The 72089-nt window shown below is 40.9% G+C and overlaps 1 protein-coding gene across 6 annotated transcripts; it reads left to right on the forward strand.

Annotated features, from left to right (window-relative positions):
• The first annotated feature begins 5381 nt into the window (after positions 1-5381).
• Positions 5382-29152, forward strand: LOC131253392 (trihelix transcription factor ENAP2-like). 6 transcript variants are annotated; one of them, XR_009175139.1, is made up of 4 exons: positions 5383-6485; positions 14154-14247; positions 27722-27843; positions 29007-29024. XR_009175139.1 is itself a non-coding variant. In XM_058254354.1 (2 exons), exons 1-2 carry the CDS (start codon positions 5633-5635, stop codon positions 26936-26938), a joined length of 888 nt encoding a protein of 295 aa, XP_058110337.1. In that variant the 5' UTR covers positions 5382-5632; the 3' UTR covers positions 26939-27506. The 6 variants fall into 6 exon arrangements, 2 of the variants coding, with proteins under 2 accessions (XP_058110337.1, XP_058110338.1); XR_009175140.1 differs by lacking the exon at positions 29007-29024 and adding an exon at positions 28008-28181; XR_009175142.1 differs by lacking the exon at positions 14154-14247 and having other exon boundaries at positions 5391-6485; positions 29007-29152.
• Positions 29153-72089: the final 42937 nt, after the last annotated feature.

Here is a 72089-nt window from a genome sequence, read left to right on the forward strand (position 1 = left end):
ACCTAACATCACCTACACGCATCTATCATGTATAAGTTTATAGAAAGCTTAGAGGGTGGTGTAAGTGTGTACACAAGGTAAGTGCCAATATTCAATACAATGCCGTAATTATACAATGTCGGAAATAAGCAAAAATACTGATAACATCATGAATCATATGATATTAGAGTAAACGGAAATAATGACAAGATCATGAATCATACGATATTAGAGTAAGCGAAAATATACTGGTAAGTCTATGAGTATCATCAGCCGTAGACCATATAAATGTAGAAATACAATAACCCAAAAATGTCATATGCCGTGCAATATACGATGCAAATGGAATGACCATGCTGGAGTGTGAAGTTGGGATGATAGTACGTAGTATCGTAGGCTACGGGGTCCACCCCAAGGGGCTTCTATCTAAACCAGTCACATACCTAAATTTGGATAGTCATACTCAATGTGGTAAGCTCCTGATCTGAGGTTAGTCACGCACCCCAACCGAAATCCTGGCCATTGCGAAGGTACACGTAATAAATAGTTGCGCACCATCAGCCCGAGTGAATACTGAATGAATGAATGAATGAGTATGCAACTCCTGCTCAATAAGTCCACATATCAGTACAATTCATCTCTGGGATTATCACTGGGGTCTAGTACACTCTACACTAGCTTGCCGCCCCATCGAGCACACAACTGGGTAAGTGGAAGAGACCTCACTATCCACTTGACCAATAGTCAGCCAATATCTACCCGGCACGTCGATAGCGGACCCATTCACGAGCTGGTCAAACTTAGCCTAGCTATACCTACTCCCTCAAGCGGGTAAGGTCACACTTCCTCCCAACCGACCACGACACAGTGGGAGACGCGACCTACTGGAATATGGCCCTCATGCGCTCATATATATCCACTCGGTCTTGACGTTGGGGCAATCTTTGGTACCAAGAGAGTTTAAGAATTTTCACCCAGGACCATCTATGGCAGCCCGATGCTAGTAACAGATTTTTGGTGTCTCATTTGGCATCCACGATATGCCTATGGAGGCTACAGCCCTGATGTCACTAGGGCGTACAGTAATCACAACACACAATGCATGAGTCATACAATCCAGTCATGCATCAATCTTGCGCATACCGTTCCCTCATGTGAGATAGCCTCCGCTTATCAGGGAGTCTCATAACAACCTGCCCAATGACCTATGCAATGGTCAACCACATCTTATAACAAATATGCAGATGATGCGTATGGGCATGTATCATGATGCTATGTTGTCACATACTCATAATCGGTATCAATAATCGACATCAACAATCGGCCTTGACAATATAGATATTTAACCAACATTGCCCCAAGGAATGGCCCACATAGAGCCTAACATATAGTGGACCCATGTCTTCGCACAAGAGTCTAATATACAACACCATGGGCCTTACTCAAGAGCTCAATACACATCACGATGGGCCTCTCACATGGGCCTAAGATACATCACAATGGGCTCCCTCGCCTGGCCCTCAAATGTATCACAATAGGCCTCATCACGTAGACCTTATATTCATCACATTAGGCCTTAAACACAGGCTGAATACACATCACGATGGGCCTCAAATACAAGCTGCATATACATCATATTGGGTCTCAACAATCAGCCTTGACAATCGAAATCGGCCTTGGCGGTCGAAATCAGAATTGGTCTCAACAATCGGCCTCGACAATCGGAATCGGAATCGGCCTCGACAATCGGTCTCGGTCTCGACAATCGGTCTCGGTCTCGACAATCGGCCTCAACAATTGGAATTGATGAGAATGGGCCTAACAAGGCCTAAGGAAAGGTCACAATGTGGACATCCAACCATTATTGTCCATCAATGTGGACATTTAACCAACATTGCTCCCAAGAAGTGGTCCGCATAGGGCCGAACATGTAGTGGGCCCATGGCCTCATACAAAGGCCTCATACACAATACAATGGGCTGTATATAATCTCAATGGGCCTTATATAATCATAATGGACCTTACATATGGGCCTAATACACATCACAATGGGCCACGCCACATAGGCCTAATACACATCACATGGGCCGCATCACATAGGCCTATATACATTAGATGAGCCACATCCCATGGGCCCTGAATACATCACAATGGGCCACAACCTGTGAGTCTTAAATATATCACAATGGGCCTCAACCCATAGGCCCCAAATACATCATATTGGGCCTCATATACATCACATCGAGCCCTTCCAAATGGGCCTCAAATACGTCACATGGGCCTCATCAAATAGGTCTCAAATACATCCAACGGGCCGTATCAAATGGGCCACAACAACTACACCATTCATCCATCTATAGAGAGCATTATCCAAACAAATGAATCATATCAAAAGATCATCTGGACCATACCACAAACAACAGTGGTGATAATGATTTCCACCGTCCAAACTCTGCTGGGCCCACCATAACGTTTATTTTTCATCCAGTCTGTTCATAAGGTCACAAAGGCTTGGATTTAGAGGAAAAACAAATATCATATTGGTTTAAAACTTCTGTAATCCCAAAAGGGGGTTTTCAATGGTAGGCGCTCAAACCCACTGTTTGCTGTGGTGTGGTCCACCTGATAGCTGAATATGTCTTATTTTTAGTCCCAAGCCTTGAGACAAACTTGCCAAAAGGATGGACGGTTTTAGATGTAACACAGACATCAGTGTGGGGTCCATATATATGGCCCAACACGCTAGATGGATGGACGACATAGTATAGAATGCATGCATCAAAGGGGCCCACCGTCCCATCATACGGGCAGTGTGGATAAGACCCATACATCACGTGTGGTCCCCACGTCCAAATCAGTGGACGGTAGGGATACAATACATGTATCATGGTGTCCATGACCGTGTCCATTGGATGGACGGTCTGGATAACATAACCGCTGCATCGTCCAGCAATTGGACGGTGCAGATATAAGCATACATCATGGTGCAGTCCACTTAATGGCCCACTGTAATATATATATATATATATATATATATATATATATATATATTAATATATAAAATATTATGTAATATAATATTATATACTATATATGTCTGCGGTAGCAGCAGATTACTCAAACTCACCGTCCAGACGGATCTGGATGGTGTAGGCTTCATGATAAAGGTGGGTCCCACGTAACAGTGGCCCACCTCAGCATTCATATATAATATTATACACACACACACACACACGTGAAGCCGTGTAAGCTGCAGCGTCCAGCGTCCAGGGACGCTGGAGAGCCTGGATGAAAGGGGCCCACCTAATATATTAGGCCCCATGTGAATGGACGGTTTGGATGTAACATATACATCACAGTGGCTACTCAAAGCTCTTGCCCGTCCCAGTTATAAATGGATGGACGGTTGATGTGCAACACAAACATCAAGGTGGGGTTTCCACTCCATCGTCCATATGATGGACGGCGTGGATAATATCAGCATCAAAGTGGGCCACTAGATGGGAAAGCAAGAGATAGAGAAAGAGAGAGAAACCGGTGAGAAGGAGGGAGACCCCGCCACTATGGGCCCTCCCTATACAATGCATACACCATGATGGGTCACACAACAAGTGGTCCCTGAATAAAATGAAATTCAATGGTCGATCACCCACCTATCGACATCCTTCTTTAGTTCCTTGGACTCCTATGCTCCTTGCCTTTAATTTTGATGGAGGTAGATGATGAATGAATGGTTGAGATGAGAGATAAGAGAGTGAGAAAGTGGGCCACACTTGGATTTAGGAAAGAGAGATTGGACGTTGGGTGTTGCTTGGGAGGTTTGAGAAATGAGAGAGAGAGAGAGGTGATGGGATGATATGGGATGGGTGTTGTGAGGAAAGGATGGGTAGGGTATGGGCTTGGTTGAAATTTGGGTGAAAGAGGGATGAGTGGAGAGAGAGAGAGAGAGTTGACTTTGGGAAATGGAAAGGGATGGGTTGCTTGTACTTGAGGTATGGAGTGTACTTGACTTGATTGATGGGACATGTTGTAGAGATTTTTTCAGGATTTGCAACGCGCGACGTTTCGTCGGAATGAACGTGGGCCTACATCTCCTGGCCTGGGTATCGGATCGATACACAAGTCGTGGTGTTGGAACCGCGGCGACGGCGCGGTCGCAAGGATACAAGTTTCGAGTCGAGTCCTCCTCGATATGCAGGACTCGACTTAGGATCACGCGCAAACGTCGGATACAGGTCGAGGGTTGCCGAAATTCGACCAGAAGGACCGCAAAAGCCTACGGAACGGTACGAACTATAAAACGAGCCTTACGGATACTTTTATGATATGACCCCAAAAAATCCCAAAAAATAAAACGATCCAAATCTTAGGTGGACCATACCAATACCATATGAAACAACGATGATAAACCATTAAAAACTTCTTATATGCCATAAAAGATTTCGATCAAGTTGATACTTGTTTTTACGTAACCTTATCAACAGGTTAGATTGCAAATAAAAGTTACAGAAACATTACGGTGGGCCGTAGGAAGTTTTTAATGATGCGGTCTTCAATCGTTTCCTATAGTACGGTCCACCTGAGATCAGGATCAGCTTCATTTTTGTGGCCATGCACTAAATTAATATGGAAAAACAGATGAACGGTGTCGATATGGAATACATACATCAAGGTGGCCCTCACGGTAAGGAGCGCTCCATATTGGCTGAGGATAGGTCGCACCTACTCCGCTCCCACTACGTCAAAAGGGAAGCGGATTGCGTACTGAGTAACTTAGTATGCTAAGTGTGCTGAGTAAACTCTGTGGGGTGTTAGCTTGATTTATGTATTTTATCCACTCCGTCCATCCATTTTAACTGATAAATTTAGGCTTGACCCAAAAAATGCAGTATATCAAAACCTCAATTGGACCACACCACATGAAATAGTGTGAATTGAACATCTACCATTGAAAATTTCTTGGGAGCCACGGAAGTTTTGAATCAAGCTTGTATCTGTGATTTCCCTTCTTCCATGTTTTTTTGATCTTATCATAAGGGTGGATGAGAAATAAACATCACTGTGGGCCCTATAAAGGTTTCAACGGTGGAAATCATTATTCCAACTGTTTCTTGTAGTATGGTCCACTTGATCTTTGGGTATCCTTAAATATTTATCTCAACCCCTAAAATAAGATGGAAAATTGGATGGACAGCGTGGGTAGACCGGATACATTCACGGTGGGCCTAACAGAGTTTACTCAGGACGATAAGAGCGTACTAAGTACGCAATCCGATTTCCGTCAAAAGGTGAGGCCCGAGGGTGCTGGTGTACGCTGATGAACCAACGGTCGGTGGTTGCCGGGTGTCTTCTCGCACGTGTATCCTCGATAGTTGAAAAGTTGCACGAGGGACTCAGTTTGAACCCACAACCAGACCGCACCCCCCCTCAGCCTCTCGTCGTCATCTCGAAGAAGTGTGAGTGACGTCAACGTCGGACACAGATGAACGGCCGACGTTCATCTGGCATCCACCCGGTGGGGACGCAACCTCATGCTTGTCCACTTCTAATCTCCTCCTTCACGTCCGGCGTACCTTAGCACTTGCCCCTCCCCCCTACCCCCCCCCCCCAAAAAAAACACCCCGAACCCCGAAAACAACCGAACCCCAACCTCATGAAGCCGTCTATAGAAGACCAGGGTGCGCACAGCACCCCCCGCCCCCACCACCCCTCATTCCCACACCCCACCTCCACCAACGGCACGCCCAGCAGCGGCCGCGAGGACGCCTGGAGCGAGGGAGCCACGTCAGCCCTAATCGACGCCTGGGGCGACCGTTTTCTCCAGCTCAACCGCGGCAACCTCCGTCAGAAGGACTGGAAGGAGGTCGCTGACGCCGTCAACAGCCGTCAAGACGGCGTTAAGCCCCGGAAGACGGACATCCAGTGCAAGAACCGCATCGACACCCTGAAAAAGAAATACAAGCTCGAGAAATCCAAGCTCGCGCCTTCCAAGTGGCCCTTTTTCTCCCGCCTCGACAGTCTCATCGGCTCCACCACCCCCGCCGCCGTTAAATCGTCCGCTAAGACCCCAACTTCCGTCACTTTCACCGTCAGGCACCCTGCCAAGCAGAACCCTCCCGCCGCTGCTACCACCGCCCTGGCCGTCTACTCGGGCGGGTCCTCTTCTAAATCGAGGCTGAATTCCCGTGGGACCACCGAGAGCTCCCGTGGCGGCAATGACGACGATGACGACGATGTGGCGTTTGATGGTGGGCCAAGGAAGCAGCGGCGGCGGGATCCAGAGGCGGGGGATGGCAGCGGGGTGCTGAGCGAGCTGGCGAGGGCGATACTCAAGTTCGGGGAGATCTATGAGAGGATCGAGAGCTCAAAGCAGCAGCAGCTGATGGAGCTGGAGCGGCAGAGGATGGAGTTTGCCAAGGAGCTTGAGTACCAGAGGATGCAGATGTTCATGGAGGCGCAGCTCGAGATGGAGAAGATGAAGCGCCCCAAGTACAGTTCTGGTCCTGGTGAGCTCTCCTCTTTTACTGCTTTCTGCTGAGTTTTTGTATGTGTGGGGGCTGTTGTTTAGTGATCCAAACCGTTGAAATAATGGTCTCTATAATGGATGGAGTGCACCTTGATAATCTCCCAGATGGGTCGATCCTAGCCTATTGATTGTTGGCCTGGAAATGAATAGTTGAGAAAAAAAAGTGCGGGTAGTCTATGTTCAAAGATTGGATGGCTGGGATCTGCTAGTATTCAAGATTCTATGGTACAGTTTATCTATGACAAAGCCCCATCAGATTGATGGTATGAATAACGGAAATGTGGGACCCACATTTACATACTCAACGCACAATGGGACATTCCCAATTGGTGAGCTACTCTTATTGTTGCCATATTCTTGAAGGTTTTGGATCCATTGTGCATTTAGTACTGCTTAGTAGTTAATATCAATGCTATAGAACTTGATTGGTGCAGTTTGGCGATGGATCTAGACTGTACGATTGGAGGACTACTTTTGGATGACCTAGCCTGGAAACTAGGCCAATTTAGAAAACATCACTCGCTGTGCTTTTTTTTTTTGACTGTTGGCCCATCTGGGAGGTGCCATGTCAGTTGTTCGATACTGACTGATAGGAATGTCTTCTATCTTATTAGTTAGAGGGTCTGATAGCATTTGCTACAATGGTATATCTTATTAGAGGGTCTTATAGCAGCACTTACCACATGATATTCAGCGCGCGCTAATTATAGCCTCTTTCCTAAATCGATCAAATTGTGCAATGTTGTTTATGGTGGAGGAAGTTCTGATTCAGACTGGAACTGTTGCAAAATAGATATTGAGGAAAATAAAATGATAGGCTAGAAACGATTTTTGTATTTAATTTTGGTTTGGTCAGTGACATACTGGTGAGACCTACTCTTAGTCTTGGTGTGGTCTAGACTGTTCATCTGGTGGGCCCTGTGGGTCCTATCGTGAACGTTCTTGTGCCAAAAATATCACTTTGGAAAATCTTAGCAAATGGTTCATGGTTTTTTTCTTTCTTTTGTTTTTGGTTGAATATGGCCTGCTGACTAGACCATCCATTTGCAGGGCTCTAATAGGATGGTTAAGATCATTAAGTGGAAGAAATTCTTGGCCTGATCCATCTAAAACATGGCCCATCAAATGGATGGTCTGGATCACCGAAAGGTGGGCCTCACTATAAAGTTGATGGGTCAATGGAAAAAATCTATTATGCTTGTCTGCCTTCTGTGGTTCCTGAATGCCAAGGGTCATGAAATGGAAGGTAAATTAAGATGATGTGAGTTGTTCTTCATGTGGAATCAAATAGAAGCAATTTATACTTCTATAAATAGGTTATTGAAATCTTCAGATGTTTTATGAGGTCCATTGAATATAATTCATTATCTGGAAAGGTTAGAAAGTTGCTCATTGGGTTTATAGCCTTGGCATATTTCTCTTTCTAAATGAGTGAAGTCCATTACTTAACACACAATGTATTTATGGATGTTTGTAAACCAGTCTAGTCCATTATTTTGAATTGTCCTCACCTGCCAATGAATCCATGAAAGATTGAAACAATGGAAAGCAGGATTGTACGGCACTTTCTATATTGATAAAGTATCAAGTCGGAGGTCATAGGCAGCATTATCCATCAAAATTTCCTGTTTCAGTATTGTATCATCCAATATATGAAATTTCACCTCGTCTCCAATTTTCTTGATTCACTTTATGCCTTGTCTAATCTATGGCCTGTAATTTATTATGTAATGTTCTGGAGGCAGAGTCACCATCCGATTTAGTGAGATCTGTGGAGCTTATCTGGCAAGAGATTTTTTTTTTTTTTTTGGAGAAACAAAAATGGAAAGCTATATGCATATTGGCAGAGTAAGCATGGAGATTTGCCTAGGCTCCTACATGATTGGGTTAAAAGTCCTAGGTTTATCTCATAGGCTATGGCCTTGCAGGCTTTACTCACCCGGGAAGATGCCTCATGGTTTTAGCATTTGTCTTGGTGCGTGATAATTGTTCAGAGAGCTTTTGTTGGTCAGAAGAGAATTTTTTTTTACTAGCGACACTTAAGAAATAGGAAGATGTTGATCGTTAATGGGCGCTAAATTTTTGAGGCTATACATTATCTCAAGGACATAATGGTTTGGTCCGCAGACAAGTCTGGCTAGTTCTTAGTTCTATCCTTCTATGAGTTGCTAACAGGGAATAATTTAGCAGGTGTTTGATTTTCAAATTACAATGTAAATACATTTTAAAATAACTATCATTATTTACACTTGTAATTACATTTCTTACCCTAAGGCTGATGGTGACATGTTCAGTGTTTTGGTGTAGAACGGAGGCCGAAAAACATTTTAGGGGCAAAAATTGAGAGGCCCACCATGATGTATTGGTCATATCCATGCCATTCATCCGTCCTGCTGGCTTATTTTAGGGCATGGGCCCAAAAAATGGGGCAGACCCAAAGCTCAACTTTATTTATTTATTTAAAGCAACGAACTGAAAATCCATTAAAAAGGAGAAAAAAACAATACATAAAGAAAAGAAAGAAAAGAAGCCAAACTGCTGAGATAGCAGAAAACTCCTAACAACCTAAAAAAGAAAGATCGACACTGTTTATATCCTTAACATTGACAGCCCATTCTAAAACCATCTTTTTGGCCCTAGCCCCCACCACTTTAGCCGTGGAAGATTTGTTATCGAAGCATCGGTCATTTCTTTCTTTCCAAACCGCCCACTAAATCGCCAGAATGAGCATATGCCAGATCTTCAACTTCCTTTTTTCAAGCTTGATCCCATTCCACACTGTCAACAACTTCGCCGCGGACTCCGGGATACACCAGGAGAGGGAAAAGAGGTCGCAGGAATGAGAGAAGATGGAAGAAATAAAGGGGCAGTGAACCAGCAAATGGTTCACCGATTCCGCCTGGCTCATACAACACAAGCAAATGTTAACTATGTGCATGCCTCTGTTAACCAAATTGTCAATAGTTAGGATCTTGTTCCGGGCTGCTAACCACCCGAAGCATCTGAGCTTGGGAGGGATGTGATATTTCCAAAGAAACGGAGTCGCATCACACGGAGACCTGTCCGCAGAGTAGAGAGCTGCATAGAGGGATCTAACTGAGAACACCCCAGATTTCTCAAGTGTCCATTCAATGTTGTCTGGCTGCGAGGGGATGATCTTGAGATTGGATATGTAATTGTGCAGTGCCATGAATTTGTCCACCTCAAATTCATATAGGTTTCTAGTGCACGAGATATCCCAGACAAAGTGGGCGGGAGTTGAGTAGCCACATCTATTAATGAGAATATCTCTGTCAGGAGAGAGGCAGTAGATCCGCGGAAAAGAGAATTTGAGAGGCTTTTCCCCCAGCCAAAGATCTTCCCAGAACCGAGTAGCTGAACCATTTCCCAATACATACCTACAGTTGGCTAGGACAAGATTTTTGGACTTAAGGACACCTTTCCAGATTTGGGACGCCTTGTAGTAGGAGCTGTCTTTAGGCCACCAATTCCCCTGTGAAGCCCCGTACTTGCCTTTAACTATGACAGTCCATAGGGCATCCTTTTCTGACGCAAATCGCCAAGCCCATTTGCCCAGCAGAGCGGAATTCATTAACTTCAAAATCTTCACATTCGCATCTCCGTCGCTGAAAACTTTGCACACTTGAGTCTAATCAAGGAGATGAAACTTGCTCTGATTATCTTTGCTAAACCAAAGGAACTCCCTTCGAGTTCTTTCCATAGTCCTAAGCACCGACCCCGGACATTTGAATAACGACATGAAATAGAGAGGGAGACTGGATAGAGCAGCTTTAATCAGCGTCAACTGAGGTGAGCTCAACTGAACCACACCATGGTAAACCGTGGGAATTGAATGTCTACCGTTGATAACTTCTTAGGGGCCATAGAAGTTTTTGATCAAGTTGATTTTTAAGTTTTCCCTTTATCCATGTCTATATAACATTACTAACAGGTTAGATGACAAATAAACATCATTGTGGGCCCTAGGAAGGTTTTAGCTTTCAACGGTTGAGGTTCGTTTGAATCTCTATTTCATGTGGTGTGGTTCATTTGAGCTTTGGATTTGCCTCATTTTTAAACTCATGCCCTCAAATGAGCTTATTGAACGGATAACATATTCATCACGATGGGCTCCGTAGTTTTTGAGCATATTGAAACAGATGGAATTCACATGGGATTTATACGATTTTCAAGGCAGCAATTCCTGGTTGAATCAAACTATGTTGAGAAATAATGATGACCCATTTGCAACCATTTATCGTGTAATTAGAAAAATCAAACAGGCCCTTAAGGAAGGAAGCATTGTATACCTCCCTCCTATGGTCCTATGGGGCCTCTCTAAAGGCTGCTGCATTGGCTTTGCTAGTGGGTTAGAAAAGTGCTCATAATCGACAACTTAAGATAAAAAAAGAATGACAAGTACTAATATCTGTCTGCAATGCATGAAGAACAAGGAATCAGTAGATCACCTATTCATCCGATGCCCATTTGTGAGAATAGTCTGGGAGATCTTTTTGGGATGCTTTGGCATGAAACTGGTGATGCTTACATCAATCAAGGACTTCATTCTTTCTTTGGCAAGGAGGGATTGGGAAGATTGATAAGAGATGTTGGAAGTTGGCCTTACTGGCCAGCATTTGGGCGTTATGGGGGGAACATTTAGGTAACAATAGTTGCTTTCGAAATTCTAGTGGGGGAGCACTAGACGTTTTTAGGAAAGCTAGCTTAGATGTAAAGGATTGGGTTGCAGTCTCAATCGGAGAGCATTGGACGTTTTTAGGAAAGCTAGCTTAGATGTAAAGGATTGGGTTGCGGTCTCAATCAGAGATGTTTATTGGCACTCCCTTTTTGTAAATTGATTGTTTCTGTATTCTTTGGATTGTCTTGGTCCCCTGTTTAATAAAATTGTTACATTAAAAATAAAATAAAATAATCCTCAAAGATCTTATAGGGGGCACTTTTGCTTTCAAATGCCGGATTTGGGTCCCTTTTGCCAAACGAATTGTTCTCTTCAAAAGTGTCTGCAAAAGCTCTTCATACATCTCATCCTTGGCCCCCCCCTCCTCTCTTAGAGCTAAGCTTTCTGTTGGGTAGTTGCGGTGAACAAAATTATCACTTGATAACCTTGAAAGAAAATTTAGCTCTTCCGAATGTGTGTTTTTCTTATTTATTTATTTAATTTTGGAAGATGAATAATTAGTGGATCACTTTCTCCATTGTAGTTTCACTCAGGATATTTGGGGATTTTTTTTTTTTTTTTCCAGTTGTTTGAGAGTTTATTGGGTTGTTCTGAAATTTGTGGTGGATCTCTTTGAAGATTTTGGGGCCAGTCTCTTCCGTAATCTTCTGATGAATTTACTAAGGCTAACATTCAGATTATATTTTGGGGCCTATGAGAGCAATCAATTGTTCCTCAATTTCATAAGAGTTATTTTAATTGCTTGTTGGGGCTAGAGTGGGTCATGATTTATTCAATATGTTCCCTTTTATATTTTTGTCACTTTTTTTGGTGGGCCACTTGCATCAAATGATGTTGGAACAACACAACAATGGCCCTGTTTGAAAGCCCATTGAGTTAGATTTCAAATGAGCCCAGATCATGAAAATTCTGATGCCATTTAAGTTATGGTCAATTTGCAAATGCCCTATATGGCTGTGATAGGATTCAAGGGCACTTTGTTTATTGCCTATTATATTAGGGTTTTCTTTGGTTGAGGCCTCCTTGCTTGTAGCAACCTATCATGTTATTTTGAATAAAAAATTTGCTTTGTAGTTTTTTGTGGGTTTTAGCATGTGTTACTTCCCTTTGGGCATGTGTTTCTACAGTGTTTTAAATACTGTACGCTATGTATCGTGTAGCATGTGCTATATAGTGTAGCCTTTGTGCCACATAGCTCATGAAAATAGCTCAAGTCGCATGTAGCACAAGCCACATCCAATGTAGTATATGTTGTAAGGCACACTACACGCTACATAGCCCATGTTACGTGTTATTTTTCAGTAAAATAGTGAAATCAATTAATGTTTTCGATGATTTGTTACATTTTTCGATTTTCACTGAAATTAGTTAATGTTTTCAATGATTGTAGTGAAAAAATATGATGTACATAATAAAAATTAGTTACATTGCGATCTTTTATGTTTATATTTACTCTTTGCCCAAATTTTCATTATTTTAATAAAAAGTTTGTTAGTAGCAGGTAGCTTGCCACATAGCTTATACCTCACGCTTCAGATGGGGGAATTCCATGCTACTTGCTATACGCTATTTAAAACACTGGTTTTCTACAATAAAAGAGAAGGGATGATTGATCACTAGTTTTGACTAATGGACTATTAGTAATCCCTTCCATAATCTTAGCTTCTTCATTGTTATTTGTTCTACAATGTCATGTTTAGATCCAGATCTTAAGGAAAATGTAACCTAGCTTTGCTTGTCGGTCACTTCTTGCGTTACCGCCCCCGCCCCCACCCCTGCCGCTTCTCTCTTTTCATGACTCTTGCGACTTGATTTTGTATCTCTGGTTTTCGCCTCATGCATTGAGGCTGGGAACAACAATCTTCAACCCACAGCTTGATTTCCCTCAATCCCCTGCATATTTTCATGTGACAAACTGCACCCGCCTCTTGTCTTGCCATTTTACCATCGACCTCTACACATGACCCATTGGCCAAAGAACTTTCTTTGCCCATACCTCTAATAGAATTTTAGAAATTTTGAACCAAGATCTTGATCAAGCTTGTGTTCTACAGTCACCCCACTGGCTCAACTCAAGGATTAGATTGTTGAGAAAAAGTGTCTCTCTCTTGTAGCATCCTCCCCATCTCTTCTCTATATTGGAGCTCAATCTACATCTCCAACAGGTTTAGTTTCTTAGCAGAGATTTGGAATGGCTGGACATTGCACTGCAGCTCCAGTAATTTCTTAGGGGTCGTTTGGATGCCTGTAAAGTCCTCAAGTAGGAATTTGTTTACAGTTAATTAGATTACAGGGGGCGTTTGGATGGGTATATCTACCTGTAATCAGATTACAGACTGTAATCCGATTTGAACTTTTAGCTGTAATCTGAAACAAGAGAAAAAGTCATGTTTCAGATTACAGGTAAAGGGATTTCATGCAACGGCTATAATTTAAAAAAAAAATTCAAAGCAGGGAGAGTTGCGGATCATCTTCCAATGGCTACAAGGACTCAAAACAAAAGAAGAAGATGGATAAGGAAAAAAGAAAAAAAAAAAGAAGAAAAACCTCTCTCTCACTCTCTTTGTTACTGTTGCTAGGTTTGAAACTTCTCATATATTGGGATGTTATCAAACCTTACATCCCAACCTTAGTGCCGTGTTTGAATTACTAAATGATTTGTTTACCGTAAAATCGGCCAGTCTTTATTGAGTTGGGCTTATCCCAATGATCTATCTTACATAAAAACTTTATATGTCGTTTGGTTATTTTTAAAGGATTTACCCACTCTAAGCTCTGTTGTGAGTGAATACCTAATTACAGGCTCTAAATAGATTTCAAGTTATCCATATACAAACAATTGTTTTCCTATAATCAGATTGCAACTTAAAGCCAAACAGGACCGCATGTAAAACTTTACACCTGTAATCTGATTGCCTGTAATTGGATTACAACTTCATGACTTTACAGGTATCCAAACGACCCCTTAATGTATTCAGGCAACATCTTTGACCGGAACATGAAGCTCAATGCAAGTAGCTATTGGACTTCTTATCACATATAGGTGAACTCTTTTCCCTTATCCATATATTGGAACACAATCCACATCTCTAACAGGCTTAGTCACTTAACAAAGGACTGAAACCAACAATCCACACAATGCTGTATCTCAAAAGATACAGCTTGACTTGGTTTTGGCTATTCTTGAGTCTTTTTTTTTTTTTGGGTTCATTTCATTTATCATCTAAGAAATTGCGTCCCTTGTTTGGATGGACCGCAGAGAAATTCCATGTATCATTTTGAGTTCTGAATGCTGGTTCTTTCTGCAAACTAGAAGAACTTAGCTTGTTCCCGTTTCAATGTCTGTGATGCTAAGGGATTAATGGTGTTTGTATCATGCATTCATTTGACTTTGTTAGCTAGTTTGAATGTAAGATTTATCAAAAATCAGATTCCTCTAAAAATCCAGTTTCCGTGAAATCTTGGTTATGAAATTTAAGGTTGAGTTTTGTGCTGTTTGGATGTGTCAATTAAAATCGAGTTTGTGTAATCTTGTTTAAATTGGTTAATTATGCAAAAATCAAGATTTAACAAGATTTAATCTTGTTTAAATTGTGTAATCCAGACTGTTGGTTTGTCACATCCTGCTTTGGACGGATCATGCAGAAAGATTTCCTTGCTAGGACAACTGTAAATTTGTAACATTTAGATTGGCATACAAATATACAGTTGAGAAATGTCTCAACTATCCACATTCAATTGGAAAGAAGTCCAAAGATTAATGGTTAGGATCTGATAATCTGGGAGATTTTTTGCTCATGATCCATCCACTTGGGGATGCAATGTAAAATGGTCTGGACTACAGAACCATGAACTGTTGTCCCACCCATCTTGATTGAAAACGAGAGTTGTTTGATACTCTGGGTGAACACAATGGTTCATATGCATGAACTATTAAGTGTACATGTGTCAGGCATGCAATTCAATTGAACCATCCGAATAATGGGAGCTACCATGGAAGGCCATAATCCAAAAATCAGAGTGGTTGATACTTAGCTCTGGTTAATTGACATTTCTTAGTTGAATTCACACTATCAATGATTTTTCATGTACACTGTAAGTTAGATGTCCACCAATAAACAATTTCTAACACCATTTCAGTGCATATTTCATTTTCTGATCCATCTAAATTGGGTTCCACAATTTGGATAGTTTTATTAATTTTTCTTGATGCATGCACTTGTACAATTGATCAGTTGTATGCAATGTTTTAAATATTGACGATATCAGCCGATTTTCCCACGTTATATCTTGTATCCCATTTGTGTCATACGAAATGCACTGGTCGTGCTAATTTATCCCACATGTTTCATCTGGTGAGCATTTTCAATTTCCGATCACTCTTTTTTTTTTTTTTTTTTCGTTGAAATTATGTTAAGTCAGTGTCAAATGGATATAAAACCATTGGTTCTTCATGTTTTTCATGAAAAATCATGGAGTCGGAGCTTTGATTTCGATATCCATTGGTTCTTCATGTTCACCATTTTTTTTTTTTTTTTTTTTTTTCTAATTTTTCCTTCAACCAGCTATCAATTGAAACTAATTTTGAAAATTTAGGAGTATTTGATAAAACGATCATCACATACACTCTAATTTTGAAATTTGAGTGTAGGTGGTCTGATTTGGGGAAGATTGGGAAAAATTCAAAATTTCCCCAATTTCTCCTAAATTGCTTGCAATGTTGCACTCCAAACATGAAATCAAGCATGTATGACGGCTGGTCTATTGATTTGTTTAGTCCTTGTTAATTTTTTTTTAAATAAAAATGATTTTTTAATTAAAAATTATTAAAATATTATTATTATTTTTGAAATTTCCTTTCAACCAGTAGTCAATTGAGACTAATTTTGAAGTATTTAGGAGTGTTTGATGAATTGATCACATACAGTTATGCATTCAATTTGAATATAGTTGCATTGGTTTAGTTAGACAATGCATAACTTAGGACCCTATACAAAGGACACCTATTATATGCACTGCTTTTTTGAGATGTTATGATTTAAAGGTGTGTAATTAGGTCTTTTTTAACAATCCCTAAAGTTCCATTGAAAAATTCAATCATTTTCCCAATGTCTTCCCATGTTTCCTAAAAAGTGCGATGAATTACCTGATACAAACGATATATCCCATGCAATAACTGATATGTACCAATATCCCAATGATGCGATAATAACGCGATACCGATATTTCGAACACTGGTTGTATGAACTATTACATTCTCGCAAAGTTTCAAGATTTGCCGCTTATTAATGGATTCATGCTATTGGCTAAACCTACATGCCCCCTTTAAGGCTGCCCATCTAAATGCCACTGTGTGAGCCAACATAGTACATGCGGGAGACATACAAGATGTCCATTAAGAGGGTTACCACGTATGTTCCTTGGATGAAAAGGCAAACCAGCCAACTAATCATGTGGACCACAATCTCAGAAACAAATGGATTGTATGAAAATAGTTGGCCAAGTTTTTTCTAACTTCCATTAGTTTCATAGATCTTTCACCCACATGATAAGTGGACCAGACTTGACTTTTGGGCTAGGACACCAACATGCTGGGGCCCACCTGTGTGCCATGTTGGTACATGTGAATGTGTATTTAAGTAGCTTCTTATCCATCAGAACTCTTCTGATAAGTTACTTCTTATCCATCAAAACTCTTATGGAAAGAAATTGTGGCCTTAGCATTTCAGACACCCAACCTTCTCAGAGTCCGACTGGTAAAATCCAGGCCCGATTGGAATTTCTCAATTGGACTCTTGTGATTAAAAAGGGGACTTGGAGTTGGAAACTAGATTTGGGTAATCCAAACAGGACAACATTGAAGTCAGATTTTGACTTCATTGAAATCCCATGAAAATTGGGTTCCAGTAGTAATTCAAATACACCCTTAAAGATTGGATTGGATTCATATATTCTTGTGCGGTTCTAAAGGAAAACTTCATATCATGAAAGAGAGAAGGAAAAGTGATTGCTTATGCATGCATTCAGGAATTGTTAGACGACCATTGAGAAGAATGACAAATTACCCAAATTGCAATTAAGCTTGTGATGTGGGCCCAGTCCCCACCATGGGACCCACCATTTGCTGACCTTTTGGACTGTTTGCTGCTTTCTTCAGGCCTGAATTGTTGAGACTACAGCCACTACTTCTAGAATATTACAGCAGTTGTATTTGCTGTTTTTCTCAAGACCTTGGAGGCTGGTTTTTTTTTTTTTCCTTTTGGTAATAAAATTTTATTAAAATGCCCCAAAATGGAACAAGAAAGATAAAGGAAGCAAGATCCATAAAGGCAATGGATGTATTAGTCCACTGTACAAATAGAAGACCCGTGGACCCCATCCTTAGCCAAAGAATCAGCAATGCTATTTGATACGTGATTAATACACTTACCTACAATTATCTTTGATTGACATAGTGATCTCAATTAGTTAAAGCTGAAGGCTATTTCTTTTTTTTAGTCTTGTATTTTTTTGAGGGGTCAAGGATGAAGCCATTTACCACAGAGGAGAGGAAGCCCCAAATGGGCATGCAGATGACTCTCTTTTTTTTTTTTGCTTGAATGGTAAATCCCCCTCAACTAAAGCGTGCCATCCATTTGCTTTGCAAAAATTTCCACTCCGATTGCTAAGAGTTCAGCTTGACTTGAGAATCGTATTCTGCTGGATCCAAGAAGAGGAACTTCACTAAGCAATGTTTATCCTTGAGAAACCCCAAATCCCTGGGATTTCCCATAGAGCTATCACCAATGTTTAACTTCCACAAACCAGAAGGTGGAGGGTACCAACAATCCACTTCTATAGGAGGTCAGTGAGAATGTAGGATTACCTCCCTCCAATTGGGAAATAGATAGGATAAATCGGGAAACCGAAGGATTCTGATGAGGAACAAACCATACATCGTAAAGATCTTTTTTTTAATCTTTCCAACTATCTTCTCATGGCTATAACGAAGATCTTCAAAAGTTCTATTTCTTTTCATATTTTCCACATGATTGTTAAAGGCAACATCCTCCAAAGGGTTTTGCCACTAGGAGTGAAAGGACCACCAGTTCGCCCATCTATCACAAGCCCCAATGATCCTAGCACAACCCATTCAATTTCGACAAGCTGAAAATGTTCATTCAAATTCTCCAGGCTGTGTTGCAGTGAACAAAAGACATGATTTTCCTGACACATTATGCGCCTATTGGTAATGGCCCAGTTTCTTTTATGAAGGTTGTCCAAAGTGAAAATTTTGTATGTAGCCGCTGCCCAACAGAAGGGCTTCACACATGGAGGATTGTGTAAACCCCAAATTGCACATACTGGGGTTTACTTGAGACTGGAATGCATAGCTTCAGAGAACAATTTGGTAGAGGACCCACTCACCAATGGAGCCCAAACTCTTTCATCTTCCTTTGAAGGAAAAGGAAACACTGTTTGAGAATATTGAGAGTATTAGCTAGCATATCAACCTTCCAACTCCCATAGAGTCCTACGAAATTGTATTGTCCAAACAACTGTCATTTTCCAGTTAATAAACTTATTCAATAGAAGAATTCTGGATGGTATCGAGCATATCCTCATACATGTACTAATTAAGGCATCATCTTCCAACCATAGATCTTCCCAGTATCGTGTCCTTTCCCCATTCCCAACTTTGAATCTTATCCCTTCATAGAAGATTTTGCCACCCCTTTTAATTGGTCCCAACCTTGTAAATAGTTTTCCAAACTAGTTCTGGAGGATTTGCTTTGGAAGGTGAGGACCTGTGCAGCGAAATGATGATTGTTGCACCTCTCTGCTCAGGTTCTGGAAGGGGATGAAGGGGATTTATGGGCAATGCAGGAGGGCGATCATAAAACACGTGGTTACTCACCAAGACAGTGTGATTGCTATTGGCAACTATGTGCATCATGACATTCAATGTAGGACGGACTGCATCCAGCAAGTGGGGGGAGCAATTGGGTTTGTTGTGGAGGGTGACTATGAAGATATGTTCACAAATTTCAAGATTCCGAAAAAGAAGTGAGAACATTAGGAGTATCAAGGTATGAGAGAGCTAATTAGTATATCCTCCTCGGTGAACTATGGCCATCATGGGGGATTACGGGGGGACATCAGCTGTAAGGGTCAAAAGCTGTTGCTGTTGGGATCCTCTAGCAAAACAGGAAATGGATCTGTCCAAGGATGGAGGAATTGGATGCTGTTAGGAACAGGTGGAATACGCCACTGTGCCTCAGTGGCGACTTTAATATGGTCCAATATCCGCATGAAAAGTTGAATGGCTCATTATTAATAGAAGTTTTCGGAAATTCTCCAATGAGAATGACCTGATTGATCTACATTTTTTTTGGGCTCTTAAGTTGACATGGTCAAACCAACAAGATAGGCTAGCCATGTTACGGTTGGATAGATTTCTGGTTTTGGGAATGGAGAGATTTGTTTCTGGGAATATCTCAAAACGGCGTCCCTAGGATGGTTTCTAAACCCAATCACATTGGAGTCATATGAAGAATGTAGTGGCCCTAAACCGTTCGAGTTTTTGTTGTCTTGGCTTGAAGATGAGGAGTTCATTCCTAAGGTCATAGAATGGTGGTCCTTTTTTTTTTTTTTTTTAAGAGTGGAGGGTTTGGGCTTGGTTCAGATTGATGTTGAAGCTCAAGATATGTTGAAAAGCAAGGTAAAAGGCGCAAGACAGGGAAAAACATGAATAAGTGGAAGATCCTAAATCCAGCTTGTTAAATGTGGATCATTGACAGGAAGGTGGAAGAGGGATCCTTACGTGTTGATGATTGTTCAACGGCTTAAACTTGAGTTGGAGAAGAAATCGAAAGAGGAATGAATAAAATGGTAGCAAAGGTCATGGCCAGTTTGGCTAAAAGAAGGGTATAGGAACATGGGATTCTTTCATGGTATCACTAATGCCATGAGATGGTGCAATTGTATTCGTAGCTTGGTGGTGGATGTCGGAATAAAGAGAAGAAATGCAAGGTGGTTGTTGATTGTTATGCTGGCATTCTTTCGGGGATATATGGAATCATCCAAGTTGATTAACCTTGAATGCAATCGAATTGGCGAGGGAGAGAATGCTTGAGTGGAAAGGCCGATAGATGAAGATGTTTTTGAAGCTATTAAGCCTTTAGTAGGGGGCAAAACTCCAGGGTCAGATGGTTTCCCACCACCATTTTTTTAAAGTATTTTTGAGGGACGTGAAAATTGATGTGCTTGCCTCTGTTGCGGAATTCTGCAATAGAGGTGAGGTATCTAAGGAGATGGATGCATCCTTCATCACCTTGATTCCAAAGAAAGATGGGGCTGAGTAATTGAACGATTATTGACCGAGCAGTTTATTGGCAGTCTTCATAAGATTCTAGCCAAAATTCCTTGCTTTTGGACATCAGAAAGTGTTGGGTGGTATTATCTTGATAGCACAACAGGTCTTCATGTTCGGTGACGGATCTTGGATGGGGCTTTAATCACCGACAAGTTCATTGATTTTAAATATAGAGCAGGTGTCTTGAGAATCATTTGCAAGCTTGGTGTGGTAAATGCTTATGACTGTGTCAATTGGGAGTTCTTGTGCTATTTGCTTAGAAGGATGGGGTTGGTGAGAAATGGCAGAATTGGATGAAGGGGTGTATGGGATCGGCTTCCTTCGAGAAGATTTCAAAATCATCACGGACCTCCCTTTTCTCTATTGCTAATTTTCAATTATTATTCGATGATTTCTTAACTTTCAATATATAGAAACAGATAGACTAGAAATGACATTGCTTATGTCAAAGATCCATAAACTAGAGAGAATCAAGAGGAAAGAGCACATTCTCTCTTTGTGAGGTTGAAAAGTGGATAATGCATTGCATTCTTTGGGCACATAAAATCAAACTTAAAGCAGTGCTTTCTTGGCAGAGTTTTAGGTGGCAATTAGTGCTTGTGAGTGAATCTCCCAAGGGATTCTTTCAAAGCTCTTGCAGTCGTCGGCATGATCATTTGCTTATGTTTGTATTTGTGACGGTTGCCTAAGGGCTCAGTATAATGCTAGATCTAGCTAGGGAGGTTGCTTAGTTAGCAACTTCTCTGTCGAGACCACCAACTTTTGGATTTCCCACTTACAATTCACAGATAACACTTTGCTGTTATCCCAGGCGGACTGGATTCAAGTGAAGTTTTGCAATGCTTTGAGGCAGTGTGAGGCCAGAAAATTAACATACAAACGGTGAGCTTTTGTTTGGGTGGCTTAGCAAAGAAGGGCCTGTTTAGATTGAAGGTAAAGTAAGGGAATGCAATGGAAAGCAAAAACGTGACATAAGTGGGAGGTAAACTAACATCAGCACGAGGGGAAGCAAACCCTTTGCACCTGCTTGTTTTGCTAAAAAAAAAATCCTGTAAAATTCTTTTGCTTTGCATTTGCAATTGTTTGGATTGGAATTCCACAAAGGGAATTATTTTCCCTCCAAAATTGCCATCTAAAACATCACATCAGAGGCAAACTCTTTTCCTTCCATTTAACTTTTTGATAAAAAGAAGAATGTTGTATTCTCTTGTTGAGAAGGGAAAGCAATGCAAACACTTTGTGCAGCATCTGCTGCTTTCCAAACAGTTCAAATGTCTTGTTGATGCAAGCTGATTGCGTTCTATCCAAGTAGGTTGTAAACGTTGTTGCTCAGATTTTTGGATGTATGATAGGCAAGCTTCCTTCCACCCATCTTGTCTTCCCATTTCCATTGGAAAACTGGCAAGCATTTCCATGATGTGATCCTGGAAAGAATTTAGCAGAAGTTATTGGGTTGGAAAAGTTTCTACTTGTCTTTCAGTGTTCATCTAAAGTTGATCAAGTCAGTGTTGGCTGATGTGCCTCTTTATTACGTGGCTCTATCCCATTATCCCCATCAATGTTATCAAATAGGGTGAGAAGGATTCAGAGGGAATACTTGATTGGGGCTGCAAAGAAGAAATTCCATCTTGTGGATTAGCGTGAGGTGGCAAATTGAAAGAAGCAGGATGTTTTGTTATTAGATCTCTATGTTAAATTTATACCTTGTATTGAAATGGTTGTGGAGATTCAGAGGGGAGCTGGATAACCTTGGAACCAGTGTTCGAAATATCGGTATCGCACAATGTATCGCACCCTTGGGATACAGATACGTATCGGTTATCGCACGGGATATATCGTTTGTATCGCATAGTTTATCGCACTTTTTGGGAAACATGGGGAAACATTAGCAAAATGGTTGAATTTTTTTATGAAACTTTGAGGATTATTTAAAAAAACCTTAATGCACACTTTTAAATCATAAAATATCAAAAAAGAAGTGCACATAATAAAGTTCCTTTGTATAAGGTACTAAGTTATGCGTGTTATTTGATTAAACTAAGGTAAATATATTTAAATATGATGCATACCATTTATAAATGTATAAAGATATGTATGAACATCTAAACATCAATTGGAATTCATTTTAACATATCATTTTAGGGCATGGGCCGAAAAATAAGGTAGATCCAAATCTGAGGTGGACCACACCACACAAAATAGTGTTCATTGAATGATCATCATTAAACTATTTTGGGCCTATAATTTTTTTGGATAAAGCTAATATTTATGTTTTCCCATCCAGGTTTGTCAAACCTCATGGATAGATTGGATGGCAAATAAACATTACGGTGGGCCCTAAAAAGCTTCAATGGTGGACATCATTGCCACCACATTTCTTGTAGTGTGGTACACTTGATCTTTCATTTGTCTCCTTTTTGGCCTCATGCCTTAAAATTACTTATGAAAATGGATGGAGGGTGTGGATTGGCTGGTGTACCACACGAGGTATGAGCACGTGTCGTGCGAAGATGGGATGCAGATTTCCTACTAAATCCTTTCGTAGGAGTGGGGCACACCGTGATGTTTGTGAGAAATCTACTCCATCCATCAGTTTTGTGGGATTATTTTAAGACTTGAGGCAAAAATTGAGCAGGATCCAAGACTCAAGTGGGCCGCAACCTGTTCATTGGACCTACCGTTAATCCACCGCAACTCAAAAATCACGTAGATTGGATGAGCCACCAATTGGAAGAGTCTTGACAATCGGAAATGATGATCACCTATCCAAAAGTCCAACCAGTGTTAGACGTTCAATTGGCAAAAATCTTCCAATTTATGGCTGTAATCGTCCGAATGTGTGACATTGGGCACATGGGTCATCCGTTGTGGAGTATAGCAAATGAATGACACTGCATACGTACATACGACAACAACTTGGGTGAGACCTTGACCATAGGAGCCCACCTCGACGTATGAATTGTATATCCACTCCGTTCATCTGTTTTTACATATTATTTTAGATTATGGTCTCAAAAATGAAGTAGATACAAATTTCAGATGGACCACACCATTAAAAACAATAGTTATTAATGATCATTGAAAACCATTCGTGGCCCACAAAAGTTTTAGATGCAGCTGATATTTGCCATCCAACCTGTTCATAAGATCACAAAGACATGGATGAAGAGAAACCACAAACATCAGCTTGATCCAAAACTTCTTTGGCCTCCAAAAAATTTTGAATGGTAGAGGTTCAATCAAAATGTTTCCTGTGGTGTGGTCCAGTTGAGATTTTAATTTGCCTCATTTTTGGAATCAAGCCATAAAATTATCTTTTAACATGGATTAGTGGAGTGGATAAAATAAAAAAATAACAATGGACCCCACAAGTTTACTCAGTACGCTAAGGGTACTGAGTTACTCAGTACGCAATCCGCTTCCGTCGTCCACGTCGTACAAACAGCTGAAGGGAGATCAGAGTTACATGGCCCCACCAATAATGTATTTATCATATCCACACCGTTCATCCATTTGGAGAGATCATTTTAGATCGTGAACCCAAAAATGAGTGACATCCAAACCTCAATTGGACCACACCACAAATAGCAGTGAGGACAATGATTCTCACTGTTGTAACATTCGTAGGTCCACCATAACGTTGGCTTTCCATCCAATCTGTTCATGAGGTCACAAAGACCTTGATGAATAGGAAAAATAAATATCATACGATCCAAAACTTTTGCAGCCCCAAAAGGGTTTCAATGGTGGACGTTCAATATCTAGCTGCTTCTTTCCAGTGTGGTCCACTTGATCCTTGGATCTGTCTTATTTTTCTCATAAAGCCTCACGACGAGCTCGCCAAATGGAAGAACGGTTTGGATATAATATATACCTCATGATGGGACCCACATAACTTGATGACGTCAACCCAATCGATGACGTGCGAGGCACCGTCCGTCCGCCTCCTTTGAATAAGGGCTCGGGGCCTTTTTTTTCGAAGCAGCGAGGGTTCCGGCGCGTTCCGGAACCCTAAAATCTCTCCCGAGGGCCGATGATTTCGGGGATTTCGATGGATTTTGCGCCCAGATCTCTCTAAATCAGAGGCTTCTATTCGAATGGCCCATCAAACACAGCTTCCGATCAGGGCGATCTTCTTTACAGGTACCGAAATCTACCGTTGAAAGTTTTTCTTTTTCTTTTTTCTTTTTTTTTTTCATTTTTTTCGGATAATGACGCTGTCCCAGGTGCGATATCGACGATAATATCGGCCGATATCTGAAGTTTTGGATTTTCGGTATCTTCCGGGGGTTATCGGAGGAGTTTCGTCTCGCTAGGGTCCGATACCGATAATATCGGCCGATATATCGGCCGATAGTATCGATATTTCGAACACTGCTTGGAACGAGGTGCTTTCTAATGAATGGTGGTTCACTTCCCTTCATCCCAATATAGGTCTTTGGTCTTTCAAAGTAGTGTTTGTAGTATTGGTATCATTACATGCGTCATAGTATTGGTATCATTACATGCGTCACTAATTGAGGATTCGGAAACATGTATCGATATCGCTGATACTTGAAAATGTATCGCTAATCGAGGTAAACATTAAGGGAACATGGAGAAAAAGGTGGAATTTTTTCAGCAAAACTTAATGAAATACTAAAAGACAGATGATTACATATTTAGAAATATAAAAATTATAAAAAAGAACTATACATAATAAGTTTCCATTCAATAGGGCCTTAAAACCATGTGCTGTCATTAAAAACCAGTGCAATAGTGACAAAAATTCATCCATGCATACATATATAGATGCATCATCTATCATCCATCATCCATCATGCACACATACATACATACTTCCATGCATCCACTCATGCATTCATACACACCTATCAATCCATTCCTAACATATCCATCCATCCGTGTATAACACATCCATCCATCCATCCATCCATCAAGCACGCATCCGCATATACATATCATATATCCATCTATACAAGCATATATAATTATTTTTAAAAGTAAAAGATTTTTTTTTTTTCATTATTTTTGAAACTTCAAAAAATAAATTATTTTAAAATATTAATACATCCTCATCGACAACCATCCATAAATAGAAAAGAATTTTTTTTTTCACGAAACAATATCATCATTTAAAAAAAACTAAAACGGTTTTTTTAGCATTTTCAAAAATTTAGACCCAAGGCTTGTTGAATCAAGCTAATATTTATATAATATATATGTATATATATGTGTGTGTGTATGTATATATATATATATATATATATATATATATATATATTTATTTGCAGCATTTATGCACATTTTCCCCCTTCTCGTTTTTATCCCTAAAATGAGAGATTTGATTTATGAAAATTCAAGAGTGTTCAAAATCCACTCCACAACCAGATCCCTGAAATATATTTTAAAAACAAAATTTTTGTTTTAATTCTTTTTCACAGTATTTATGCATGTTTTCCCCCCTCCTGATTTTCCCCCAAAATGAGGGATTTGATTCACGAAAATTGAAGAGGAGTGGTTGAAATCTCTCCTTGTCCTGAATGAAATCTGCAATCCTTTTCATGCTCATCATCATCCAGCTGCCGTCCAATTTTTTGAAAGAGTGGAGAATTGTGTTAAAAGTCTCCTCTAAGCACCGATGGCCACGCCACTGTATTTGCACATTCTTCAGTTCCTTCCAGAGGTCATCTTTCTTCGATCAGTGGATCCATAAATAGTACAAGGGTCCACCGGAATCCATCACCTTATAATACAAAACTGTTGGACACCTATTCACATTCCATCACCACTACATCTCTGTCCTATACAGTCATGCGGCTTCCTGATCTCCCCCCTACCCTTTATTTTTAGGCCATTACGGTTTGACTAAATCTGATAGATTTAGGCCCTGTTTGGTAGATACGTCAAAATGAGTTTATCTCATTTTAGTTAACACTCATTCTGTAATAGAAATCTTGATCGCTAATACATAATTGCTGTTAATATGAAATCATTACAAGCAGGGCCTTAGTTTTTGCTACTTAGTATCCTATTTTGGATAGATTATGTTGATTCGGAATCATTCTAAGAGTTGGAAAGTTATAGATAAGGATTTCAAAGGGATTCTTGAATGTCTATAATCTATAAAAAGGGTCATTCTAGGAAGTTAGAGGGCACTGCGCTCTTTCTGATTTTGTGAAGATCTCATTTATTTTTGTAAATTGTGAAGATAATTTAATTTCAAAACTTGTTTATCCCACTCTATTCAAATATTCTTATATGGTGTGTTTTCTTTATCCATTCTGTTGTTTAGGTATCTGATCCTCATTGATTCAATAATTGGCTTGCATTTGTTTTTGCAGCTAACATTTTGACTTCCCACTATGGATTGAAGTAGAACCTCAAATGGTGTAATAGAACCTAAACTACCATAATGGAGATCTGATCGGATATAGTCTAATGTGGTTCATAACACTACTTGTTGATATGTATTTGAATTTCAAATCTGACTATCCATTTAATCCAAATGCCATCAATTTAAAAATAATAAGAGGGGCCACCAAGAAAAAAAGGATTTTTACCACCGGAGATGTGCTCATTGTAATTCAGTGCTGGTCAGTTGGAAAATATCCTTCCTGCCAGATGCATAAGACACTGTCTCTGCATTTAGCAAATGACACGGTATTTGAATTTAATTTAAAGTGATGTTCGCATTTAATGTGGTCGCTGTTAGATTTAGCAGCATTGCCATTTGGAGCACTTTTCAAATGCAGCCCCTTATATTGGCATTCATTACCATTCTAACGTTAAATTTTCACGTTAAATAGCATAAAGCATGTTTCCTAATCTTTGATTGAAAACCCAAAAAATCTCCTATTCAGATTTCATCAGGGACTAGAGAAAAAAAAAAAAAAAACTCCATTTGGTTATCTACCTGATCAAGCTTTGTTCATGACTCTCTAAAAGACCAGAAAAAATAAAAAAAAAACTCACCAAAACTCCACTCAACATGCCAACAGTCTGTATCTTAACAGTCTGTATCTTTAGAATTTCTAAATTTAAAATATTCCTGAGTATTCTTATTCAAGACTCAAAACGACTTGACTGAATTGCTCCACTCTACTGACACCTCAAGTTTTGAGTTGTAAAAACCATTGCTAATTTGATTGTCTTGCATCAGGTAAAAAGTTGTAGCTGCTGTGATTCCAACATCCAAATCGGGCAGCAACTTACAAATGATTTGCAGAAGCTCTGGGGAGAAATCAGCACCGCATGATTGAGGTGTCCCATGAGATATTGATGGTTAGTGTTCAGTTGCCAGTGTATATTTATGTTTGTCAACGATGATTTTCTGTATCAGTAGAAGGGACTTGTTTATGCTTGTGTTTTATTATTGGGTTTAATTAGTTACTTCACCTTTCTTCCATACATGTTTTTTTTTTTTTTTTGGGTCCTTTTGGGAGTAGAATGATATACTCCGGTTTTTCCTTTCAGACAACTGGGAATCAAGGTTGATTAATTGAGACCATTGGTTTGCTAGCCACAATGGATGGTCTTTGCTGAGAAAAATTCCTGTATATGACAATCCTAGCCTTTCGATTTGTGGGCTACAAATAGACCGTTGAAAAGTGATTCAGCAATGGTCTGACATTGACTGGAAAAATGGCCCAAGATTGATTGCTAGGATCTATCTGGAAGAGTTCTGGGTCATGGGCCTTCATTGCAGGGATGCAACACTTGTGGTCGGGATTGTTGACAAATGAGCTCTGTTTGTCAGAAACCAAACCAGGCCTTCGGCTGTTGATCCTGATGTTGGGTCTGTAAATATGCAACGGTTCCTTTCTCACTCGACGAGGTCCCAAATTCCAAGTAATATGCAATGCCCACCTGGATTCTGTGAACGTGGGGCGGCAAGTCTATGATCAGTTTGTAAGGTGCGCCCATCATGGATTGGGGATGCCCTGAAAATGTTGGCAATGGGATGATTGTAACTGTCTAATTAGGGTACATCTTCTTCTTTATAATGGTGGACCAATGTCTATAACTGTCTATTTACAAGCCCATGAATCATGATGCCATTCAAGGAATATATTGGGGCGTGGCCCATCACTTGATGGGTCTGGTCCATCAAATGGTTTGTAGCACCGAAAGTCGGCTCCTGCTTGTACCATTACTAGGCTAGGTTGCAGAAGAGAAAATGAGATGGTTTGATTTTGAATCTTCCTACATAATGTAGCTCATGCGATCCAGTCCATTCATCTTGGCAACAAAATGGGTCAATTTTGGTCATGAGATAGATCACAGTTGTTGATGAAATTAGTAAAAAAATAAATAAAATGGGGTAGTTGTCCAAATAAGATGTAAAAGGACACCCACCTAATGGGTAGACTAGCTTGACTTTGAAGCCATGAATACACTGTGGGGCTTATCTAATCCTGTATTTCTGCCTGTCTGAAATATTGCAGGGTGGAAACGTGGCGCGAACATACTAATCTCTCCCTCTCTTCCTGGGAATCAACTAGCTTTAATGCAGGGAAACGGTAGTAGGGAATCTGATTGTGTCCTGGCCGGAATCGGTCCAGGAGACGCGGATTAGCTATTGAAGTGACGTCACAATGTTCTGTGGGCCCGCCATGATATATTCGTTGTATCCACACCGTCCATACATTTGGAGAGATCATTTTAGGGCATGATCCAAATTTCAAGTGGACCCCACCATAGAAAAAAGTGGGTGGACAGTGATGCCCACTGTTGAAAACTTCCTATGGCCCACTATGATGTTTATTTGAGATCCAACCTGTTTATAAGTTAACACAGACATGGAATAAGGTAAAGCATAAATATTATCTTGATCGAAAACTTCCGTGGCCCAAAGAAGTTTTTAATGCTAAGCGTTCAATCCCCACTCTTTTCCTTGGTGGGGTCCACTCGAACTTTGGATCTTCCTCAATCTTTGGCTTATGCCCTAAAATGATCTCTCCAAATGAATAGACGGTGTGGATATAACTGGTGGGGCCCACAGAATTTGGTGACGTCACTTTAGTGGCCAGACCGCTACAGTCGAGTTCAGTAGCTAATCCGCGTCCCGGTCCAGGCAGGGACTCTGTGGGGCCCTCCGTGATGTGTTCATCAAAATTTCCAGAACATTTTGGGGTAGGAGCCCAAAAATGAGGCAGATCCAAGGCACAAGTGGACCACAGTGGGGATTGAAAGTTCACCATTAAAAACTTCTGGGGGCCATGGAAGTTTTGGATCAAGCTTAAAAAAAAAAGAAAAGAAATCTTCATCCAGGTTTGTGGCCTTATGAACAGTTTGGATGGCAAACAAACATCATGGTGGGCCCTAGGAAGGTATCAAATGTGGGTGCCACTATCACCACTGCTTCCTGTTGTATGGTTCATTGATCCTTGGATTTGCCTCATTTCTGGGCCCATGACCTAAAATGATCTATAAAAACGGATGAATGGTGTGGATGAAACCCATACATCAAGGTGGGCCCTAGAAATGTTTCAATGGTGGGTGCCACTATTACCAGTGCTTCCTGTTTTATGGTTCATTGATCCTTAGATTTGTCTCATTTCTAGACCCATGATCTAAAATGATCTATAAAAACGGATGAACGGTGTGGATGAAACCCATACATCACGGTGGGCCCCACAGAGCCCCTGCATAGAACGATTTATGTCCGCTTCCTGTTTGGTAGTAGCCTAAAACTGAGTTCATCTCATTTACTTAATAATGATTATACGGGAGATTAGAAAACTGAAAGCTCGATCCAGTTTTGGGTTGTCCCGATGACTTCATTGGATCCTATGCTTGATGAGAATGGTCTGATACTAATTAGTAGTGGCAATGGCCCGGGCTAGGCCGGCTGAGGTACACCGGCCCTAGCTTGACCCAGGCCCTAATGGGCCAAAGAGGCCTTTGTCCTAGAGGGCTGTGTTGGGTCAGGTTGGGGCTGGGCTCGGACGAGGGGTGGGCCCAGGTGGACTCTATAAGTCAATTTATTCTTGTACAATTGTTGAGTGATCTTCAGGAGAAATAAAGTTTTTTTTTTTTGGCACCCTTGTATTGAATAAAATTTCATCAACCAAGCATATATCCCAACCAATCACCCACCTTAGGCATGGGTTTAATTGCGTCAATATATTGTTCATCATTTAAAGTGGGGTCTACAATTGGGATAGTTTAAAAGTGATGTTCTCCTTATTATTATATTACATGGATTCTCCGGTCCACATCACTAATACTTAGGGGTGTACACGAATTGAGCTAGCTCGGTTAGCTTGCTTGACTCGGCTCGAAAAAGCTCAAATTGACTCGACTTGGAATTGAGTTCGATCTAAGTCAAGCCGTTTTTTACAGCTCGAAAATGAATTCGAGCCGAGCTCGAGCTTGCCCCAGATCGACTCGACTCGGATCGAAATCGTCTCGACTCGGTTCGACTTGGCTTGACTCAGTGCAGGGTATATATACCCTTTAAAAAATCATAAGTTCATAACCCTAACTCCCATCCTGTTTTTTTTTACAGCTGTTCGTCCCCTTTCCAAAAAAACAAAAACCCTCTCTTAAAAAACCCTAACCCACATGGCCTTTACCTTCTTCCCTCTCTCTCTCTCTCTCAAAAAAAAAAAAAAAAAAAAAAACACTCTAACCCGCACGGCCCCATTACCTTCCCCCCCCCCCCCCCCCCCCCTCTCTCTCTCTCAAAAAACTCTAACCTGCACGGGCGCACGGCCCCATTACCTTCTCTCTCTCTCTCAAAAAAAAAAAAAAAAAATCATCACCCGCACGGCCCCATTACCCATGCTGCAGCTCGTCCCTACTCCCTACCCTGCCCGGTGCCCCCTCTCTTGTACATGCATGTGGATCTTCAATAAGTCGTACTAGGAGGATGTATATTCATGCTTCAAGTAGACAGGTTTGTATTAGGAGTTGTATTTCATTGATGCTATTTTGGTTTGTTTGGAGATATCGTGTTTCTTCAAATTCGCATTTGGGTGAATTTGGATTTTTTTATTTTTTTTTTGAAGTTATGGGACCAAAATACTGATGGCTAGACTATATTAGATATCGTGCTCGAACTCGGCTCGAAAGCTCAAAAGCTTGAAACTGGCTTGAACTCGGCTCAAACTTGTATGATTGCTAATTGAGCCAAGCCGAGCTGGAGATGTTGGCTCGATCATCGAGCCGAGCCGAGCCTAGCCGACTTCGAGCTGGGTGTGCTTGGTGACCGAGCCGAGCTGAGCTGAGGCCAGCTCGACTTGGTTCGGCTTGATGTACACCCCTACTAATACTTATGTACTACATGGGATGAGTCTGGTTGTCAAGGCTATTTATCATTGCACTTTTTCCTCCCAACTCTAATTAGAGTTTTTTTTTCTTCTCCTAAAAGGTTTTTCTCTTTGATATGGTATCAGGTAAAAAACTCTCATGATATTTTCTCTTCATCATCTTTTCTTGATCTCCCTTTCCTCTCTATTTTTTTTAAACTTCTTTTCGCTTCTTTGGTTTTTTATTCTAATATTTTAATCTTGGGTTGAGAGTCGTTGTAGCCTAAACAATGATGAAAGTGATTAACAAGGAGGGATCTTGTAGTAATTTCTAATTTTCTTTGAAGGGTTGGTCAACATTCAGTTTTCGTAAGATTTTTGGAGTGTTTATTTTTAATTTTTTAGAAATTGGTTTATATCAACTAAAGATGTTGAATATTTTGTTTGAACAGCCTTTTGAGTTCTTTTCATCCATATTTACAATGATTCTTTTATAGACAATGATCAGGTATTTGAGATTTATTTTCTTATAAAAATATATTAATATCCAATGAATTTTGTTGTGAGATCTCCTTATTGTCTTTGATGGTTTGATTTGGAGGTACAAGATTGGGTGCCTTTTTAATTTTTAAATTTTATATCTTTGTTCAAACTGCTACAAGTTAGAGTTGGTTATATTAGTTATTATTATTATTATTATTATTATTATTATTATTATTATTATAACATTGATTAGCATGAAGTCTTAATATTTAGTACTTTAATTGTTTGGGCTTAAATATGACACCATTATCAATATCTAAGACAGTTAACTCAATCACCTTCAAATTGCAGAGATTGATTATTCACATTGAAAATCTTGAGTCGTAGATTACAACCCATATATTTAAGTCCAATAATTATCTTCAGTTAAATGTTATTGAAATGTTTGTTGGAGAAAAATAAAAGTTGGTATATATAGATGATTGTATATCAGAACCTACTATAATTGACCCTTATTATGAAAAATGAAAATCAAACAATTTGTCGATTGTGTCTTGGATTTTCAATTCTATGGACCTTAAAGGTTGGTAGATGATTTTTTTCTACCATGTGTGAGATTTAGTTGACTACTTATAAATTGTATGCTGATCAAAATAATATGAAAATTTTTATAATATATATTAGGAGATTAGTCATTTGAGATAGAAGAAAAAAATTATCATTTGATTATTATGCTCGGATGCGTATTTATAATAGGAATTCTGTAAACTGAATGATCTTAAGTTTGTTTGTTTTACAAATACAGAGGCATATAAAAGAAATGTTAAGAAGAAAATGACATTCAAATTTTTGGTTAAGTCTTAATTTTGATTTTGAGACTACTTAAGCACAGATTCTAGGTTATCCTACTTTACCTTCACTTTAGTGTATATGCTTTATTTCAATGAGATGAGAAGTATTGTACACATATAAAATCAATTGTGGTTGAGAAATATACCCTAGTGATATGGATATGTTGTTGACTATTGTTAGGTTCTTTATGGTCAACTTAAGTCCAAGTCACTAATTTTATAACTACAAACGGTAAAGATTTTCAGGATACTGTTGGAAACGCTCTTTACCATTGGAAAATTTACGTATGCTTCTATTAGTTGGTGATGTGAGTCATCTCTCGAGATGTTAGTATTATGTCTTACCAAGGGATGACACTTAGAATAAGGTCTTTTCATCAATATTTTTTGTTCAGGAATGTAATACTTTAACAACATTTCGCTTTAAGTATTTGGATAATTGATTTGGAGGGCTATTAATAATATAATATATTCATCAATTTCTCTCTCTCTCTCTCTCTCTCTCTCTCTCTCTCTTTGTTATTAATTCAAACCAAATCCTAACTTGAGTCATGTAAAATTAGTAGATAACACCCTAACATTTATTGAAATTTTTTTCCCTATTTTTATTGCACCATTATTCTTCTTTGTTTATCATTTTATTAGTTGTTAATATTTGCTTGCAATTTGTTATTTGTTAGTTATATTGGAGGTTTTAGTTGAGAATTTACATTGTTTTAGTGGTATAGCTCACTTGAGTCTTGGATTGAGCTTTTTTTTTTTCCCTTACATATAGTGAAAGACAAGTAGCTCAATTGATGGATGAAGTAGATGTTAGACAGAACATGACAGGCCCCACGGAGCTCAGATATTGCACACTTTCCCTAAAATAGTTGTTACGGAGAATTGGTCTCGTTTAATTATTGGGACATTACTTATGTGGCTTGACAATATTGTTAGTTTTTCACAATTTAAAAAATAGTGGTCCTTTGTAAGCATACAAATGCTATGGGTTTGCAGAAATCTTAATCATCTAAATTGGTGACCCAACTTGAGATTGAGCATAACGAAAATTTCAACCGACAAGACAATAGCCATATGATTTTCTCTTCTAATTTGACCACTCACATTTTTATCTTTTAACATCCATTTAGATAATAATTTAATATTCATTTAGTAGTAATTTAATATTATTAGTTTGTCATGCCCCAGGCTCGGTAACCGGACTCATAAGGAACTCGACGGCCAGTTCTGGCTGCAACAGCCTCCGTAGTACCCCATTCTCAGCTCCTGAGGCAGGTTCCGATCCTGGGATCCTATAAGGAGGATTTTCATAATAGTATAATCATTTTCCAATATGAGCATACCCAAGATCACAGCAAGTACGTCTGAGAATAACAAAGGGCACACATCACAAAATCCACTAAGAATTTGAACTTTTACAAGTTTACATCAGGTTCAAAAGAACATACATAAGGTAATAAGGAAAGAGAGAGAAATCAGTAATACCGGAGTCCTCACTACTCAACTCTACTCCACGCTCTGCTGTTAAAACGCCTGTCTAGAGTCTCCTTCATGCATCAATCGTGTATAAGCTTATAGAAGCATAGAGGGTAGTGTAAGTGTTTGATATCGGTGCACAGAAGAATAGCAGGAGGTACGAGGAATGAACATGCTCAATGAGAATATCACTATCCTTACCAAGGCTTATCATGAATACCATGCAATGAGTACTGGGAGCCATACCAAGGCAATGCATGAAGGGGCTTACACAGCCAATGCTAATGTGATGCAAGTAATGTCAGTGCTCATATCCAAACCATATGTCAAGTACATTTCCAATCATAAGGAAATCACCGGGGTCTATTACACTGCTGAATGACTGCCGCTCTACAGACCCCACACAGTCAAACGAGCGTAAGGGACCTCACTACCTGCCTGTGGACAGCTAATCACCAGCAAGGCCTGAAGGTAGTGGACCCATTTACGAGTTGGTCAGACTCAGCCTAGCAATGTCTCCTCACACTAGGCAGGTAAGGCCACACCCCTATCCAACCGATTACACGACAGTGGGAGTCGCGACCTAACGGTATAAAGCCCTAGTGCGCTCATAGTTTCCACTTGGTCACAGCGTTGGAGTAGATCCTTGGTACTATGGAAGTTTTGAAAATTTCACCCATGCGTATCCTATGCACCCAGTGTGCTCAACTAATATTTTCGGTGTCCACTCATACGACCATCCATGAATATCCCTGTGGAGGCGAGGCCCTGATGAAGCAAGGGTGGTATCATCATAAAATGCTATGCCAATGCATGAGTCACACACATAGATCATGCACTAGCTGCAGGCGCACACAATGTGCATAGGGAGAGAAACTCCATCCCTCAATGACCACCACACAATTCAATCAATTCATACAGATGATGCATATGGGTCATAAAAATGTAAGTGTGCTACCTGTGGAATATGAAATCCTCCATCCCAAGGAGGGTTAAGGTCTAGGCACATAGGCAAGTATTTTAAGAAGAAGAGAAGTCCTCTAGTGGGAGCCCAATACTTTGAGATGGCCCACAAACTAAGAGAGTCAAAATCCTAAGGAGGAACGGTCCTAGCCAGGCCCAAGGTGGGCCTTCAACCACCTATAAGGGCCTCTATGGGCCTACCTTAGGGCCACCAAGGAGGATATCCAATCTCAACTGGATCCCAAAAGGTAGCCTGCTACGTATGCAAAGAAAGGTCCAAGGCACAATCAATCCATGGCCTAGTGGGCCATATACTAAGCCCAAAACAAAGGCAACCTGGTGGGCCCTTAAGCAAGGTTAGGGCCCAACCATAAGGGTCATGGGTTCACTCATTGTGGTGGGCCTAATGGGCAGCCCATTATCCCAACATATGAGAAATCCTTATATTTTTAACACAAGTAGGTTAGGCTTCACATCTCGGCCCAAGTATGGATTTATTATAGTGGGCAAACAAGGGCCCAACTACTTGAGTATTTGGCCCATAAGACCCATCACAATGGCATGGTAAATATAGGACCCAAGGGTCCAACAGGCCTGTCAAAAGTTCCAGCCCAACCAAGGTTATAGGGCTCATTAATTAACTGGAAGACTAGCCCAAGAAGAATCCAATTGGAATGGGCCTCTATTCTTGCACTAATTAAGCCCAAAAATAAAATTAGAACGGTAAGATAACTGACTTAAAACCTCCTTAAATCTAGTGGGCCATATTGCCCCAAAAGAACATTTATAGGCAACAATTATTGGGCTCAATGCAAAATTCCAGCCCACCCAAATTTCTGGGTTGGTTGGAGTCCAACAATAGAAGTATTTCTTAGTATATTTAATATTTGATGGCCCACACACATCACTGTGGGCCCCACCAGATAAGAGAAGATATGCAACACATATATCAAGTGGGCCAGGCCGTTGGAATGCAGGCCCAGCAGTAGCCTAAGGAAGGGATGTCCCATGTGTAGGCAACCCTATGGGCCCGGGGTATCTGGCCTAAAAATCCTTCTAATGGGCCCCAATTGAATAATAAAAAAAGGGAGGATGATCAATCCCCTAAGGACCCCACATGGATGGGTGCTGGGATATATAACACATCAAGGTGGGCCCACGAAGCAGGTTGAACGCCCCAGCCTGGGCGTCCCTACCTATCAGGCCACTTCCAGCAGTACCACGGCCAGCTCAAATGTATTTTGGGTCTAAAAGTTTTCAGGGTGATACTTCCATAGGTGGTCCATACCCCCACAAAATTTCAGGATTTTTGAACACTTAGAAATATTTTATTTATTTAAATGAAACAGACTGTCTAGAAAATCGGACTGACCTGGATGTCCCAACGTGGTGGGCCAGTCCGGCCCTTGCCACTGTGTGTATAGGGGTCCATTGGACCTGAAATTTGGTAGGTGGGTCCTAGTATGGGTGGGCCATAGCTCCACAAAATTTCAGAATTTTTAGACATATAAAAATATTTTAATTTATTTGAAGAAATCAATCTGTCCTGAAAATCGGACTGATTTGGATACCCTATTGTAATGGGCCGGTCCAACCACCACCATAGTGTGTACAGGTGTCTATTGCCCCCAAAATTTTATAGGTGGATCCTACCATGAGTAGAACACCTCTCTGAAAAATTTTATGATTTTTAAATACTCATAAATATTTTAATTAAATTATGAATTTCAATCTGTCCAGGAAGAGATGTTGCTGTCCATGCATTGTTTACCCAATAAGGTGGGCCCAAACTTCATCTAGGAGGGGGAAAATGGAGGTTTAGTATTTTCTTCATAAAATACAGTAAGGTGAGGTCCACAAAAGTGGCCCATCCCTCAGAGAAACCAAGCTAAAGTGTATGTTTTCCCTCCATACATGTGGGCTGGATGGCCCAACAAGGTGGACCGCCCACCCCTATGGGCCTCCTTTTTGAGTACCATTTCATGGGCCATCTGAGGTATGACCCACCACACCTCAAGGTGGGGTCTACACCTTCTCATTACACCCCATAATTATAAAGAAAATAAAGAAAATTATGATAAAAAAATCCATGCCAAAGATTGAACATGACAGTCCATGCAACAATCCAGATTTTTGGACAGCAATACATGGCTGGACACATCAGCCTACATCTCAATAATCTTACCCATAAAAAAGGGTGTGTGGCCTTCCTCAGTGGGCCCCACATAAGTCCAGATCACAGACTAAGACTAGGACACTTGCATGCATTGATTAAGGTATCCAAAGATCATGGAGTTGGGTGGTAAGGGCGTCCCACTTTGCTGAATTTTTATTTTTATTTATTTTGGGACATCCTAGGCCCACTAAATGGGCCACACACACATCATCATCCACACATCAGAGAAAAGAGAAGAAGAAAAGAAAGTAATCTGGCCATGGGGGTAGGGCCCCGCCACTAATGGGCCCTCCCAAGAGTTAATCTCAACCTTACAACAATGTTACTTGAACATGCAACATTAAACTAATGCATGCATGATCTATGACTAGAATGGGTGGTTGGGATGCCATCCCAATATGACTTTTAGGGTATAGATGCCCTTGAAATAAGGTGGATGATATAATACATTATGATGGGGTTCATGGAGAATGGCCCCATCATGTTTCATGATATGCATGTAAGATGGGCTAAAAGGCCACATCTATGGGGTCAAATGGGGTCCCCACCATGGATTGGTGGGCCCCATATGATGCACACAAAAGAAATAAGAAGATTTTAAGGGTAGAAAATCAGATCAATAAGATCATAGTTACCCACCTTAAGATCTTTATCAAAACTCCACTCCAAGCTTATAAGGGTCCAAGGAAGCAAGATGAATGGTTGAGATGGGTTTTCAATGGAGGGATTGAGGGGAAAAAGGAGGAAAAGGGGCTGGAAAAGAGGGAAAAAGGGGCTGAATTTTTTTTGCAAGAGAGAAAGAAGGAGAGAAATGAGGGAGGAGAGAGAGGAATGAGATGCATTTACTAGCAAGAAGGGAGTTTTATTCAAAGTGATAATTACATTTGCTAGAAAAGAGGATGTGGTGGTCTCTCTCTCCCTAGAGAAGAGAAATTTCAGAAAATTTTAGATTGGGGAAGAGAAATTACATGGGGAAGAAAAAAATCTCATGATGACTTCTAGAAAAGAAAAAAAGAAAGAGTCATGATGAGTTTGGAGAAGGGAGTCCATCATTGCTAGACTATGCCATATGTCATCATGGAAATAGTGATGTCATCACCATTGGCAAGCATGCACATGGGGAAACATGCAAATCATGTCCGTCCCACCAAAAATGCGATCAATGGTAAAAAAGATGCGCGGTCCATAACTTTTGATGGACACGTCGGATTTTCACATGAGACCCGTCGTTGGAATCGCGACGACGATGCGGTCGCAATGGCGTAAGTCTTAGGTTAATTCAAGTCGGGTCTACATGACCGAACTCAAGGGTAACCGCAAACACTATCCAAAGGTCGCGGGTCATCGAAATTTGACCGGTAGGACCGCGGGACCAAAATGAATGAAATGCATACTTACACATGCACACATACGAACTTGGGTCAGGTCTCACAACCCTCCCCACCAACTAAAAAATTTTATCTCCAAAATTGACCAATGCAGGACAAAATGAAAAGCAAACACCATCATCATATAACAATCATCAAAAGAGAAGGCAATACAATCCGCATATATCAATCAACAAACAAATGGGGATAACGCCCTTTAATCTCGGCCTCGCGTTCCCAAGACGCCTCGGCCTCCGAATGATGACCCTATTGTACTTTCACCAAGGGAATGACCTTGGTCCTGAGGACTTGCTTCTTTCGATCAAGAATACGAATCGGCTGCTCAATGTAGGAAGCATCCTCATGGACCTCAAGCGGTTACCAATCAATCATGGGAATAATGTCCAACCTACATTTCTGTAACATAGACACATAAAATACATCATGGATCGCGGACAACTCAGGAGGTAAGGCAAGCCTATAGGCCACAGCGCCTACGCGCTAGGTAATCTCAAAAAGTTTAATGAATCTCGGGACGAGCTTGCCCTTCACACCAAAGTGAACCACGCATTTCATAGGCGAGATCTTGAGATACACCATGTCCCCGACTGCAAACTCAAGGGGTCGATGCCGACGATCAGCAAAACGCTTCTGCCGGCTCTGAGCTGTGTGCATCCTCTGCCTGATAACATCAATAACCTCTGACGTCTGCTGCACAAGCTCGGGACCTAAGAGATGACGCTCTCCAACCTCGGTCCAACAACTAAGAGATCTGCACGGTCTGCCATAAATTGCCTCAAAAGGAGCCATGCCGATAGTCGCCTGATAGCTATTGTTGTACGCGAACTCAGCGAGGCCCATATGCTCATCCCGACTCCCCGTAAAGTCAATCACACAAGCCCTGAGTATATCCTCAAGGATCTGGTTGACCCTTTCGGTTTGCTCATCTGTCTGTGGATGATAAGCGGTACTGAGATGCAAAGTGACCCCCAGCGCCTGTTGAAAACTCCTCCAAAACTGAGACATAAATCTGGAATCTCGGTCTGAAATGATTGAAATTGGGACGCCGTGCAGTCTCACTATCTCCTCAATGAATATCCTCGTCAACTGGTCCATAGACCAGGAAGCACGCACTGGAATGAAATGAGTCGACTTCATCAGACGATCGACGATAACCCATATGGTATCGTAACCGCGTTGAGTCCTCGACAATCTTGCAATGAAGTCCATTGATACGTGCTCCCACTTCCACTCTAGAACGCTCAACGACTACAAGGGACTAGGGGGTCTCTGATGATCGGCCTTGACACGCTGGCATGTGTCACACTCGGCCGCAAAACTCGCAATCTGGCGCTTTATCCCCAGCCAGAAGTACTGCCTCCTCATATCACGATACATCTTCGTGGAGCCAGGGTGGATAGTAAGTCTCGATCGGTGTGCCTTGGTCATTAGATCACGATGCAACTCTGGTACACACAACCGGCCTCTGAAGCATAATCCACCATTGGAACCAATTTGCCAGTCTGACTGCTCCACGGATGCTGCCTCTGCTCGGTACTCCTGAAGTGACTCGTCCGTCTGCTGAGCTTCGATCACCCTAGCCACCAAAGAGGGTTGAATCGATAAGATCAAAAGCTGAACAATGGAAGACTGTAGGCCGAACTCAAAGTCATACTCTGAAACATCCTCAAGCATCTGCCACTCTTGCACCATCATCTGTACCACCAGGCCTCGTGGCTGACGGCTGAGTGCGTCCACCACCACGTTCGCCTTGCCTGGGCGGTACTGAAGAATAAAGTCATATTCTTTCAACAACTCTATCCATCACCTCTACCGTAGGTTTAACTTGGACTGCGAAAATAGATACTTCAAGCTCTTATGATCGAAGAAGAGCTCGAACCTGATCCCATATAGGTAATGCCTCCACACCTTCAGTGCGAAGACAACTGCTGCAAGCTCCAAATCATGAGTGGGGTAGTTCAGCTCATGGACCTTGAGCTGGCGTGAGGCATATGCCACTGGCTTCCCGTGCTACATCAATACAGCACCCAAGCCAACTTTGGAGGCATCAATGAAAACAACGAAACCCTCACTCCCATCAGGAAGAGTAAGAACAGGAGCGGACGTGAGGCGGTCCTTCAACTCTGTAAATGCCTTCTCGCAAGCATCACTCCAGATGAACTCGACGCCCTTCCGCGTCAACCGGGTCAGCGGTGTTGCAATACGGGAGAAACCCTCAATAATATCCCGCTAGACCAAGGAAGCTGCGAATCTCAGACGCGTTCATGGGCTGGCCCCACTGAAGCACTACATCAACCTTCGAGGGGTCCACAGGGACACCCTCCCTCGTCACTACGTGACTGAGGAACTTCATCTCCTCCTGTCAAAGCTCACACTTCTCTAGCTTCGCATACAACTGGTGGGCACGGAGAGTCTCATATGGTCCTCTCGGGTCCTCGAATATACAAGAATATCATCAATGAATACCACCACGAACTGATCGAGGAACGACCGAAAAACCTCGTTCATCAGCTGCATGAATACGGTGGGCGCATTGTCAGTTCGAAGGACATGACCAGAAACTCAAAGTGGCCATAGCGTGTCTGGAAAGCCATCTTCAGAATGTCCTCCTCTCGGACCCGAATCTGATGGTAACCGGAACGCAAGTCTATCTTGGAAAAATACTGTACACCCTGTAACTGATCGAACAAGTCATCAATACGGGGAAGCGGGTATCGGTTCTTGATGGTGACTTTGTTGAGCTCACGATAATCTACACAGTCGCAACGAACCATCCTTCTTCTTCACAAACAATACTGGGGCTCTCCAAGGCGAACTGCTGGGACGAATGAAACCTAACTCTCGGAGCTCATTTAACTGCTCCTGCAGTTCCCTCAACTCCAACAGTGCCATCGGGTAGGGGGCCTTCAAGATAGGCGTAGTATCGGGTACCAAATCAATCTGGAACTCCACCTGCTGACGCGGTGGCAAACCCGGGATCTCTTGGAACACATTTGGGTACTCACAAACAACTGGCAGCTGCTCAATACTCTCTGCTATAGAATCCTCAATGACTTAAGCCAAGAAACTAGATAACGGCTCTCCTCTAGGCTCAGCGACGAACTGGAATACTGGTAAGCCTGGAATGTGAAACGTAATCGTCCTCGCGGCACAGTCTAAGATGAAACGATACTCCACAAGCCAGTCCATACCCAGAATCACATCAAATCTTGCCATCGTCATCACGAACAGATCGGCAGGGAGGAACATCTCGCTCACTAATATCGGGCAAGAAGGATAGCGACGGGTCAGCACAATAGACTTCCCCATGGGAGTCGAAATGGTCAAGGCCTCAGACACGACCTCCGACAGAATACCGGTCGATCGGCAAAACTGCTCAGCCATGAAAGAATGGGAAGCGCCCGAATCAAACAAAACATGAGTAACGTAAGAAGAAACAAGAAGAATACCCTCAATGACTCCACTGGTCGATGACTGCGGGTCCTGGCCTGGTGCCTGCTGTGCAGAATAAAAGTGGCCCTGAGCTGGTAGGGGAAGCAACCCGGAAGACTGAGGGTCCTGAGTCTGTGCCTGCTGGGCTGCTATACACACTGGACCCAGGGACTGGACATACGGATATCTCCTCTGCTGGTGCTGTGGCTGCTGTCTCTACTGAGGAGGTCTGCTTGGCTACCTCTGCTGCTGAGAAGGAGCCCTAGGAGCGGTGGGTGGAAGCTGTGCTCTCTGCTGCTACTGAGAAGGACGAGGAGGGGGCAAATGCGGTAGCCTCTACTTCTAAATGGGGAGAGGGCACTCACGCCTCCAATGCCCAGCCTGTCCATAGCCGAAGCATACACCAGAAAAAGGGTCAGAAGATGAAGCGGTTGGTGGTGCTGATGATGATGAAGAAGCTACTAACTGAACCGCGGGTTGTCGAAATCCTAATCTGCCCCTCCCTCTCTGCTGACGGAGCTGCCGGCTGGCGCTCTCCTCTTCCAGTCTCCACCGGAAGTCTGCTCTCTCAATCTCTGGGTCAAAGCCCAGTCCTCCTCATAAATCAGTGCCAGATGAACGACTTGGTCGAATGTCTCCAAACAATGCCCTACCACACGGCTACGAAGGGCAGGACGCAACCCACTTACAAAATGACGGGCCCTCATCTTCTCATCACTGGTGAGATGAGGAGCAAATCTAGATAGAGCCAAGAAATGAGCCTCATACTGAGATACAGTTATATCACCCTGCACTAGGGTCTCAAACTCGATAGCCCGCTGGATCTAAACATGCTCGGGGAAGAATTTCTAGTCGAAACGGACCACAAACTCCTCCCATGTCCAAATGAACTGAGGCCCGACCATCCTAGATACGGATGACCACCAGTGACGGGCCTCACCCTGAAGAAGATAGGTCGCAAGAGATACTCTCTGACCTGCAGGACACTGTATAGTGTAAAAAATCCTCGCAACCTCAGTGCGGCAAGCCTTGGTGGCAGAAAGATCAGGGTCACCACTAAACCTCGGGGGATCATGCTATCGGAACTCTCGAGCTATCACACTAGCACATGGTAAATCAGACTGCCCAAAAACCTCGGCAGTAGCTGGCTGACGGGTCTGCAATGCGGTGGCAACAAGTTGCATCAGTTGCTGGAAATGCTCGGCTCCTATAGGTACTATCGGAAAGGCAGGGGCGGCACTCGCCTCAGGCGGAGGCACGGGTGCGGCTGGATAGGTGGGGGAACTGGAGCAATTGGATGAGCGGGCAATACAGGCTCAACTGGAGAAACAGGCTGGATCGGGACCTCTAAATCGGATCCTCATCAAAAGGAGTGGGATGTGCTTGGGTAGGACGGGTATCTCGGGTGCCTCATCCACGGGCGCCACGTCCATGTGGCATCGTCTACAAAATAATGATGACGCAAGGAATCAGGATAATTATAGGCTCAATATGGATCGAATGGAAGAGTCTCGGAACATTACTAGTCCTATGTTCTTGGCAGACATGCGATGTTATCCTGAGTCATTTCAGAATTACTTGCTATGCTCTGATACCAACTCCTGTCACGCCTCAGACTCGGTAATCGGACTCACAAGGAACCCGAAGGCTAGTTCTGGCCGCAACAGCCTCCGTAGTACCCCATTCTCGCCTCTTGAGGCAGGTTCCGATCATGGGTTCTTAGAAGGAGGATTTCCATAATAGTATAATCATTTTCCAATATGAGCATACCCAAGATCACGGCAAGTACATCTGAGAATAACAAAGGGCACACATCACAAAATCCATTAAGAATTTAAACTTTTACAAGTTTACATCAGGTTCAAAGGAACATACATAAGGTAATAAGGAAAGAGAGAGAAATCAGCAACATTGGAGTCCTCACTGCTCAACTCTAATCCATGTTCTGCTGCTAAGATGCCTGTCTAGAGTCTCCTGTACGCATCAATCGTACATAAACTTATAGAAGTTAGAGGGTAGTGTAAGTGTGTGATATCGGTGCACAGAAGAATAACAAGAAATACGAGGAAAGAACATGCTCAATGAGAATATCACTATCCTTACCAAGGCTTATCATGAATACCATGCAAAGAGTACTGGGAGCCATACCAAGGTAATGCATGAAAGGGCTTACACAGCCAATGCTAATGTGATGCAAGTAATGTCAGTGCTCATATCCAAACCATATGTCAAGTACATTTTCAATCATAAGAAAATCACCAGGGTCCATTACACTGCTGAATGACTGCTGCTCTACAGATCCCACACAGTCAAACAAGCATAAGGGACCTCACTACCTGCCTGTGGACAACCAATCACCAGCAAGGCCTGAAGGTAGCAGACCCATTTATGAGCTGGTCAAACTCAGCCTAGCAATGCCTCCTCATGCCAGGCAGGTAAGGCCACACCCCTATCCAACCGATTACACAACAGAGGGAGTCATAACTTAACGGTATAAGGTCCTCGTGCACTCATAGTTTTCACTTGGTCACGGCGTTGGAGCAGATCCTTGATACCATGGAAGTTTGGGGAATTTCACCCATGTGCATCCTATATACCCAGTATGCTCAAGTAATATTTTCGGTGTCCACTCAAACGACCATCCACTAATATCCATGTGGAGGCGAGGCCCTGATGAAGCAAGGGCGGTATCATCATGAAATGCTATGCCAATGTATGAGTCACAACACAGATCATGCACTAGCTACAGGCACACAATGTGCATAAGGGGAGAAACTCCATCCCTCAATGACCACCACACAATACAATCAATTCATACAGATGATGCATATGGGTCATAAAAATGTAAGTGTGCTACCTGTGGAATATGGAATCCTTCGTCCTAAGGAGGGCTAAGGTCTAGGCACATAGACAAGTATTTTAAGAAGAAGAGAAGTCCTCTAGTGGGAGCCCAGTACTTTGGGATGACCCACAAACTAAAAGAGTCAAAATTTTAAGGAGAAACGGTCCTAGCCAAGCCCAAGGTGGGCCTTCAACCACCTATAAGGGCCTCTATGGGCCTACCTTAGGGCCACCAAGGAGGACATCCAACCTCAACTGGGTCCCAAAAGGTAGCTTGCTACGTATGCAAAGAAAGGTCCAAGGCACAATCAATCCATGGCCTAGTGGGCCATATACTAAGCCCAAAACAAAGGCAACCTAGTGGGCCCTTAAGCAAGGTTAGGGCCCAACCATAAGGGTCATGGGTTCACTCATTGTGGTGGGTCTAATGGGCAGCCCATTATCCTAACATATGGGAAATCCTTATATTTTAAACACAAGTAAGTTGGGCCTCACATCTCGGCCCAAGTATGGATTTATTATAGTAGGCAAACAAGGGCCCAACTACTTGAGTATTTGGCCCATAAGACCCATCACAATGGCATGGTAAATATAGGACCCAAGGGTCCAACGGGCCTATCAAAAGTTCCAGCCCAACCAAGGTTATAAGGCCCATTAATTAACTGGAAGACTAGCCCAAGAAGAATCCAATTGGAATGGGCCTCTAATCTTGCACTAATTAAGCCCTAAAATAAAATTAGAATAGTAAGATAACTAACTTAAAACCTCCTCAAATCTAGTGGGCCATATTGCCCCAAAAGAACATTTATAGGTAACAATTATTGGGCTCAATGCAAAATTCCAGCCCACCCAAATTTCTGGGTTGGTTGGAGTCTAACAATAGAAGTATTTCTTAGTATATTTAATCCTTGATGGCCCAAACACATCACTGTGGGCCCCACTGGATGAGAGAAGATATGCAACACATATATCAAGTGGGCCAGGCCGTTGGAATGCAGGCCCAGCAGTAGCCTAAGGCAGGGATGTCCCATGTGTAGGCAGCCCTATGGGCCCGGGGTATCTGGCCCAAAAATCCACCCAATGGGCCCCAATTGAATAATAAAAAAAGGGAGGATGATCAATCCCCTAAGGATCCCACATGGATGGGTGGTGGGATATACAACACATCAAGGTGGGCCCACGAAGCAGGTTGAACGCCCCAGCCTGGGCGTCCCTGCCTAGCAGGCCACTTCCAGCCATATCACGGCCAGCTCAAATGTCTCTTGGGTCTAAAAGTTTTCAGGGTGATACTTCCATAGGTGGCACATACCCCCACAAAATTTCAGGATTTTTAGACACTTAAAAATATTTTAATTTATTTAAATAAAACAGACTATCCAGAAAATCGGACTGACCTGGACGTCCCAACATGGTGGGCCAGTCTGGCCCTTGCCACGGTGTGTACAGGGGTCCATTGGACTTGAAATTTGGTAGGTGGGTCCTAATATGGGTGAAACATAGTCCCACAAAATTTTAAAATTTTTAGAAATATAAAAATATTTTAATTTATTTAAAGAAATCAATCTGTCCTGAAAATCGGACTGATCTGGACACCATATTGTAATGGGCCGGTTCAGTTACCACCATGGTGTGTACAGGTGTCCATTGGCCTCAAAATTTTATAGGTGGGTCTTATCATGAGTGGAACACCTCTCTGAAAAATTTTATAATTTTTGGATGCTCATAAATATTTTAATTAAATTAGGAATTTCAATCTGTCCAGGAAGAGATGTTGCTGTCCATGCATTGGTTACGCAATAAGGTGGGCCCAAACTTCATCTAGGAGGGGGGAAATGGAGGTTTAGTATTTTCTTCATAAAATACAGTAAGGTGGGGTCTACAAAAGTAGCCCATCCCTCAGAGAAACTAAGCTGAAGTGTATGTTTTTCCTCCATACATGTGGGCTGGACAGCCCAACAAGGTGGACTGCCCACCCCTTTGGGCCTCCTTTTTGAGTACCATTTCATAGGCCATCTGTGGTATGACCCACCACACCTCAAGGTGGGGTCCACACCTTCTCATTGCACCCCATAATTATAAAGAAAATAATGAAAATAATGATCAAAAAATCCATGCCAAAGATTGAACATGACAGTCCATGCAACGGTCTAGATTTTTGGACAACAATACATGGTTGGACACATCAGCCTATATCTCAATAATCTCAGCCATAAAAAAGGGTGTGTAGCCTTCCTCAGTGGGCCCCACATAAGTCCAGATCAGAGACTAAGACTAGGACACTTGCATGCATTGATTAAGGTATCCAAAGATCATGGAGTTGGGTGGTAAGGGCGTCCCACCTTGTTGGATTTTTATTTTTATTTATTTTGGACATCCTAGGCCCACTAAATGGGCCACACATACATCATCATCCACACATCAGAGAAAAGAGAAGAAGTAAAGAGAGTAATTTGGCCATGGGGATAGGGCCCCGCCACTAATTGGCCCTCCCAAGAGTCAATTTCAACCATACAACAATGTTACTTGAACATGCAACATTAAACTAATGCATGCATGATCTATGACTAGAATGGGTGGTTGGGATGCCATCCCAGCATGACTTTTAGGGTCTAGATGCCCTTGAAATAAGGTGGATGATATAATACATCATGATGGGGTCCATGGAGAATAGCCCCATCATGTTTCATGATATGCATGTAGGTTGGGCTAAAAGGCCACATCCATGGGGTCAAATCGGGTCCCCACCATGGATTGGTGGGCCTCATATGATGCACACAAAAGAAATAAGAAGATTTTAAGGGTAGAAAATCAGATCAGCAATATCATAGTTACCCACCTTAAGATCTCTATCAAAACTCCACTCCAAGCTTATAAGGGTCCAAGGAAGCAAGATGAAGGGTTGAGATGAGTTTTCAATGGAGGGATTGAGGGGAAAAAGGAGGAGAAGGGGTTGGAAAATAGAGAAAAAGGGGCTGGATTTTTTTTGCAAGAGAGAAAGAAGGAGAGAAATGAGTGAGGAGAGAGAGGAATGAGATGCATTTGCTAGCAGGAAGGGAGTTTTATTTAAAGTGATGATTAGATTTGCTAGAAAAGAGGATGTGGTGGTCTCTCTCTTTCCCTAGGGAAGAGAAATTTTAGAAAATTTCAGATTGGGGAAGAGAAATTGCATGGGGAAGAAAAAAAAAAAAAATCTCATGATGACTTTTAGAAAAGAGAAAAAGAAATAGTTATGATGAGTTTGGAGAAGGGAGTCCATCATTGCTAGACTAGGCTATATGTCATCATGAAATGGTGATGTCATCACCATTGGTAAGCATGCACATGGGGAAACCTGCAAATCATGTGGGTCCCACCAAAAACTCGATCAATGGTCTAAAAGATGCGCGGCCCATAACTTTTGATGGACACGTCGAATTTTACACGAGACCCGTCGTTGTAATCGCGACGACGATGCGGTCGCAATGGCGTAAGTCTTAGGTCAATTCGAGTTAGGTCTACATGACCGAACTCAAGGATAACCGCAAACACTATCCAAAGGTCACGGGTCACCGAAATTTGACTGGTAGGACCGCGGGACCAAAATAAACGAAATGCATACTTACACATGCACACATATAAACTTGGCTCAGGTCTTACAACCCTCCCCACCAATAAAAAAATTTTATCTCCAAAATTGACCAACGCAGGACAAAATGAAAAGCAAACACCATCATCATATAACAATCATCAAAAGAGAAGGCAATACAATCCGCATATATCCATCAACAAACAAATGGGGATAACGCTCTCTAATCTCTGCCTCGCGTTCTCAAGACACCTCGGCCTCCGAATGATGACCCTATTGTACTTTCACTAAGGGAATGACCTTGGTCCTGAGGACCTGCTCCTTTCGATTAAGAATACGAATCAACTGTTCAATGTAGGAAGCATTCTCACGAACCTCAAGCAGCTGCCAATCATCATGGGAATAATGTCCAACCCACATTTCCGTAACATAGACACATGGAATACATCATTGATCGTGGATAACTCAGGAGGTAAGGCAAGCTTATAGGCCACAGCGCCTACGCGCTCGGTAATCTCAAAAGGTCTAATAAATCTCGGGGCGAGCTTGCCCTTCACACCAAAGCGAACCACGCATTTCATAGGTGAGACCTTGAGATACACCATGTCCTCGACTACGAACTCAAGGGGTCAATGCCGACGATCAGCAAAACGCTTCTGCCGGCTCTGAGCCGTGTGCATCCTCTGCCTGATAACATCAATAACCTCTGATGTCTGCTGTACAAGCTCGGGACCTAAGAGACGACGCTCTCCAACATTGGTCCAGCAACTAGGAGATTTGCACGGTCTGCCATAAAGTGCCTCAAAAGGAGCCATGCCAATAGTCGCGATGACGATGCGGTCGCAATGGAGTAAGTCTCAGGTCAATTTAAGTCGAGTCTACATGACCGAACTCAAGGGTAACCACAAACACTATTCGAAGGTCGCGGGTCGCCGAAATTTGACCGGTAGGACCGCGGGACCAAAATGAACGTAATGCATACTTTCACACGCACACATGCGAACTTGGGTCGGGTCTCACATAGTTGTAGACGAGTGCTAGGTAGGCCTAGGCTCGAGTTGGAATAAATATCCTGGGTCAGGCCAGGCTTGGGTCAAGCTCTTATTTGGCGGCTGGGCTTAAGTATACCTTGGCTTGGCCCTACTCTGGTCCATTGATAGTCCTATAGATCGGATCATAAGTACCAATCTAATTAGAGTTGGATCTTTTAGGTTAGTTTCTTTTAGCTTTGCTTTTAGATTTCAAGTACTGGTTAAATAATTATTATGCCTTTGGACCTTTGTTTATGCCAGGTTTATGTTATGCTGATATTAAATAAGGACATTCACATGGTTAACCTACTTAAATGGATGGATTAGATGACACCTATTTGTGATAGTTGAACATATGTGTAGTGATAAGGATTAGCAACCTTATTCCGATATTAGAATAATTAATATACGTAAAATATATCACCATCATCTAAGCTTTATTACAATTACCTCTAGCTGGCTATATGAATCCTATTTTTTTTATCCCACACTATTAAGAGTTATACTTTTATTGAAATTAATTATTAAAATTAACTAGACTTGACTTTGCTAATTTTTAATAAGGTCCAAGATAGTGGATTTAAAATCGACTAGATCCAATTTTTCTATGAGTGCCAATTAGCAAGTTCAAATCCAACTCGTTTATTAAATGGGTTTGAGAAATTAGGCCCAAATATGTTATCACCTAGTTAGGTCCATTGGATACTGACAATCGGGGACTCGTTAACAATCCTAATTATGGCACGTGTGTGCCACATATGCCAATGTGCCAAGTGCACTCATGTGGTGCCAAATATGTCACTATATAATGCAAATTGCCCAATATGTGGCTTGATATATTTTCAAGCAATTTATGTGTGTCAAATAGACTACCCTACACTAAACATGTATTAGATGTGTATGTTTTTAATGCAATGGGTTTGGGTAAAAAGAAGAGATAATTGTATTTTTTTCAAGCATATCCTTTGAATATATAAAGAAAGAGAAAATATCTAAAACTGATATTATCAATAAAAGTGTTTATAAAGCCATTTTATATAACTTATATAAGCCTTAAACCTTAAATTCACAACTTTCCTGAAATAGTAAACTTTTATAAAATAATAAACTTGCTAAAAAATTGTAAACGACGTTTAAACTAACTCATAATCTTTCTAATGACTCAAATTTGAACTTTTACCTATCTTGGAATTTTCAAACCCTGAAATACCCTAAAAATAGTAAAAGCAATAATTTATTAAAAATAGTAAAATTTAACTTAAAACTCAATTAATATCTAAAATGACCTTTATTTTAGAAAATTGTTCAAAACTCAATTGCGTTTAGTATTATATAAGGCATAAAGCTCGTTGCTAGCTTTTTAACAACAAATTATGTGCATGAAATAGATAAATGACTGTAAAGTTATGACGTTAAAAGCTATAAACCTTGGTTGAACTTGTTATCATGATTTTTTATCGATCTTAACCATCCATGTAAATATCCTTGACTTTGTCTTACATCAAGACAATTGCAAATGCCCATCGTGTGAGCGGTGCCCTCACTTCTTTGGATTTGGTCTTGATTTGTTGGAGTAATTGGAATATAATATTGACTCAAGTTTAAAAATGCATTTGTTTTGGAGTCGCCATTAGCCAAATAAGGCTTAAAATCTATGGTCGATTAGAAATAGTAAATCACTTAAGGGTTGGGGAATCTTATGATTCCCCAATTTGAGTGACTCCTATTGTTGGTCTACGATTATAAATTCCGAGTAAGGGCCTCCATGGCGGAAAAGGAAAGGGTTAGGCACCATTTTCTGCTTACATGACATATGATCTCTATTTTACAAGATTTAGCAAGTTTTAGGGGATTCAACAAAATTTCAACACTTTCGTATTTGGCCGTGATTTACAGAAGTCATAAGGCCCGAGTAGGCAAGAATAAAAAATAAACTATCTAGCCTTACATCGTAAAGCCAAGTGGATCCACGTAGGTAAATAAAATAAAAATGTAGTAAATAAAATAAAATTGGGTTAACTTCGTAAAGCGAAGCAGTGTTGGGTATGAAAATAAAGTGAAAATACAACAAATAAAATAAGAAATAAAATAAGAATTAACCTTACTTCACGTAACCAAGTAGCACTAAGTAAGCAAATGAAATAAAAATGAAGTAAATAAGATAAAGTGCAAATTTCTATACTCTTTTCTTTCTGTCTTTTCGCTCTCTCTACATTTTTCTCTCGCTTTCCACATGTCTGTCCTTATTTTACTCTATGTTTTCTTCTTCGCTGTCTGTTTTGTCTGTCTATCTATTTGTCTCTCTCTCTCCCCTCTTCCTCTACGAATGGCAAGAAGTGTTTATATATAGAGTTCTGTAGCTGTAATTTTAGATGGCTTTTGTGGGCACTGTAGTTTTAAAAAATAAAATATTAAACATCTTGCATATAACATGCAGTGGAGTTTATAATATATAATAATAATAATTATATATATATTCAAAATAAATATAAATAAAGTTATTATTGCTTTTATGTTATATATATACACAACACACAACATAATGATTACCTTTCTTAAATATTAAGATTTTAATTTTTTATCCTTTTCTATTATTGTATAAATGATTGTATTTTTTCTGTTTTCTATTCATTTTTAATGATTTTGAATTCATTAAAAAAAATTGTTAGATAAGATTTTCAACAAGATTGAAATAACTTTGATTGAACCCCATTTGACTTATAAAAAATATGGTCATTTGGTATGCGAAATCGGCGATTTGCAATTTGACCAAATGCTCACATCTTCATTGTTATATGTCCGACTTTAGTAATCTTTGGCTTACTAGAAAGCTCATTTGATAAACTTTTAAATGGGCTTATAATCGCTTCATCTAAAGGCCGTTTAACTTATAAAAAATGTGGCAAGAGTTAATACAATTTCAGTCGCTCTACAATGCGTAATTTTAATAAACGAGCATGATTTTCCTCATCATAATTTGGATGGGACGAAATTTAAGTTTGTTAGGAAGATCAGTTGATCACTTTTTTAATTAATTATAAATCAACTTAATCGAAGATCATTTGACATTAAAATTTACTTTTTGTAACATTACGACTAAATGTATACAAGAATGACCGTACTTTTCTCAATCTTGGAGATGTGAGTTTTTAAACCTTAACACCACGTTATTCAAAGGAGACTAAGTAATAAGGAGAGTGATCTTTGGGTAAAAAGAGTTCATTGTGTTCTTTTTCTCACATCAGTTGGTATGTATAGAGGGTTCTCGAGGTTTTAGAGTTTGGATGTGCAACTATTACTGGATCTTTACTGGATTTGGCGTTGACCGATCATGTCCAATAGTTATCTTCGGAATGTGCCAATGATATTTCTTGTTTGACCTGTTTGGATTTTCAATGATTTCTAAGTCAATATGAGACAATTTTATTGAAGTTAAGTTGAAGTTTAAAAAGTCTCTTATACTCATTTTTGGTGACTCCGCTTAAAAACTTAAATATATCTTAAAGTTTAGAATAATAATAGCTCATCACAATGACCCATTTATGTAGCATGCCTGTTTTATTTTTGTCAATAATTGATGATGAAGGCCTATAAGTTGGATTGATTTTATTTTATTATTTTTTTATGCGTATAATGGAACTTTAGATAATGAAACATCGCCTTCCATTTTTTCCAGTCCTTCATATCTACAGTTTCAACTTCCATCTCTTTTGTAAGAGCAAACCTTCACGTTTAAGATCTTGACTTCCATCTCTTTTGTAAGAATGAATTTATAATTTTTTATCAACATCTATTGGCAACGATGTTGTTGCCATCAATACTTGAAACGACCTAGCTATACATCCTGGGTGGGGGTGTGAATAGGACGGTGCCAAAATAAAACTTTAACAGCGGAATAAAAGAATATGATAGCCAAATAAAATAAATCAATTCATAATACTGAAATAAACGCAACCTCAATAAATAGGAATTGAGAGGTTGATACAAATTCAGTTCTAAGGACAACCTTACACCATAAAAACCAAGGGTTTATGGCAGGACAACCTTATTTCTAGAACGTCCTTTGTATCAAAAACTCAAACTGGAGAGGAATGAATATATGGCAAGGAATTGAAATAAATTGCAGGAATTTAAATCTAGATTATTACAACATTCCCACTATGCTTTGAAATGTAAATTTTACAGCATTCACATCCACACATACATTCCACAAATCTGAATGATAAAGGATATAAAACTTAAGCAAGCATTTAAACCACAAGACAAAGAATTATAGTGGTTCGCCTGTGTGTACACCAACTGTTCAACAACAGCTACACAGAATGCTAGTCCACTCCTAATATCCTCAGACAAGGGATATTAGCATTCACTAACAAAATAGGTTTCACAGGTTCACCTAAAACCTTCACAATTGTGTCTTTTTAACTTGGGCTTACAAAATCCAAAAACCCATACTTTCTGAGTTTTCTGTCTCTCCTCAGATAACCACACAATGAGATTTTTCTGGTGAATCTCAAATAAAAACCAAAAGAATAAAAATTTTACATAAACATAAAATACCTGGATTTCTCCTTTTGTAGTAACCCGGAAGAACCAATCGGAGTAGAAGTTCGAATCAACGTTCAATGTCCAATACTCACTTAAAATGGTTCTAAGTTCTAATTGATTTTAAATTGAATCAAATGGGCGCAGCTATATTTGATTTTGATTCCAAGAAGAAGGAATACAACAATTCCTCTTCTCAAATAAGATTGGAATATAGGAATAAAATCAAATAAACAAGCTAACAAAAAGAGTATTAATTATGCACAACGTAGCTTAAAATGAACACTAACTTATCTCAGAATCGAGCTTTGATTTTCTTGAAGTGAGTTGTAAAACTCTGAGATTCGTGTTCAATTTATAATTGTAGAAATCACATCTATGACTGGTCTTGAGAAAGCTTCGACTGGTCATAGTAACAACGGTATTTTGAAATTTTAAGCGCAATCTTAAAAAAACTGTTCTACGACTGGTCGTGGACCACCTACGACCGGTCGTAGCTGACCTAGGACTGGTCATAGGAAACATGATTTGCACACTGTAGTTCGAGTTGTAGATACATGACCGGTTGAAGTTCGAGTCGTGACCCTCCTACGACTGGTTGACCAGTTCTCAGGACTGGTCAAAGCTTAACTAAAAAATTTCGAAAATCTTTAACAACTTAGGATTGGACGGGGAATTTCTTGGACTGGTCGAACTAGTACTAGGACTAGTCGAACAAGGTCCAAGACTAGTCTTAGAACAGACTAAAATCATCTATAAAGATTCATCTTTAATTATGTAACCAAAATGACCTACCCTAAGGTCAATCTAAGGTCTATCATACTTGGATCATTAAGTATGAACATTGAACTTCATTCTTTTTAGATAATGGTTGACCTTTGAACCTTATGAAGCTTGAGATCTCTACTTAATGTAGCTTGATCTTGAGATCTTCTAAAGCTTGAAATTAAACTTCATCTTGAGTTGCACTTGAGTCTCGAAGTGTTTATCGATGTAGCTCTAAACATTGATGCTTACAGAAGTTAACAAAGTACATGTCTTGACTTGGCTTGAAGTAGTTCGTCGTTCTTGATAGAAGCAATGTCTTTATAGAGTTGATGCGATGTCTTGAACAATGTCTTGAACATATGTATATCATCATACAAATACAAGACACAGACGGAGTTTTGGCACAACAAAATTTGACAACCAAAGGAGCATGAGACCATAGCACTTACAATACTGCCCTTTGATCTATTCACTTTGGTTATTGCTGAGAAAGTAAAAAGGTAATCACTTGCTTAGAGCTTGATGAGATGATCATGAAAGTACCAATTTCTTTCACCATCGAATCATCTATATCTGTCGATCTATTAATTATTTCTATTAGGCAACTCATCACTTGGTCTTCTAATTTAATATAAACTTTTCTAGTTCAACGATGAATTCATTAGTTGATTTTAATTTAGTAGATTCGTCAATTAATTCGATAGTATATTGATTAAGAGACACTGATTTATCTACATGGGTCCACTATTCTTCTTCGTTCTTAAGAGACACTCATTGATTTAGATATATAATTTTTTTTTATTTGGTAACCTTGTTTTTATAGGGTTGTGGTCTATGCTTTGGCATGACTGTTATACCTATTTGACCTTGAACTAAATGACCATGAGCCTATTTAATGGTTATTAGCCATTCTTTATCATAAATATATTTGTGATTCATTAAAGCAATTAAATAAGCAATACAAGTGATCTATGCCTTATTTTTAAAGGGTCATTATCACATGAATTAGGCTATTTTCAAAGATATAATATTTATTAGAATATTGTTCGTCTTAGAAAGCCCATCCTAAGTTCAATACAAGTTATTTGGATACTCATTCGTTGCATATAATTTAAAGGTCCATGATTAAAGTATCATATTTATTCAGGAGCTATTAGTAAGGCCTTTGATTCATATAATTTATTGTAAGATTTTTAAGTTGATATCAAATAGCAATGACGTCACTCTGGTTAAAAGATGAATTATATAAAAAATATATAGTATGACTAGTTGGCTATAAACTAAGGCTATTGAAACTTTTATGAATCATAAATGGGCATATTTAATTCATTATTTAAATTAAATTAAAGTAACAATTCGTATTCGAAGCAACCTTCAGTATGGTTAAACCCTTAAGCTACTGGTTACTTAGGCCTAATTATTCATTATGGCCAAAGGTAAAAGATAAATCTACGTGTATTGTGCTCATTTGGACATTAAAGGTTCATGGCCCAATTAAGTTGTTGTATAGTAAAATTGTAGTGACATAATCGACTAATTTACCCATCTATTTGTCCTTCGGATATTAATGACAACTATTAGTTATTAGGTGTAATGGATATGGTGAGATCCTAGTTTATAGGAATTGATGGGTAGTTTTAGTTGCATGTTCCACAAAAGTAGCCTTGATTGTAATGCTCATTACTACTTAGATTCAAGGGCGTTGTGTATGAGTTATGCATTAATGATCAATAAGGTTATGTTTGTCTTTAAACAGATGGAGTATAACCCAAAAAAGTTCTTTACTTGGTGTGAGCTAAATGGGGATGATTTAACAAAATGAGATTAAATAATCTATCTACCACAAAGGTGTTGGATTATATTGTTAACATTCAATCAACCTCATTGGTAAGAACCACTCACATGTTGCAATCTTGATATAAAAGAAGGAATCATATAATGGTGTACAAAGTTTCATATCATGATTGATGTTTAAGTGTATCATCTTGAATGATCTATTCGACTGCCTTGTCTATTAGATAAATGTTTAGCATGAAAGAGTGTTTCTAAATTTATATTTAAAATATGATAGAATTTCTTTTCTAATGTTCGTTATTGCATATTCTTATCATAATTATGAAATATTAGATTAATTTTCTTCCAATTGAACAAGATTCAATGGTAATGGAGATATAAGGGAGTACATCATAACGACGGTTAAAATTTCCTCTAAGCTAAGGGCACTCCACTTAAATATACTAGTGGAGCTGGTAGTGTATCATATACTTATTTCTCTTCCACTTGTTTTAATACATCTAAGGCCAATTATAACATACAAAAGAAAAAGTGGACTTTAAGTAAGTTGATTTAACATAACGAGAAGATGAGAAGCGTAAGCTAGAGCAACCTTAGAATTGTCACATTGCATACTTGTCACGCCCCAGACTCGGTAACCGGAATCCCAAGGAACTCGATGGCCGGTTCTAGCCGTAACAGCCTCCATAGTACCCCATTTTCGGCTCCTGAGATAGGTTCCGATCCCGGGATCCTACAAGGAGGATTTTCATAACAGTATAATCATTACCAATATGAGCATACCCAAGATCACAGCAAGTACATCTGAGAATAACAAGGGCACATATCGTAAAATCCACTATAAATTGAATGTTTAGAACTTTCAGAAGGTCCAAAAGGACATATATAAGATGATAAGAGAAGGAAAGGAAGATCAACAACACCAGGTCCTCAAGCTCAACTCAACTCCGCGCTCTGCAGCTACGACACCTGCCGAGAGTCTCCTACACACATCAATCGTGCATAAGCTTTTAGAAGCTTAGAGGGTGGTAAAAGTATGTGACAATGGTACACAGAAGAATAGTAGGAGATACAAGAAGGGAAACATGCTCAATGGAAATATCACTAGCCTTACCAAGGCTTATTAGGAATATGATGAGATGAGTACTGGATGCCATACAAAGGCAATGCATGAAGGGGCTTGTACAGCTAATGCTAATGCGATGCAAGTAATGCCAGTGCTCATATCTAAACCACAAGTCAAGTACATTTTCAATCATAAGGAAATCACCGGGCTCCATTACACTGCTGAATGACTGCCGCTCTATAGACCTTGCACAGTCAAACAAGCGTAAGAGACCTCACTACCCGCTTGTTGACAACCAATCCAGCAAGGTCTGACGGTAGTGGACCCATTTACGAGCTGGTCAGACTCAGCCTAGCAATGCCTCCTTTACACCAGGCAGGTAAGGCCACACCCCTATCCAACCGACTACATGATAGTAAGAGTCACGGCCTAACGGTATAAGGCCCTCGTGCGCTCATGTATTCCACCCGGTCATGGCGTTGGAGCATATCCTTAGTACCATGGAAGTTTTAGAAATTTCATCCATAGGCATCTTATGCACCCGGTATGCTCAACTAATATTTTCAGTGTCCACACATACGGCCATCCACGAATATCCCTGTGGAGGCAAGGCCCTGATGAAGCAAGGGCAGATATCCACATGCTATGCAATGCCAGATGTATGAGTCACACAATCATCCATGCATCAATCCCAAGCATCCATCGTGCTCCAGAGGGGAAAACTCCATCCCTCGGGGAGATACCAATATGTCCTACACAATGGCACACCCATGGCCAATCATACCTCAACCAAGCATGTACATGATGCATATGGGAGTGGATCATGAAGATGAATAGGGGTGCCAATGAGGTGAAGATGAACTCTCTACCTAACCATGAAAGGTCTAGGTACTTAACTAATTCCTCATAAGGATACAACCTCTAATGGGGGCCCATTCACCTGGGGTAGCCCACGAGACTAAGCAGACAAGCTACGGGCCTAAATAATATAGAGATGGGCCTAGCAAGAGGTTAAGGTGGGCATTCAACCACACTTAAAGGGGTCCATAATGGGAACATTAAACCACCATTTCCCCAATGCATAGCCAACCATAATCCATATAGCTACAAGGCCCAAGGCCCACATCCAAAATGCATACATAAGCCCCAAATAAAGGCATGAGAAAAAGGGTCCAATACTACCTTCAACAACATGGGCCTAAGGAGGGGAATCAAGGCCCAAGACCTAAGTCCCAATAGCCATAGGACTCATACATTTAGTTGAACTTAATGGGCAGCCCATGAGCACAAAAACATGGCTTAAAAATAAGTTGAAGTTGGGTGAAATGGGCCCCACTACATCAGCCCAATAACTAGCAATCTAAGTGCGCAACCAAGGGCTCAATACCACCCTTATCTCAGCCCATAAGTCCATCAAAATGGTGGAAGTCAGCCCAACATATGGCTAAGCCATGTTGAGATGTTCCAGCCCAATCTGGGCCCACTAGGAAGTCCCCAAAATCTGGTTTATATTTGGGTCCCACAAATGATCATAAATGGAGACAAAAAAAAGTATTAATTAAGCCCAAGAATATTTTAAAATATAAGAGAGTAATAAATACCCAAATTCCTCAATATGGTGGGCCCCACATAAACTGCGGTGGGCCCCACAGGGGACGTCCACCAAGGGTGGGCCCTTCCACGTGGACCACCTAAGGATGGAGGACGGCATGGATGAAACACACCATCATGGTGGGCTTGCACGCTGGGACAACCAGCCCCAAGCTGGACGTCCTGCATGGACCGTTGGTCCAGCTTAATGGGCCTCACAATCATGGCCCCAATGGGCACTAGAACATTAGGAATGGGTCCCCAACTAATCATACACAAAGCCCAATGGACTGGGGCCCAAAAGTTCTGAAATAACAAAAGGGACAACAATGTACAGGAAATTTCTGCAATGCATGTTGCTGTCCTAAATTTGGGCACCCCATTGGAGTGGGTCCAGGGCCTCTAAAATTATGAAAATTGAGCGCCAAGGTCTCTCATCATGCATAAAATAAGAGGAAACCCAAAAATGTGGCCCACCATCAGAGGAAATATTTTTGAATTATGGTTTTTATTAAGGCATATTGCTGGACTGCACAGCAGAAAAATCTGACAGTCCAACCATATTGGCCCATCCTTTTGGATACCCAAATGGGGTTAGTTGGGGCTGAAATTTTATAAAGTGATACTTCCATAGGTGGTTCACATCTTCAAAAAATTTCATAATTTTTTAATATCTAAAAATATTTTAATTCATTTAAAGAAATCAATTTGTCTTGAAAATCAGACTGATCTGGACACCATATTATAGTGGGCCGGGCCAGCCACCACCATGGTGTGTACAGGCGTCCATTGGACCTACAATTTTATAGGTGAGTCCAAAAATGAGTATGACACCTCTCTGTAAATTTTTAGAATTTTTAGACACCCAAAGTTATTTTAATAAATTTCGGAATTCCAACCTGTCCAGGGTGGAATGTTGCTGGAACAGTGCAGAAAATCCAGACTGTCCACCTCACTTGGACCACACCTTTGGGACCCCAAAGAAGGTCAGATGGGGTTGAAACTTGGGGTAAATCTAGGTGGGGTCCACACCATCAGGAAAAGTATATTTAAGGGGGTAGAAATAGTTCCCCAAACATCCAGAAATTTGACCTAAAAACAACCAGAAACTGTCCAGAAATTTTCTGGACAGCAACATGCATATGAAATAAACTGAGTATATAATTCAAATTAAGGGGAAATCACCCCATGAAACCTGAGTTGTGGTCCACCTCAGTGTGCCCCAAAAACATCCAGACCTTTTCCTCACATTAAATTTCTTTGCATGTGCACCTAAAAGGGCAAATAAATCATCACTATCCATAGAGTGGACTGCCATGGGCGTCCACTCTCCTTGGACGGTCTGGATATTTCCAAGCCAAATGGTGGGCCACACACCTCAAAAAAATAAGAGATTATAAAGAGAAGAGAGAGAATCAGCCACAAGGGAAGGGGCTCCGCCTTATTGAGGCCCTTCCCTTCATCACAAACCACACATCTCACTATATTGATGGTATTACAAGATCTACTCATGCATGCATCTTCAAATCAAAATCCAATGGTGGAAATGCCATCTCCACCAAGGATCAAGGGTCTAGATGACCTAAGAATCCTTATAACTAAGAAAAATACCATGGTGGGGTCCATGGAGAATGGCCCCACCCATGAGTTAAGCATACACAAAAGGATGGGCCAATGGCCACATCCAAGAAGACATGGGGCCTCCACCATCACTTGGTGGGCCTCACATGCTTCAAACATGAGGTGAAGAAGAGAAATAAGAAAAAGGAATGTAGATAATAAGATTCTAAGTATATGCACACCCACCTACAAGGTCTTCAAGCAAACACCTCTAAGATAGTCTTCAAGCTCCAAGGTACATGGATCTAAGGTTGAGATTTTATTCCAATGGTTAGATGAGGGGTTATATGAGTGAAAGTGAGCTGGAAAAATGGAGAAAAGTTACTGGAGAAGAAGAGAAGAGAAGAGAGAGAGAGAGAGAGAGAGAGAGAGAGAGAGAGAGAGAGAGAGAGAGAGAGAGAAATGAGAGGGAAAAAGAGAATTTTTTTTTAAAGGCAAGCAATCATCTCTCTCTTGCCTTGGATAGAGAAGAGTAATCATTGTAATAGAGAGTTAGAAACAATGTTGTAGGTTAGTAGGCTTTTTAGGTTAGTGGGTGGTGTTTTAAAGATGAGTGGTGTAGGGATAGGGCCTAGGTAGTGTGTGTTAGAAATAGTTCCAAGAGATGGGACCTACCTAGAAATCCATGCACACCACCCCTAGGTGGGCCACATGATCATGATCAATGGCTTAAAAATTGAAATGCACCCAACTTACAATCTACATGCTGGATGGACGCACAAGACGCGACGTTAGAACCGCGACGACGATGCGATCGCAATGGCATAAGTCTCAACTCGATTCGAGTTGGGTCTTCATGACTGGACTCACAGATGACCACAAACACTATCCAAGGGTCATAAGTCATCGGGATTTAACCGGTAGGACCACGAGACCAAGATGGACGAAATACATACTTACACACACATGCACAAGTGAACTCGGGTCCGGTCTCACAATACTCTTCTCAAGGGAATAACTTCAAGGTATATATATATATATGGGTAAAGATAAGTAGAAGATGCGAGATCTTGGTCTTTTGCAACATCGCTCGTATGCACACGTGTCCCAACTGCATCGTTGATAGACTATATATTGCACCCTAGTGTACCTAGAAAATTACCCAAATGATTTGTTCTGGATGATCGTGAGACCTCTATCATGTAGACCGCGTCGTCGTTGCAATCGCAATGGTGAAAACCGCACATCAATTCGACGATCCGTTAGTGAGATATGACCCATCAAATGTAAGCCCAAATTATGTATCCAGTAATACGAGCAACCTTTATTATGCTAGGCCTATTGGACTTAAGCCCATATGGGCCTAAATCCTACTTTTAGAACATGAAAATTACCACAAAATAGGATAATTCCTACATGACAAAATATGAGTTAGCACATATAATACAAGCACTATAAGATAAAATTGGATTCTATCCCAAAACCCATCATTAGGTTTCTTCCCATGCCTTAGAAAGTAATTATGACTCATGTTCACCTCATCCCATACATACATCAATGCATGTCTTGATTTGTGCCACATCACTTCAAACAATCAATTACTACACTCCACTTCATTATCCACCATACATCACCTACAACCCATAACCCTTATCCATTCATTAACCAATGCATGTCTAGATTTCTTCCACCTTGGCCAATGCATGCTTAGCACCATCCACCTCATCCATCCACTACCTATACCATACATCAAATTTCACCTCACTTTTAGCACCAATAAGATCTTATAAATTCGCCACATCATCTTGCCACCTCAACCCCCAATTCCCTATATAAGAGTAGGAGGTCTCTTGCACTTATTCTTTTCCTATGTTTAGAAAATTTTAAGATTTTAAGAGAAAGTGAGAGAGAGTGGGGCTAAGGTGTGTTCCACCATTAATCAAAGAGGGAGTGGACCACACATCATCATCCAACCATCCATTCATTAAGGTGAGTCTACACCCCTCCTCCCATCCTCTCATCCTCCTCTTTCTTCCTCTTTTTATTTTCTTGATATGTGTGGGCCCCACTGGTGTGGAGTTTTTATGTGCATGTATTTATGGATATGGTGGTCAGCAAAGTGGCGCATGTCAGTATGGTCCACCATGATGAACATCGTATCCACACCCTTCATATGTAATCCTGTTTTTTTTAGTATCTAGATAACAAGTTCTAAAACTCATATAAAATCTACCATGCCAACATCGGAGTTAAAAATTGGGAATAATGTGAATCATAATATGAACTAACTCTTGACCAAATTTCCTAGCCATCCAACGGTCCAATCATCCGTAACATCAAGTTTACTTAGCTGCTGTCTAGTGGCACATGCAAGATTCTGATTTGCCTAAAATGGACCAATTTGTAATTCCTTTAATGAATGTATTAAAAATACATATTCCGTTGGATTCATAGAAAATTGAACCAACTTTCCAACAGTATATAATAAGCCTTAATCGGAGTTCGGACGGCTGAGATCTTGGTCTTATACGAAAGATGTATTTGGGGGTTGTTATGACCATTCTTGTGTGGTCAATATCCGTGATTCCAACGGTCAGATGCATTTGATATTTGTTCTTAATTTACTTGAGATGGTAAATAATCATATGTATGGTCCCTATGATCAGATTCTTTGATGATAAAATTTAAAAAATTCCGAACTGACAGATACTTTCGTAAGGATAAATCTTAAATTGTTTTGTATGGTCCAGATGGATCCAAGGCTCTGTATGGTTGGAAACCTATATACAGCGTCGATGATGTATTACTAAACCATCCATTGGAACGAATTTTCCAACAAGGAATCTGATCATAGAGATTTAATCAATATATTTCATGTGTTACCAGATGTGTATGTTAGATGTATGTCGTACATACCATTCATTCTCTTATTGACCCACTTGGGTGTGGGATCACTTGTGATTTATGCATTTTATTAGATCATGTAATGTGGAAACCTATGTATATTTTTGTGTGTCTCTTATCTATGGTTTGCTAGCATGTAGGCCCTACTTTCCATTGGATCTATTTAATTCCCTTTGTACTTTCTGTTTGCTGAAATTTTCTAAGTACTTGACTGTATTGCATGTAAGCCTCTTTGACACCTTGTAGTGGGGCCCACATCTATAGTTAAGGGTCCCACTTTGGAGGATGTTTAATCCTTATATAAGTGAGTTGGGATGTCCCACCTTTTTGTCAAGAATGATCCCTAAGTGTTTGAAAATTGGGCCTTAAGTTGTGACAGACCCCATTGTTGAAAATTGTTTGATTATTTGTGTTTTGTACCAACTTTGGACCTCTATAGTGGACCACGCACTGGAGATATGAGTAGGCCACCACTTGGAACCTTTAACCTATACCAATGAATAAAGAAATAATATTTTACTCGGGCTAAATCAGACCTCACATAATCAGGGAGTGGATCTCAAAATATGGTCAGGCATGGTTGTGCAGAAAATCAAAGTACCTATGTTTGGCCCTATACCAAATATTACGTGTACACAACCAGTTGGTCTCAACTTATATTTTTTGAAGTACATATATAGTACAACCAAGGGAACCTGATGGGATATTGAAACGTTGTCCCCTGTGATTATGGGATGTACTCAAGATCGGGCCAAAACTAATTCTACACTATGTTTCCTGCACATTTCCTCCACGTACCCATATTTGGGACATCACCGTAAATTGTAAACACCCAACCAATGAGGCTTGCCTTATACCTTTTAAAGCCCATGCATAGAGCTACCAGATGGATCCCTCATTTTACCATATGTGGGTCCCACATGATCATAAATCAGAATTGAAGATGGCTAGAAACCAACATTTATGCAAAAAAATCTGTTTAATGTAAAATTTGTGTGGGGCCATGTCAGTGGGGTCCACCACCTTCCCAAAGCATTTAATGCAGCATATAAACTTTGAAAAATAACTCTCAGATATTGTTGGGCTTAAAAAACCTTAAGTGGGCTATCTAGTATGGGCCTTACCTTTTATGTAATGAGGTCCACCTGGTATGTTTTGTAAATGGGTGTTGTATAACTTGGACAATATTTAGTGGACAGATCCTGCTGTCCAAATATTCTCTGAAGACATAGGTACCCTTGGGCCCATCTAAATGATGCAACCTTAAGTCCCAAGCGGGCCCAACAGTAAGTGAAATCGTTGGGGATTGAGAAACCCACAATGGTAACCTTCCTTAAGCCTGTTGGGCAGGCCCATTGCCTACTGGGCAACATGCCTTTTATACTACCTCTAGTCAAGTGGACCACGCTTAGAGAGATGTATTTTACAATGCATAAATTGGACAATTGGGCTTTTTCTTGGTTTGTTGTGTAAGTGGCTAGTGGGCCCAATTAGATATATAACATGAAAGATGTTAGCATGTTATCCTTTATGTTTGAGATTGTGCATTATTTCTAGTTGGTGGAATGTGTGGGGTCCACTTAGTTGTGGAATTAGATCCACACCATTGAAAGCATTGTGATTGGACATTTATGCCCTTGGGTTGGCCTATTGGTTCACCAAGTGAGACTCACACTTAACATATACAACCCCATGCCTTGCATGTAGTTCAAGTCCAGTGTGAAAGTCACACTAGGTAGGACGCACCTAGTGATGGGTGAGATGATGATACATGTATGGTAACATGATAATGATGATTGTGAGTTGTTGGTTGAAATGATAGATGTAATTTAATGGATGGTGAATTATAGCATATGCATTGATGATGGATGAATAATTATTTATAGTATTTATGACATTGTTTATGTTAATCATGAAGTGAAAATAATCATCTTGGTAATGATGATGATTATATATATATATATATGACTACCATGCTTGATTTCCAAGTGATAATAATGCACGTATTGATTGTCGTGACGATATTGTGGACAAGATAACTATGTTTTGCTTGATGTATGGATGATGATAAATATATGATGTTGGTGATCGTAATGATAACCTTATGCATAATAGACAACTAATGCCTAGGGCATGTATAAGGACAGTATTAGACAATGGCCATGATGTTGATGATGCATGTGAATCTCAATATGCTATGTACTCTATACACATGATTGCATGATACATGTTATGAGGATAAATTTGATGTTGAATGATGTCTATGATAATGATGATACATGTTAGAACTTGTGTACCACCATAACCTATGCACCTTATGTATGTGCGTGTTAAAGAGCCTTAGTGGTCATTTGTTAAGTGTTTATAAGAGGTATAGGGTCTCAGTGTGCTCTTGAAGACACTTAAATATATGGACCCTCACGTCGCATTGGCTATTCTTATGTTTAGGCCGATTATTGTTTATATCTGATAATCATGCTAGTGTACCTAGTTTAGTATGACACACTAAGAATATGCTTAGTATAACATCATGATACATGCCCATGCGCATCATATGTATGCTTGATATGAGGAGTGATTGATTATAGCATATGCCATTGGGCAGATTATTATGGGACTCCCTTATAGGAGGAGTTGCCCACATGAGCCCGCGATACGCACAGGATTGCTGCATGACTAATTAGTGTGACTCATACTTTGTGTGACATGACTACTGTACGCCCTAGCAACATTAGGGCCATAGCCTTCACAGGCATAACGTGGATGGCAGGATTAGACATTGAAAATCTTTTTTTTATACATGGGGCGCGATAGATGTCCTTGGGTAAAATTTCCTACTCCAATGTCTAAACCTAGTGAATGCATGAGCGCCAAGTGTCGAATACTAGGAGGCCACACTTCCTACTGTGTCGTGGTCGGTTGGAAGGGGGTGCAGCCTTACCCACCCAAGAGGAGGGGGAAAAGCTAGGCTGAGTTTGACCAGCTCGAGAAATGGGTCCGCTCTTGACGTGCTGGATAGATATTGACAGACTACTGGCGAGGTGGATAGTGGGGTCTCTTCCACTTACCTTGTTGTGCGTGATGGGGTGAAAATCTAGTTTGGAGTATACTAGACCCCGGTGATATTCCAGAGATGAACTGTACTAATATGTTGATCTTGATGAGGACTAGCATGCTTGCATTGCATCTTGTATATGACATCATCCACGTAAGCCTTGCACTGCATAGCCTTAGTATGGCTGACAGCATTCGTAAGACCCTAACCCAAGTGTGCACGCCTTTCCTTTAGGTCTTGCGGACCTACTAGTCGAATTCTGGTGATTCATGACCTATGGATAGAGTTTACGGTCATCCTCAAGTTTGATTATGTCGACCCGACTCGGATCGACCTGAAATGTATACCATTGCGTCTGCATCGGCGCCACGGTTCCAACGCCACATCCCTTGCGTGAATCTGACGTGTGCATCTCAAGTTGTGGGCAATGTTCGATATGGACCCTTGATGTGTGGATGGTGGACCCCACCCCACACGTTTTCCCATGTGCATGTGATGGATGATGTCACCCCTAGTGTAGGTTTCTAGAAACCATACAACCCTACACCCTATGAACCTACACCCCCTTAGCAACCTTGTTTATATCACCCTAGCCTAATGATGTTTTTCTCTAACCAAGCTAGAGAGAGTAATCATTACTCTCCTATACCTCCCAAGTAACTCTCTCTCTCTCTCCCTCTCATTTCTCTCTAACTCTCCTTCTCCTCTCCCTTTGCTAGCCTTTCAACATCCCACCTCCCCCTTATTTCTAGCCCTTGCTACCCCAAATACCTCCCAATCCCACCTTCTTCAACTCATCTAAACCATAGATCCACTTTCCTTAGAACTTGTAGATGAAGATGGTGTAACTTTGAAGCTTGATCCCTAGGTGGGTGTACATGCATTGTAAATTTCAGATTTCTTTAGTTTCTTTCTTATTCTTCATCTTTCTTCTCATGTTGGAGCTTGTGGGGCCTATCAAGTGATGGTGGTGGCCCCAAGTTTCCATAGATGTGGCTTGTAGCCTATCCTACATTGCATGCATATTGCATGCAAGGGACCATTCTTTACGGATCCCTTCATGCCTTTTTCTTCCTTAGATCAGGGATCTTTGGGTCATTTAGACCCTTGATCCTTGGTGAAGATTGCATCTCTACCATAGATCCCAAGTAGGTAGCCTTAATCTTGTAGATCTCATACATCTTATGATAGTGAAATGTTTATGCATGTATGATGAAGGGAAGGGCCTTAATGAGTGGAAGACCCTTCCCTTGTGGCCATATTCTTCTTATTTTGTTGTTAATTTATCTCTGATCATGAGTGTGTGGCCCACCTCGTGGACCAACAAAATCCAGATCGTCTAAAGTGGGAGAACGCCCATGGCAGTCCACCCTTGGATGTGTGGCCCCAAAATCCTCCTAAATGGGGTACATGCAAAGGTGTTTTTATGGTGGGGATAGTTTGGAAGTTTGTGGGGCCTATTAGGGTGGACCAAACTATGATTTTATGGGGTTAAATCCCCTTTTAAATAGTGTTTATAATTTATTTAAATCAGATATATGTTACTGTCCAGAACTGTTTGGACAGATTTTTGGGCCATCTTGGGGCCTGATTTTTGGGTGATTGATACCATATAATATACGATTCTTAAAGGTGTATATCCCACCTATAAGCATACCAAATTTCATCCCTAACTATTCCCATTTGAGCCTCCAAAAGGGGGGCCAACATGATGGACTGCCAGATTTTTTTGCCATGCAGTCCAGCAACATTAGCTCAAGAAAACCTTAATTCATAAATTATTTTGATGAAGGTGGACTATATTTCTGGGTTCCATCTTGTTGTAGACATGATGGGGGACCTTGACCCTCAATTTTAAGAATTATAGAGGCCTTAGACCCACTCCATTGGAGTGCCCAAATTTAGGATAACAACATATACATTGCTGAATTTTTCTACCTTGTTGTCCTCTCCATGTTTGTAGCAGTAATTGGGCCCAGACCATTGGAGATTTTGTTCATGATTGTGGGGCCCACCTTGTGTTGTTTTAGAGGCCTTTGGGGCCATGGTTGTGGGGCCAACCAACTAGACCAATGATGACGTCCAGCCATGCTGGCCGTCCCTAGCCTAGGCCCACCATGATGTATGTTTTCCACCCTGCCGTCCCTCTATTTTAGTGGGGCCCATGTGGGTGGGTCCACCCTAGGTGGACGTCCCTTGTGTGGCCCACCATTGGGGCATTTGGAGCCCACCTTGATGTGTATTTAGCTAGGCCGTCCATGGCTTTAGACCGTCCCACCCTTGGGACGCCCATGCCTTAGGCTGCTACTGGGCCTGTGTTCCAGCAGCAGGCCCACTTATGTTGAAGTGACAAATCCCCTCCTACATTTGGTGGGGCCCCCCTATAAGAGGTGATAGCCCTTATGTGATTAATTCCCTCACACTTTGACAAGTTTTTGGGCCTCAATAGGCCCAGGAATTTAGGTGGACTGAAAGTCCAGCTATGGGCATTAAATGTACATGTATATTGCTAAATTTTTATTGGATGAGGGGCCCACCACATTGAGGGAATTGGGTACTTGTTGCTCACTCATAATTTAGTATTTTCTTGGGTTTAATTATTGCATGTTTGGGCCATCATTGATGATCATTTGTGGGATCCAAACTTAGACCAGATTTTGGGACTTCCTAGTGGGCCCAGTGTGGGTTGGAACATCCCAGCTTGGCTCGACCATATGTTGGGCTGACTTCCACCATTTTGATGGACTTATGGGCTGAGATAAGGGTGGTATTGGGCCATTGATTGCCCACTTAATTGTTAGTTATTAGGCTAATGTATGGGGCCCATTTCATCCAACTTAGACATATTTTTAGGCCATATTTTTGTGCCCATGGGCTACCCATTTAGTGCAACTAAATGCATGGATTTGATGGCCATTGGAACTTAGGCTTTGGGCCTTGATTCCCTTCCTTTGGCCCATGTTGTTATGGATGGATTGGACCCATAGTTCTTAATGCTTTATATGGACTTATGTACATGGATTGGATGTGGGCCTTGGGCCTTGTAGCTTATGGTTTGTGGTTGGATGCCTTGGGGCAATGGTGGTTGAATGTCCCCATTATGGACCCCTATAGTCTCATTTGTATCTAAGTGTGGTTGAATTCCCACCTTAGACTCTTGCTAGGCCCATCTCTATATTATTCAGGCCCATAGCTTGTATGCTTAGTCTTGTGGGCTACCCCAGATAAATGGGGCCCCACTAGAGGTTATATAATCCTTATGAGGGATTGTCTAAGTGCCTAAACCTTGCTTGGTTAGGTAAAAAGTACATCTTCTCATTCACCTCATTGACACCCTTATTCATCTTCATGGCCCACTCCCATATGCATCATATGCATGCTTGGCTGAGGTATGATTGGCCATGGTTGTGCCATTGTGTAGAACATGTTGGTATCTCCTTGAGGGATGGAGTTTTTCCCTCTTGAGCACGATGGATGTTTGGGATTGATGCATAGGTGATTGTGTGATTCATGCATCTGGCATTGCATAACATGTGGATATTCGCCCTGGCTTCATCAGGGCCGTAGCCTTCACAGGTATATCGTGGATGGCTATGTGTGGACACCGAAAATGATACTTGAGCATTTGGGGCACATGTAATGTCCCTGGGTGAAAGCTTCTAAACCTTTACGGTACCAAGGAGATGCCTCATCGTCGAGACCGAGTGGAAATCATGAGTGCCCGAGTGCCTTATATCGTTAGGCCGTGACTCCCACTGTTGCGAGGTCGGTTGAGATGAGGTTTGGCCTTACTCACCGGAGTAAGGGGGCATGGCTAAGCTGAGTCTAACCAGCTCGTAAATGGGTCTGCTACCATCAAGCCTCACTAGTGATTGGCTGTCCTACACTCGTTTGACTGTGGAGATCTTGGAGAGCGACAGTCATCCTTCAGTGCACTTGACCGCGGTGGCGTAAGGCCTGTTTCTTAGTCCGTACCGTTCCGTATACTCCCGCGATCCTTTCCGTTGAATTCCAGCAACCCGCGACCTATAATCGACGTTTGTACCTAACCTTAAGTTGTATCCCGTAGATTTAAGTCAGCTGAATCCGAGACTTGTACCATTGTGACCGCACCTTCACCGTTGTTCCAACACCGTGTCTTGCACACCGATTCGATACCCTGGCCAGGAGATGTGGGCCCGCGTTTATTTCGAAGAAATGCTGTGCATTTACGAACCTAAGAGAATCTCTATGACCCATCCCATCAATCAATCAATCAATCAAAGTACACAACCCATGCTTTCTTTTTCCTCAAGACAAGCGACCTACACTAAGTCAACTCTCAAGTCAAGTACATCTATCACTCACATCCATCACTCATACCCATCACCTCTCTCTTACAACCACCCTTTCTCTCTCTCTTTCTCTTCACATTTTCTAAGCAATAAAGAAAAAAAGGTGCACATCCAAGCGCTTCCAAGGAGAGAAGTGTGTTGTGTGTGACCTACTTCCTATCCCAAAATCCATCATCCTAACCCTTCATTTCTCATCATTTTCCATTAAAGTGAGACACAAGAGTTTGACGTTCCATCAGACCAAGAAAATCGAACGGTGGGTGTTTTATAGGCCTAGATATCATGTTTTGATGATGGGCCAAGTGAGGCCTACCGATTAATGGTATGGATCTCATTTTGGACCTTAGATGTGATCGATGGCTCACCATAATTCATATGATTCCATGATGGGGCCATTCTCCATGGACCCCATCATAATGTTTACTTTTCTAGTTTGAAAGGGGTCATCTA

This window comes from Magnolia sinica, chromosome 8 (assembly GCF_029962835.1).
Source record: "Magnolia sinica isolate HGM2019 chromosome 8, MsV1, whole genome shotgun sequence".
NCBI classification, from domain to species: domain Eukaryota; kingdom Viridiplantae; phylum Streptophyta; class Magnoliopsida; order Magnoliales; family Magnoliaceae; genus Magnolia; species Magnolia sinica.

Coding starts and splice junctions, on each gene's coding strand:
- LOC131253392 (XM_058254354.1), top strand. CDS start 5,633: ATGAAGCCGTCTATAGAAGACCAGGGTGCGCACAGCACCCCCCGCCCC. Junction 6,486..26,903: donor CAAGTACAGTTCTGGTCCTG/GTGAGCTCTCCT, acceptor TTGTTTTTGCAG/CTAACATTTTGACTTCCCAC.